At 42.9% G+C, this 69,260-nt stretch overlaps 12 protein-coding genes and 1 pseudogene across 13 annotated transcripts; 9 read left to right on the plus strand and 4 right to left on the minus strand.

Annotated features, from left to right (window-relative positions):
* The first annotated feature begins 1,345 nt into the window (after window positions 1-1,345).
* LOC141986207 (histone H1.10-like) lies at window positions 1,346-1,935 on the plus strand (annotated as a pseudogene).
* Window positions 1,936-2,783: 848 nt separating this feature from the next.
* On the minus strand, window positions 2,784-3,280 carry LOC141986215 (histone H2A.J). Its single transcript, XM_074950483.1, has one exon. The coding sequence runs from the start codon at window positions 3,211-3,213 to the stop codon at window positions 2,824-2,826; it is 390 nt and encodes a 129-aa protein (XP_074806584.1). The 5' UTR covers window positions 3,214-3,280; the 3' UTR covers window positions 2,784-2,823.
* A 6,931-nt stretch (window positions 3,281-10,211) lies between these two features.
* Window positions 10,212-10,592, plus strand: LOC141986221 (histone H2B 8). Its single transcript, XM_074950498.1, has one exon. It carries the CDS (start codon window positions 10,212-10,214, stop codon window positions 10,590-10,592), a length of 381 nt encoding a protein of 126 aa, XP_074806599.1.
* A 1,152-nt stretch (window positions 10,593-11,744) lies between these two features.
* LOC141980504 (histone H3) lies at window positions 11,745-13,914 on the plus strand. Its single transcript, XM_074941779.1, has 2 exons — window positions 11,745-11,788; window positions 12,794-13,914. The coding sequence occupies exon 2, from the start codon at window positions 12,811-12,813 to the stop codon at window positions 13,219-13,221; it is 411 nt and encodes a 136-aa protein (XP_074797880.1). The 5' UTR covers window positions 11,745-11,788; window positions 12,794-12,810; the 3' UTR covers window positions 13,222-13,914.
* Window positions 13,915-19,169: 5,255 nt separating this feature from the next.
* On the plus strand, window positions 19,170-39,414 carry LOC141980502 (histone H2A.J-like). 2 transcript variants are annotated; one of them, XM_074941778.1, is made up of 2 exons: window positions 19,170-19,551; window positions 39,329-39,414. In XM_074941778.1, exons 1-2 carry the CDS (start codon window positions 19,170-19,172, stop codon window positions 39,355-39,357), a joined length of 411 nt encoding a protein of 136 aa, XP_074797879.1. In that variant the 3' UTR covers window positions 39,358-39,414. The 2 variants fall into 2 exon arrangements, with proteins under 2 accessions (XP_074797879.1, XP_074797878.1); XM_074941777.1 differs by lacking the exon at window positions 39,329-39,414 and adding an exon at window positions 29,725-29,846.
* Window positions 33,166-33,716, minus strand: LOC141980509 (histone H2B 8). The gene has a single exon (XM_074941785.1). It carries the CDS (start codon window positions 33,544-33,546, stop codon window positions 33,166-33,168), a length of 381 nt encoding a protein of 126 aa, XP_074797886.1. The 5' UTR covers window positions 33,547-33,716.
* LOC141980507 (histone H2A type 2-C) lies at window positions 33,889-34,278 on the plus strand. Its single transcript, XM_074941783.1, has one exon. It carries the CDS (start codon window positions 33,889-33,891, stop codon window positions 34,276-34,278), a length of 390 nt encoding a protein of 129 aa, XP_074797884.1.
* Window positions 35,548-36,233, minus strand: LOC141986226 (histone H1-like). Its single transcript, XM_074950509.1, has one exon. The coding sequence runs from the start codon at window positions 36,193-36,195 to the stop codon at window positions 35,548-35,550; it is 648 nt and encodes a 215-aa protein (XP_074806610.1). The 5' UTR covers window positions 36,196-36,233.
* Window positions 39,414-40,766, plus strand: LOC141980505 (histone H3). The gene has a single exon (XM_074941780.1). The coding sequence runs from the start codon at window positions 39,414-39,416 to the stop codon at window positions 39,822-39,824; it is 411 nt and encodes a 136-aa protein (XP_074797881.1). The 3' UTR covers window positions 39,825-40,766.
* A 618-nt stretch (window positions 40,767-41,384) lies between these two features.
* LOC141986234 (histone H4) lies at window positions 41,385-42,765 on the plus strand. Its single transcript, XM_074950522.1, has one exon. It carries the CDS (start codon window positions 42,002-42,004, stop codon window positions 42,311-42,313), a length of 312 nt encoding a protein of 103 aa, XP_074806623.1. The 5' UTR covers window positions 41,385-42,001; the 3' UTR covers window positions 42,314-42,765.
* A 9,526-nt stretch (window positions 42,766-52,291) lies between these two features.
* Window positions 52,292-52,906, minus strand: LOC141986241 (histone H1.01-like). The gene has a single exon (XM_074950532.1). The coding sequence runs from the start codon at window positions 52,904-52,906 to the stop codon at window positions 52,292-52,294; it is 615 nt and encodes a 204-aa protein (XP_074806633.1).
* Window positions 52,907-63,569: 10,663 nt separating this feature from the next.
* Window positions 63,570-63,949, plus strand: LOC141986244 (histone H4). Its single transcript, XM_074950547.1, has one exon. The coding sequence runs from the start codon at window positions 63,629-63,631 to the stop codon at window positions 63,938-63,940; it is 312 nt and encodes a 103-aa protein (XP_074806648.1). The 5' UTR covers window positions 63,570-63,628; the 3' UTR covers window positions 63,941-63,949.
* Window positions 63,950-65,765: 1,816 nt separating this feature from the next.
* Window positions 65,766-67,188, plus strand: LOC141986250 (histone H2A.J). The gene has a single exon (XM_074950559.1). The coding sequence runs from the start codon at window positions 65,791-65,793 to the stop codon at window positions 66,178-66,180; it is 390 nt and encodes a 129-aa protein (XP_074806660.1). The 5' UTR covers window positions 65,766-65,790; the 3' UTR covers window positions 66,181-67,188.
* Window positions 67,189-69,260: the final 2,072 nt, after the last annotated feature.

Here is a 69,260-nt window from a genome sequence, read left to right on the forward strand (position 1 = left end):
TTATCATGGTTTATCATCTTCAATAGCAAATCAGATTCTTCCCTGTTGTTTAGGACCTGACTGTGGCCTAGTTTTTACCAGGTTACAACCAAGATCATCATCAGCAATCTCTAGCTACTGTTGTGGAATGGACAGAGTATACAGTTTACTCACTTTTATTGTTATGGATAATTCAGATGTATAATTCAGATCTTTTTGTGAACCTTTAATTGATTAGTTATAACTAGAGCTTATGAGTTCATTTTTGAACTGATGTAAGTCTCTCATTACCTTTTCAAAAAAACCCCAAAACACTGAATCATGTTCTATTAGTGGTAAAAAACAAATAAAAAACAAAAACAAAACAGTCCCTAGGTATAAAGTTTTCATGCAGTTCACAATGCAATACAAATATGAGTAATTCATAGAGCTAACATTAATTGTGTAGTTTACCAAAAGCACTTTTGCATTCTATTAAATGTAAGTGGGAAAAGAAATAATGGATTGAAAGCATTTTGATCTTTAATTAGTGTCCTCTATATAACGTCAGGTTTTTACAGCAACAATTTCTGACTAGCAAAATGTTGTCATAAATAATGGTGTAAAAAACCCTAATCTTTCTTGCTTTTGAGAATACATACAAAATATTACTCTAACAACTACTTTGCTTTTTTGCATTTAATAAACAAGGTATGCATTGGAATTTAATTAATTCAAATAACAATAAAATGTCTTTAAAACTTAAAAATAACTTTTTATGTTGTATTGGAATATCTATAAATGTACACTATGACAATTACATATATAGATTTACTGTGTTTAGGAGGTAAAATACTTGGTTAAGGGAACCAATTCTTCTCTCATATTCAAAATTCAGAGGAAGTCGGTCCCCTCTCTTCAAAATCAATTTGAACTGAAAAAAAATTGAAATCATTACCTTTCTACCCTGATTTGGAGGAAACCCTTTAAAGACGGATTCCCTTGTCGTTGTAATTTTATTTCCAAGGGTACAGTTTTAATTTATCGGTTCTTCTTTACCTCGTCATTAGTTTATCCAATGGGAAGCCCTACTGAATAAAAATACCCTGCTTCCCCTTCACCCAGTTGTAAAATCAAATGACTCGGTGGCAGTTATTGTGAAAAAGAAAACTTTTTTGTTTAACTCGGGGCGGGGGGGGGGGGGGGGAACACCACCAACAAAAAACCCACAAACCGAAACCCTGAGCGGGCAGAAAAGTCCTTCCCAGTCGGGCTCCTTAATGCACCAATCACAGAATACCTCTGGTGTATGACCAACAGGCGCCAGCTGTGCTCTCTCCCCGCCCCCCGCCTTAAATGAGTTACACAAAAATTCTGTTAGTACAGTATGTCGGAAACAGCGCTTCTTGCTGCTCCGGCTGTGTCTGATCTTTGAGCTGAAGCCTTCGCTGAAAAGCTGAAGAAGGCGGCAGGAGGCTTCAAAACCCGTAAGTCCTCGGGTCCCAGCTGATCACCAAGGCAGTGTCTGCTTCTAAGGAGCGCAAAGGGCTCTCTTTGGCTGCTCTTAGCTGGCGCGCCAGAGGGTACGATGTGGAGAAAAGCAACAGTGGCATCAAGTGTCTGGTGACCGGGGGCATCTTGGTTCAGACCAAAGCACCCGGGCCTCATTTCTTCAAAATCAGCAGGAAGTCGGGAGAGAACAAGGAAAGTATGCCGGTTAGGAGGAGTGGAGGGGACAAAAACAAACACACAACCAACCCCAAAACAAACAACGGCAGAGCCTACGAAACCAGCTGTGAAGCTGCCCAAGTCTGAGATCGCGAAAAGGAACCAGAAAAAATGCCAAGAAAGCAGCCAAGAGCCCGGAAAGGGTTAAAAACGACCCAGGCCAAGAAGTCAAAGCGTTGAAGCCCAAGGCTGCCAATCGGAAGCTAAGGAAAGATGAAGGCAAAGAAGGCGGCGCCCAGGAAAAAGTGAAATGAAAGAAGGTTCTTGTCATCAAAGAAACCAAACACCATCCATTCCTGCCCCAAAATTGCTGACGAGGTTCGTTTATTAATAACCTCACGGTACTTTTCATGGAAGGGAGAAATTCCCTTTTCGATCTTGCCCCTTAAAATCACAGGAAAGGGACCAATAAATCATACTTTGGTGGGCTCATTGGGAGTGAACGTGAAGCAGCACCCAGGAAAGGGGGTTTATTTGTGTCATTCGCGCCCTAGAGCGGACGCCCTTGCTAGAAAGCAAATAAATGGGAACACTTTTACAAATCGATTGTAAAACTTTCGTTTTCTTGTGGTTCGTTGTACTAAGAAAATTCAATACTAGGACTGGAGTCAAGCGTCCCCTCTATAAATTGTTAGGGGAGTGAGCGACTGTAACCACGCTTCTTGTGAGAGGGAAGAGAGAAGTTAGTGTGCGCCTGAGAGAATGTAGCTTCTGCCACCAGGTGGGGGTAAGGAGAAATTTGGCAATCACCTATAGACAAGAATCCCTTTTCTAGTCTACTGGTGAGAACAGGGTTAAGTTTGAAAAGCCTGCTCCGCTGTGCAAGGATTGGCTCGTAACAATCCGCACAGCTTGATCTTTTAAGGGGAAAAAGGCATTATATGAACGCTGCTTTACCACCCTGGTGAGGAAATAATGTAGAGAAGATTGTACCTAACACCAGATGGCAAACCGAAGTGCTGCTGGTTAATATTTCACAAGAACAGTAAAAGCATAGTTATTTTCTATTAACGTATTGTTTACTACTATAAGTGAGCGATAACAGTTCTTTTTTGATTTTTGTGGGTGGCTCTAAAAAGAGCCTTTGGATTGGTGTGTTTTTTGGAGTAAAGATTCCAGTTTCTTGTTCGTCGGGTTTCACTTGCTCTTAGCCTTGTGACTCTCGGTTTTTTTGGGCAGCAGCACGGCCTGGATATTGGGCAGGACACCCCCTTGAGCGATGGTAACTTTCCCCAGGAGCTTGTTAAGCTCCTCATCGTTTCGGATGGCGAGCTGCAGGTGACGGGGGATGATCCTGGTTTTCTTATTATCCCGCGCCGCGTTGCCAGCCAGCTCCAGAATCTCAGCGGTCAGATACTCCAACACCGCAGCCATATAGACTGGGGCGCCAGCGCCCACCCGCTCTGCGTAATTACCTTTGCGGAGCAGCCGGTGCACACGGCCCACCGGGAACTGTAGACCAGCCCGGGAGGAGCGAGATTTCGCCTTAGCCCGCACCTTACCTCCTTGCTTTCCTCGGCCTGACATGACTGGTGTTCACGTCCAACACCGCTCACGCTAACAAAAGTAAAATAGAGATAAGAATGATCTCACCACAGCCCACCCTACCCTTATATCCTTTCTATTTGAAGAGGTAAACGCTTTTTGATAGGCTGAAATGGCCTTAATATCTAAACAGCCAATGGTGACACGGATCTAACTCTGGCCAATAGTGGGATTCGACGTAGTGGTGCAGAAGTCTCTTGCGCGTCCACCCAATAGTAAATCATCAAGGAGAGTCGTTATTTGCATAAGGAATACTGCAGTAGCGGAGGCAGTTCTTGTGTATTCAGGCTGAATAGCAGTAGGTGTGTGAGTGAGGGAAGCACGCAGAATAGCAGTTGTTAAAAATGGCTGAACCAGCAAAATCTGCTCCCGCTTCTAAGAAAGGATCTAAGAAAGCTGTAACTAAGGTCCAAAAGAAAAAAAAAAGGGGGGGGGGATAAGAAACGTAGGAAGAGCAGGAAAGAAAATTATTCCATCTATGACAGGTTTCAGAGTAGCAGCCGCGTTAGTCTATATTCGCAAAAGAAAAAGCAGTACTTGTAGACCTTAGAGACTAAGAAATTTATTTGAGCATAAGCTTTCGTCAGCTGCAGCTCACTTGATGGGATGCATTCAGTGGAAAATACAGTGAGGAGATTTATATACAGAGAGAACATGAAACAATGGGTGTTATCATACACACTGTAAGGAGAGTGATCACTTAAGATAAGCTAATACCAGCAGGAGAGTGGGGGCAGGGGCGGGAAGAAAACCTTTTGTAGTGATAATCAAGGTGGACCGTTTCTAGCAGTTGACAAGGACGTCTGAGGAACCCGGGGGGGACAAACATGGGAAAATAGTTTTACTTTGTGTAGGTTTCAGAGTAACAGCCGTGTTAGTCTGTATTCGCAAAAAGAAAAGGAGTACTTGTGGCACCTTAGAGACTAACCAATTTATCTGAGCATAAGCTTTCGTGAGCTACAGCTCACTTCATCCCACTTCATCCGATGAAGTGAGCTGTAGCTCACGAAAGCTTATGCTCAAATAAATTGGTTAGTCTCTAAGGGCCACAAGTACTCCTTTTCTTTTTACTTTGTGTAATGACCCATCCACTCCCAGTCTCTATTCAAGCCTAAGTTAATTGTATCCAGTTTGCAAATTAATTCAAATTCAGCAGTCTCTCATTGGAGTCTGTTTTTGAAGTCTTTTTGTTGTAATATTGCGACCTTTAGGTCTGTAATCGAGTGACCAGAGAGATTGACGTTTTCTCCGACTGGTTTATGAATGTTATAATTCTTGACATCTGATTTGTGTCCATTTATTCTTTTATGTAGAGACTGTCCAGTTTGACCAATGTACATGGCAGAGGGGCATTGCTGGCACATGATGGCATATATCACATTGGTAGATGTGCAGGTGAACGAGCCTCTAATAGTGTGGCCGATGTGGTTAGGTCCTATGATGGTGTCCCCTGAATAGATATGTGGACATAGTTGGCAACGGGCTTTGTTGCAAGGATAGGTTCCTGGGTTAGTGGTTCTGTTGTGTGGTATGTGGTTGCTGGATTCTTACAACTACAATACCCACCTGCTGAAGTGAAGAAACAGACTGACAGAGCCAGAAGAGTACCCAGAAGTCACCTACTACAGGACAGGCCCAACAAAGAAAATAACAGAACGCCACTAGCCATCACCTTTAGCCCCCAACTAAAACCTCTCCAATGCATCATCAAGGATCTACAACCTGTCTTGCAAAATTTCCAGCCTGCAAGACGTCTGCTGCTGCCTCTGAGGGAACTAGCCAGACAGACTGTGATCAAGGACACCAATCTTTCTCCACCTGGAGGATTTTTTACTGCAGAAAGTGTTCCGAACTACCCACCTTGCAGTAAAAGAGCTATAATACTGGACTTTAAATCACTTATTTGCATATATTGTAAGTTATAAATCAAGTAACAAATGATTGGAACCAAATTAAGCTTTTGTGTGTTCTCCTGAGCCCTTACATCAGGGGTTGGCAAACTTTTTGGCCTGAGGGCCACATCGGGGTTCCGAAAGTGTATGGAGGGCCGGGTTGGGAAGGCTGTGCCTTCCCAAAAAGCCTGGCCCCTGCCCCCTATCTGCCCCCTCCCACTTCTTGCCCCCTGACTGCCCCCCTCAGAACTCCAGACCCATCCAACCCCCCATGCTCCTTGTCCCCTGAATGACCCCCTCTCGGGAGCCCCACCCCTAACCACCCCACGGGACCCCACCCCCATCCAACCCCTCTGTTCCCCTTCCCCTGACCGTCCCCCCAACCCCCCCCCCCCCCATCCAACTGCCCCCTGTCCCCTGACCGCCCCAGGAATCCCATGCCCCTTATCCAACCGCCCCACTCCCCGCCCCCTTACCATGCCTCTCAGAGTTGCAGGAGTGGCAGCCACGCTGCCTGGCTGGAGCCAGCCATGTCACTGCACTGCCCGGCAGGAGCTCGCAGCCCCGCCACCCAGGGTGCTGGCAGCAGGCAAGCTGAGGCTGCAGGGGAGGGGGGGGCAGCAGGGGAGGGGCTGGGAGCTCAAGGGCCCGGTAGGACCAAACGGGATGCAAACCAAAATATATCGGTCTCCCTTTCGCCCTCCTCCTTTCCCACAATAAATGTTTCAGGCCTTCTACAGACAACAGACTCCTCTACTGCACAAACTTGATTTATTCCATGAGCATAGACCATCCTGGGACTGAAAGAGGCAGTTTTTCTGTTTAAAAAATAGTATGTGGTTATAACATGAAAAACCACAGATTTTGTGGGTTCATACAATTGACTACCCTTAAGCCTGCTGTTGTATATTAGTTTTCTCTGCATTGTGTTAATATGGCTCTAATCTTGCTTTACAGGTGAAGGAATGTAAGAACTAGTTATAAATTCTGTGGAACAGGCAAAATTACTGATAATACTTTTTAATGATTTGCAAGTGTGATGCTCAACTTTAAGCAGAAAGTCCCTGAAATCCCACATTTGAAAAAGTTATCTGTGGACATTAAAGTCATGTTGTTCCCCATGCTGTTCCTACTCAAATAAAAATAATGTATATTAATGAATAGTTTAGGATGATCCACATATACTGAATTATAATATTAAAATACAAAGAAAATTGCTGAATGGTAAAAAAATAAGGGTTACATTTTGTTAGTTTAAGGCTGAGTAATGTTGATGTTATGCTAATGATTTATAATAATATAGAATGTGAAGTGAAAATCAAATGATAAAAATCGGGATAAATGTATAAATGGGTCTGAGTATTGTTACATAACATTAGTTGGAGGAAAGCTAATGAATATGTCATATGGAAAGATATAAAAAACTGAATGAACAAGTGCCCATATCAGAGAATACTCAATTAAATACCCATCATGAAAAGGAGAAGAGCTTCCTGGTATCCAGGAACTCAATAACTTTGGCCCATAATTGTTCCATATTATCTGTTTATTACTGTGACACCATATGGAATATGGGGGACACTTAAGGATATTATGAATATCAATATTGTAAAATTGTAATGAGTTAGCCAGATAGGCCATGTAAGGTATCTGCAAAAATGTTATAATTTGCCAGATATGATAATCTCATTTATGTGTTTTTATCACCTTTGTATAATGAGTGATAGATATGTATGTATGTGTCTATTTAAAACTTGTGGTATGCTTCTGGGTGACACCCCCAGTAAGTTTGGCATCAGCACTGCCTAGCCTGCTTGATGGCCAATTAAGGACCATCAGCTATACAACTGACCCACTGAGAAAAGGCAGATACACCTTATGACTCAGCAAGGCTTTCAAGCCATGTGCTGGGCAGCTTGTGCTTGAAACAAAGGAAGCACAGGCTTCATGGCAAAAGACTATAAAAGGCAGCTGCATGGTCTTCATTCCTGCTTCTTACCTCTGGAGTAACTTTTTTCTGCAAAGGAAGCGCTGAACAAAGGACTGAATGACCCTTTCAAGCTGTGCATGTATTCCAGAGGGACTTTCAAGCCAGCAAACTCACCAATACTGCTAAGAACCTGATATACGGACTTTGAATCTTTGTTTGTATGTGACTTCTTTACCATTTAACACCTTTCTTCATGTTCTTTCTTTTTTCTTTATAATAAACATTTAATTTTAGACACTAAAGGATTGGCTGGCAGCAAGGTATTTTGGGTAAGATGCAAACCTAGAGTGACCTGGTAATGTGGCTGACCCTTTAGGGTCAGAAGAACATTTTGTGTATGTGAGCAGAGTTATTTTAAAAAATTTCTCATGTGTATTGGACCTAGATGCTGATTGGGAGTCAGAGAACTGGAATACAATAAGAGGGCTGCGATTTCTTTTTTTGCTTCTTGATAACCAGTGTTGGGGATCAGAAGCACAGTTTGTGACTGGTTGGGGAGCTTAACTTCAGTGTTACTCCCAAGACTGGTGGGTATCTGCTCTCCCTTTTGCAGCCTGCCCTTACCTTGGCATTTCCAGTGTGGGTTGCCCCAGGCACTGCTGGGTCACAGTTACTAAGTGTCATAAATATATTATCAAAAATTATAAATAACAATGATTTTGTCTGCAAATTTATTAATAAAGGTGAAAATTAAGTAAGCCTAAATTAGGTGGAATTGTGCCTCAGTTTCCCACCTTTATACAGTGCTTTCATTTAGTTCCACCTTTACTTGTTCTAAATCCTCTCATTGGTAACCTCTTAAAACTGTCCAATATGGTTGAAAGGTGGCAGCATGTTATTTTGTAATAAAGTTGTTGAAAGAAAGAATTAAAGGAGTCTGAAAAACTGTATTTTCTAGGTGACTTGCAATATTCAATACCATCCTTCCTTCCTCCTCACACATCACCCCATCCCTTTAAGGAGCACACTTACAAATTTCCTAATCAAGTCCCCTGTCAGGAGAACTCATACCCCACTATCCAGACAATATTACCATCCTGTGCTTTCTGGGGTCTGAGTGATGACACAGCAGCTTGTATTACAGGAAGACTCATCTATCTTGTGAAAGTTGTTGTTTATCACCCCAGCTTAGCAAACCCTCACACCCAAATTTCATTTTTGCCAATGAAACCCAGGCCTTCTGTCACTAAAACAAACCCAATTCCCCAAAGGCAGATAAGTCTTTTGTTGAAATATTTCTGTCAGCAAAAAGTCAGTGTAGTTACTGCACTATCTATACCAGAAAAAACATTCCCCCAGCTACAGTCCCACTATGCCTCTGCCAGGACAGGGATTGCTCTCAGCACAATTATGAACTTCACTGACCAGGGGTCAGAGTGGTAATAGTTATGGAAGTAAACAATGCCCTGTCTCTAGTGCCAAGCATCACAAAACTCACATCCACTCTGATTTCAACAGTTTCCATCCCACCATCAACCTCAGCCTGGTCCAGTCCACACAAGAGATCCACTTCCTGGACACTATGGTGCTAATAAGCAATGGTCACATAAACACCACCCTATACCGGAAACCTACTGACCGCTATTCCTACCTACATGCCTCCAGCTTTCACCCAGACCACACCACACGATCCATCGTCTACAGCCAAGCTCTATGATACAACCGCATTTTCTCCAACCCCTCAGACAGAGACAAACACCTACAGGATCTCTATCAAACATTCTTACAACTACAATACCCACCTGCTGAAGTGAAGAAACAAATTGACAGAGCCAGAAGAGTGCCCAGAAATCACCTACTACAGGACAGACCCAACAAAGATAGTAACAGAACGCCACTAGCCATCACCTTCAGCCCCCAACTAAAACCTCTCCAACGCATCATCAAGGATCTACAACCTATCCTGAAGGACGACCCATCACTCTCACAAATCTTGGGAGACAGGCCAGTCCTTCCTTACAGACAGCCCCCCAACCTGAAGCAAATACTCACCAGCAACCACACACCACACAACAGATCCACTAACCCAGGAACCTATCCTTGCAACAAAGCCCGTTGCCAACTGTGTCCACATATCTATTCAGGGGACGCCATCATAGGACCTAACCACATCAGCCACACTATCAGAGGCTCGTTCACCTGCACATCTACCAATGTGATATATGCCATCATGTGTCAGCAATGCCCCTCTGCCATGTACATTGGTCAAACTGGACAGTCTCTACATAAAAGAATAAATGGACACAAATCAGATGTCAAGAATTATAACATTCATAAACCAGTCGGAGAACACTTCAATCTCTCTGGTCACTCGATTACTGACCTAAAGGTCGCAATATTACAACAAAAAGACTTCAAAAACAGACTCCAACGAGAGACTGCTGAATTGGAATTAATTTGCAAACTGGATACAACTAACTTAGGCTTGAATAGAGACTGGGCGTGGATGGATCATTACACAAAGTAAAACAATTTCCCCATGTTTATTCCCGCCCCACCAGTGTTCCTCAGAGGTTCCTGTTAACTGCTGGAAATGGTCCACCTTGATTATTACTACAAAAGGTTTTCTCCCCCGCCCCGCTCTCCTGCTGGTAATAGCTCATCTGAAGTGATCACTCTTCTTACAGTGTGTATGATAACACCCATTTTTTCATGTTCTGTGTGCATATAAATCTCCTCACTGTATTTTCCACTGAATGCATCCGATGAAGTGAGCTGTAGCTCATGAAAGCTTATGCTCAAATAAATTTTTTCGTTTCTAAGGTGCCATTAGTACTCCTTTTCTTTTTGCGAATACAGACTAACATGGCTGCTACTCTGAAACCTATAAATCTTTGGGGCCTTAAATGATTTTCAATAGGCTAAAAAGATATGATTGTCTGATCAGCCAATGGTAATGCAGATCTAACTCTGATCAATAGCGAGACAAGACGTGATGGAGTGACTTGTCAAGTCCAATAGGAAAAGAGGAAAGAGAAGTTCCTTATTTGCATGAGGTTATATAAATGAGGGGCAGCAGCGAATTTCACACATACTGCTTTTTGTAAGAACGTGTAAGGTAGAGCTTTAAGGAAGTTACTACATTTAATAGTCCGAAAATGCCTGAACCTGCAAAATCTGCTCCAGCTCCAAAGAAGGGGTCTAAGAAAGCCGTGACTAAGACTCAGAAGAAAGGAGACAAGAAACGTAGAAAGACAAGGAAGGAGAGTTATTCCATTTACGTATATAAAGTGTTGAAGCAAGTTCATCCAGATACTGGTATCTCTTCTAAGGCTATGGGTATCATGAACTCTTTTGTAAATGATATCTTTGAGCGTATCGCTGGGGAAGCGTCCCGCCTGGCACATTACAACAAGCGCTCGACTATAACTTCCCGGGAGATCCAGACCGCTGTGCGCTTGTTGCTGCCCGGCGAGCTGGCCAAACATGCTGTGTCTGAAGGAACCAAGGCTGTTACCAAATACACCAGCTCCAAGTAAACAGCTGGGTAACTAAATCTAGAACCCAAAGGCTCTTTTAAGAGCCAACCACCTTTTCATTCAAAGGGCATAGCATCACTGACAAGTATCATTGTGCTTTTCAAATTGCATCATGTCTAGTGAAGAGAAAATATCAGGCAGGCATTAAGTTTTACATAACTATTTCTAAGTAATTTATCAGCAAACTTTCTTCCCAAACCTTATGCAGAAAAGGAGCCTGGATTCTCTTTACTAACTATAGTAAACAAGCATTTGCATTTGCTACAGTCTAGGTGAAAGGATTCTTGTCTCTTCTGTAAAAGTGATTAAAGCCCCCCATTACTACAGTAGCATTATTATTCAAAGGTATTTAGACCACATCTTAGCAATACATTAGGTTCGTTATGTATAAAATTGATTTTTAATTTTCTGGGATCTCACTGGTTTTCAAACTAATCATTTTTGTCACTCTCCCCTAATCTCTCATTCCTCCCTTCCATCTCCCCATCCCTGAAAACTTTTTAGCCCTTGAATTAAACCAATTGTCAATTTCTTACATCAAGACATTAAAAACAAAGTTTTCCTTTTATTTTCAAGCTCTTTCCCCCTACTTAGCCGTAAACCCCTTAAACCTTCATTTGGCCAGTGTCTAGATTTATAGAATTACAGACAGGTTAGCTATTCTGAAGAAGTTTGTTGAAACCGAATTTTAAACAAAACACACATAGGAACAAGGATCAGATCTGATTACAGAGTCATAGCAACACAGTTATTATTCTATTACTTTATACTATAGAACTATATACTATAGGTAGTAATCCTCTAGGATTTCACTTGGATCCATTCTCACCTGTTTAGCTGGAGGGGTACAGAAAGTTTGGTTATGGTATATTATCTAAAATGGTCAGTTCCACTGCCTTTTTACTTTCATGGCTGAGAAGCTAGTAGACATTTTGTAGTCTTGAAAAAGCTACAGTACAAACTAAAGAGGAAAATGAAGTTTCAGTTAATTAGCAGGAGTTGGAGCTGGCCCTTTAAATACCCTGGATGAGCTTTAACCTCCAAACCCATAAAGAGTTGGGCTCGATATTTCAGGACATTAACCAAGCTCGTGGCTGTCAAAGTCTTTCTTTTCCTGGTCTAAGCGCAAATAACGCTATCGAGGATCATCCTCATAGATGAGACAAGAGATACATTTCACCCCGACAGCAAACGAGGTAATAGAAGGTCGGTAGTACCTAAATATTATCTCGAGGCATGTTTCTGTGATACTTAAGTCCACTTTTACTATGATAATTTTCTCCTTTACCATATTCAAACATTTTATTAGACATCTTCAGTAATAATAAAATGACTATGGACTGCTGGCTTGAATAGCGCGCCTACGATATATTCGAGCTGCTTGAAAACTGAGTTGAGATTTTTTGGGGGGAGAGGAACGGGTGAAAGTTTATTTAATGATACTCCTACTCCTTAAAGCCAGATATTGAACATACATAGCCTGTTTTTTTGGGGGCTGATTCTTTGGAGACAAGTTATTTCCTTATAAAACTAAATAATAACTTGATCTCAGTATGTAGATATTGCGCTTGGTTATTATAAAACTTCTCTTTTCACAATCACAACTGAGGTTATAAAGCAGGACATAAGCAGCATAAACATATCCTTTATGAGGTGCCGGTGGCCCTCTGTCTGAAAGGAAGAAAAATATAAGGCATTTATATCGCTTTAAAAGCAGCAAATTAAAACACAAAAAAGAACCAGAACAAAGAGATTTTTATGCGTTCGACGAATCACGTGATTTAAATGTTCTCCCCTGTCTCCGGGAGTGGTGCTGCTCGTGCTAAGTTTTCTTATTTTGAAGAAAGGAAGCGGCAATAAAGTTCAGAGATACAGATTCGATCACTTTGAAAATGATATAGTCAGATCCCCGAGCCACACACACAAAAAAACAAAAACCCCGGTGTGGCAGATGTGTGATAGCGAGCTAGGAAACTGGTCACTAGGTCAATGATCAGTTGAAAGTTAGTTTGAAAAGCAAGAAACAGAGGGGGAGTTCACTATGAACAAGGCGGTCTTTTCAAATTTTCATATTGTCCAATGACATTTGGCTTCTTCAAAACAGCCAATCAGAAAAGAGAATTTAGTTATAAATACCGCCCGAGACGTACAGCTCTTATTCATTTCAATCCATTCTTTCTGTCTCAACGTCTTTTTCACAGGGACTAGGTGCGTTAATATGGCCAGGACCAAGCAGACAGCTCGTAAATCTACTGGTGGCAAAGCCCCCCGTAAGCAGCTGGCCACTAAAGCTGCTCGGAAGAGCGCGCCTGCAACTGGGGGAGTGAAGAAACCCCATCGTTACCGACCCGGCACTGTTGCCCTGCGGGAGATCCGCCGCTACCAGAAATCTACCGAGCTGCTCATCCGCAAGCTGCCCTTCCAGCGCCTGGTGCGTGAAATCGCCCAGGACTTCAAGACCGACTTGCGCTTCCAGAGCTCGGCCGTTATGGCCTTGCAGGAGGCCAGCGAAGCCTACTTGGTGGGGCTCTTTGAAGATACTAACTTGTGTGCTATTCACGCCAAGAGAGTCACCATCATGCCCAAGGACATCCAGTTAGCCCGGCGTATCCGTGGTGAGAGGGCTTAAAGGCTGCCCATCATCTTCTAATAACGAAAACTATTCTAAACGACCCAAAGGCTCTTTTAAGAGCCACTACATTCACACTGAAAGGAGCTTTAACATGTTCATACGGTCCGTTTCTGCTCAGTACGGAACCTGTCTTAACGCTTTTTTCCAGTGAAAAGTGCGGACGATATATAAACACATTTTATTAAAAGCAGGAGGTAGTTTACTAATCCTCTAACGTTCATTCTCCAGCTATCTATCTTTTATGATTAATCTTAAATTTATAATTCATTACCATCAACACGCCTAAACACAAGTAATTTGCTATTTAAGCTAGCTATTTGTTTTGCTCATTTTAAAAGTTTCATAATTCCATTGCAAATTTAAATGTACAAGTCTGCAGATAAAACTAAAAGGTTACATCAGTGCCCCAAAGCAGTGCTATTATAAATTGAAGTTGATCGGCACTGCTTCGTGCTGTTAATTGCCCCCAATGAAAGAGCGTGTTTATTGTATTTTTATTTTTTAAGGAAGTAATGCATTACTGCAAATGGGCGTCGGGGCTTCTGTTTTGAATTACATTTGTGGAAGTTCAAAATGAAGTCAAGTTTGAAGCTTTATAAGAGAAATATTTCACAGCAAGTAAGTCCGCACCCTCCAAAAAGTCTTGTGTTCAAGCTATAAAAGCATAAAGCTCCTTTCAGTGTAACTGTAGTAGCTTTTGGAAGAGCCTTGGGGTCGTTTTAGTGTTTCTTTGTTTCTCAAATTGCCCAGAAGATGGTTGGACTTTTTTCAGCCCACTCAGCCCGGATACGCCGGTAAACGGAAGGAGGCAAATGTCATTGGGCAATTTGAAAAATTGAAAAGCCCGCTCTGTGCGTAGAGAAATACGCCCCATCCCTCCCTTGTTGATTCGTCAAAGTGAAGCTCATGGGCCTGGTACATAAACCCTGCGCTTCCCTGAGTGGCCCCTTTCGTAGTTTCCTTTGATTTTTTTTTTTTTTTAAAACAAACATTTTCACTCTACAGCATGCACTCTCCAGTATTTCTTTGTTTTTCTTCTGCTATACATATTGGTGGCCGGGAATTTAATTTTGACTTTCAGACTAACCAAATCTGTGATCATGAACATTATTCAGCTTCCTCTTCTTAGGTACAAACAATCATCATGAGCCCCAATGTCCGGCGAATAGGAGGGTAATAAACTGCAGGATTTGAATGCATAGAAGAATCCCTTCATTCTCATTTAATTTTGTGCTTTAATTTGCATATTTTAAGATAGTGATATCCTACAGTTCTTCCTCTCGGACTGGGTGGCAGCACACCTCCTGAAATATCTGTTTACTCTCTTCTGGCACTCCTTAAAACCTAAAATCTGACAGAGGGGAGGACTTCATAGTAATTAGTTGTGATTAGGGGAGAGGTAGCTCCCTTTGATGGACATCCAGCCAGCCAGTTAGCTGTAAAATCCCTCTTGGTAGCTGTTCTTTACTTGCTTATCACAAGTTGCAATATTTAATGACTAAAATAACAAAAAATAGGGATTTTATTTCCATTGTGAATTTCTCCTTTCTCAAAAGAACCACACTGTATTTAATATGTAGCTTTAAGGAGCTGGAGAATCATTAAATAAAGTCTCTTCTTCTACCCCCTCGCTTTCCCAGTATCCCATGTCAGTTTTCAATCAGAAGGATCAGTGTATAAAAGAGCCATTCAAGCCGGCAGTTAACATCCTTTTATTAATAAATGTTATTATTTATTATTGAAGACATCTTAGAAAATGTTTGGATGTGGTAAAGGAGGAAAGGTACTTAGTAAACATGACTCTCGACATCACAGAAAAAGGCTCCAAAAGATGATCCAGGAATCAGTAAACCAGCCACCCACTGCCTCATCTGATGAGCCATGAAATGTACAGCTTGTCTCCTCTATGAGGAGACCTGCTGAGTGTAGAAAATGTATCCAGAGAAGTAGCAGCTGTGTTAGTCTGTATTCGCAAAAAGGAGTACTTGTGGCACCTTAGAGACTAACAAATTTATTTGAGCATAAGCTTCACTGAATGCATCCGATGAAGTGAGCTATAGCTCACGAAAGCTTATGCTCAAATAAATTTGTTAGTCTCTAAGGTGCCACAAGTACTCCTTTTCTTTTTATCCAGAGAAGGTGATTCTCCCAAGCTAGTAAAAAGAAAGACCTTAACAGCTATGGATGTGGTTTATATCTTGAAAGGTCAGGGCTACACTCTTTACAGTTTCGGAGGTTAAAGTTCATTCAGGATTATCCATATCTATATATCTACAAATACAAAAGTTCTTTTAAGGGAGAACTCTGACTCCAGCCAATGAGTTGAAACTTCAGTGGACACATTCAGTTACGCTGTAGCTTTTATAACACTATAAAAGACTTATGAGCATCTCTTCTCAGCCACTAAAGTAAAAGGGTAAAAGAAATTGACCAACATAGATACTTAAAGGTAACAAAACTTCTCTGCACAATGGCAGATAAATAGGTTAGCATCCCGGAGATTTAGTAATTTAAAGGGTTTCATAATATAAACTAATAGAAAGAATAATTCTGTCAATGTGATTCCATAATCAGATCTAATCCTGGTTCCTGTGCATATTTTGTTTTAAATTCCACCTTACTGAAAGTTCCTAAGAACAGATACCCCCTCTCTAATTTCACAAACATGTTCACAAATTAAATACATTTATGGATAAGTTGAAAAAGCTGCTTTGAAAATGCAGAAGAAAATAGGGAAATTACTTGATGTAAGAAAGGAGTTGGTTTTATTCAGCGGCACTCTCTAAGGATTCTCTTCAGGGACAGAGGAAGGATGGGGAGAAACAAGAGATTTGGGTTATAGTTTCTAAGATTTTTAGGTAGTAAGCCCAGTGAGATTCCAGCAGTTTAAATTTGCTTTCTATAAGTGTGATTCTGATATGCTGAATGAATTTTAGATGAATACCAGTTTAATCATACCTTCAATTCAGCAGTTTGGGGGTATTAATCAGTTTATATGATAGATAAGAAACCTATATCTTCTAGAATACTATGACACTTCAAATGCTTATTTACTAGTAGCAAAGATAAATCAGCCTCACTCTCTCTCTAGGTATGGTGTGGGAATAGAGAAGTTTACAGACAGCTTGCTTGAGATTAGAGTTTTGTAAAGCTTCCTTGCTGTGTATTATTAATTATGATAATTATTTACTTTCAAGCCACTGGATGCAGTTTGAAAAACACAATCGATAGTAATAAGTGATGTTCTCCTCGTTGAATGAGAAGGTGGATGGCGGCTTGTCTACATTACCGGCCAGAGAAATGGGCAAAGATCGATCCAGCAGGAGTCAATTTATCATGCCTATACTGCTGTGTCTACACTAAACACGATAAATTGACCACCGATCACTCTCGTGTTGACTCTGGTACTCTACCTTAATGATAAGCACAAGGGGAATCGATGGGAGAGAGTCTTCCGTTGACACAACGCAGTGAAGACACGATGGTAAGTAGATCTAAGTACGTCAACTTCAGCTACGTTATTCACGTAGCTGAAGTTGCATAACTTAGATCAATCCTCCCCCCTCCCCCCCTGTAGTGTAGATCCTCCCCCCTTAAAAAGCCTTGGGGTTACAGATTCAGATAGCCTACTGAGAAACTATTTACTTAGAACTGGTGTACTTGATGACCACAGGTCAACACTACCAGGCTCAGTCGACCTAAGGTATGCAACTCCAGCTATGTGAATAACACAGCTGGAGTCAACATAGCTTAGGTCAACCTTTTGCGGTCTACACCCCGCTGGACCGACAGGAGAAACTCTCCTGTCAACGTACCTTACGCTTATGCTACGTAACTCCAGCTATGTGAATAACGTAGCTGGAGTTGACATACCTTAGGTCCAGTTACCGTTGGGTCTACACCACAGGGGGCGAGGGGGTGTCAATGGGAGAAACTCTCCCGTCGAATTACCTTACTCTTCTTGACAGGGGTAGAGTACAGGGGTCTACTGGAGAGCAATCTGCTGTTGATTCGGTGGTGTTCACTAGACTACCCTAAATCAACCCCTGGTGGCTGGATCTCCACACACTGATCTTCAGGTAAGTGGAGACAAGTATGCCCTCAGAAACAGCATGTTTGGCCAGCTCGCCTCACAGCAGGAGACTATTACAGCAGTCTGGATCTCCCTGGTAGCGATTACAGCTCTTGTTGTAATGCGCCAGACGAGACGCTTCTCCAGCAACACGCTCAAAGATGTCATTTACAAAAGGGTTCATTATACCCATAGCATTGGAGAAGATGCTTGTGTGTGGATGAACCTACTTGAGTACTTTATACACCTAAATAGAGTAACTTTATTTCCTCGTCTTTTTGCGCTTATTGCCCTTCTTCTAAGGGTATGTCTTCACTAATCCTCGGATAGGAAGGCAGCGATCGATCCAGCGGGGATCGATTTATCACCTCTCCTGGACTCCAGCACCTCCAGAGGTGCAAACAGTGGACAGGGGGAGCAGCAGCAGTCGACTCACCACGGTGACAACACCACAGTAAGTTGATCTAAGTAGGTTGACTTCAGCTACTTATTCACATAGCTGAAGTTGCATAACTTAGATCAATCGCCCCCCCCCCCCCCAGTGTAGACCAGGGCTTAGTTATAGGAGCAGGCCTACACTACAGGGTTAAGTGGACCTAAGTGAAATAACAAAGCTGGAGTTCACGTTTCTTAGATTGACTTATTATGGTGTCTACATCAGGTTGGGACGGCGGGAGAAACTCTCCTATAGATTTACCTTATGCTTCTCCTTCCAGTAGAGTATGTGACTGGATGGGAGAGCGATCTGCAGTCAATTTAGTGGGTCTGGTAAGCTTTCTTAGAACCTTTCTTAGGAGCAGGAGCAAATTTCAATGGCCCAGGCATGTTGATAGCACCTACTGGGCCGTCCCTAGCTATTTTGGTGCCCTGTGGGGGGCCCGGCCACTTCCTGCAGGAAGTGGAGCGACTCGGTCCCAGCCTGCTCGGCTCCCCTGGCTCCCAGCCACGCGGTCCGCGAGGGCGGTTCCCCCCTCCCCGCAAGCCTGGGAGCCAGGGGAGTGGAGCAGGCTGGGGCCGGGTCACTCCACTTCCCGCAGGAAGTGGCCAGCTTCCCTTCTGCGGAGGCCTGGGGCCGGCCAGCGCTCCCTCTCCCGCGGAGGCCTGGGGTGGGGTCCCACACAGGCCTAGGGCTAGCTGCCGCCCGTGGAGGCCTGGGGCCCGGGGCCCCAGGATGCTCCGCTCCCCTGGCTCCCAGACTTGAAAGCAGGGGGGAACCGCCCCTCAGCACTCGCCGGCTGCAAGCCAGGGGAGTGGAGCAGGCTGGGGCCGGGTCGCTCCACTTACCACGGGGTGAGTGCAGGGTCGGGCCTGGCCGCAATCTTCAGGGGAGTGGGGGCGGGGCCGGAGCAGAGCAGGGGCGGGGGCTTGGGGAAGACCCTGAGCAGGGGCTGGGGCAGTACGCAGCTGCGCACGGCACCAGGACATTTGGTGCCCTATGTAGCTGCGTGCTTTGCGTATGGGTAAGGAGGGACCTGAGCACCTAGTTTACTTTTACTTTTCAATGCCTTCTACCTTTTTTGTGTACGTTTCTGTCTCCAGTCAGCTCAACAACATGCGCACAAACTCTGGCGGGTGCCTGTTTATAGACATCTTGTGGAAATGACTATTCTCTTTCCTAATTTCTTATTGCATGTGAGACACATGATTCTTCATGAACGTCACATGGAACTTTATGATTGGTCAGAATTAGATTCGCGTTACTATTGGCTATTCAAACAATAGCTTCCTTTCGGCCTATCACAAAGCATTTAGCTCCACAAACAGAAAGGCTATAAGGGCGGGCTGGGAATTAAATGGCCTGATATATATATATATATTTTTTTTTTACTGGAGAAAGTATAGTACCGTAGTTGATTTCTAGAAAGTGCTGATCATGTCCGGTAGAGGAAAGCAGGGAGGTAAAGTGAGGGCTAAGGCGAAATCTCGCTCTTCGAGGGCTGGACTCCAGTTCCCCGTAGGACGTGTGCATCGCCTGCTTCGCAAAGGTAATTACGCAGAGCGGGTGGGGGCTGGCGCCCCGGTCTATATGGCTGCGGTGCTGGAGTATCTGACCGCTGAGATTCTCGAGTTGGCTGGCAACGCTGCTCGGGACAACAAGAAAACTAGGATCATCCCCCGTCACCTGCAGCTCGCCATCCGAAACGACGAGGAGCTCAACAAGCTGTTGGGGAAAGTCACGATCGCTCAAGGGGGTGTCCTGCCCAATATCCAGGCCGTGCTGCTGCCTAAGAAAACCGAGAGTCACAAGGCGAAGAGTAAGTAAAAACGACCAAGAAGAAACGGAAAACGTTACTCCAAAAACCATCGCAAAGGCTCTTTTCAGAGCCATTGACAAAATCAAAAAAGAGCTCTGTTATCTTTCGCTTTCTCTTAATTTAGGAAAGAACCGATTATCATAAAATAAGTTTATGTTCTTTTTTAAATAATTAATACTTGTAGCATTGGGCGAAGATTAGGATATTAACGGAGCTGTATTAAACTAATAACGAAAATGGTAAAGGAGTGTCTGTAATTTGTCTCTCGAAGGGAATTTACAGTGGTAGTTGTCACTAGCCAATCCTTTCACAACGCGGGTTTTTTCAAATTGAGAGCACAACGCCATACAGAGGCTATTGGACTCCAAGACTAGTCTGTTTTAGATTGCTTGGCAAGTTAAAAAGTTTTCATAATACAGATTTCTATCGTAGGTTGAACAATTAAGGTAAGAAAGGAACAAAACACTTTCTGGGAGCGTTTCACATTCATTCACAGTGGTACATGTCAATAAGTATTTTGTTCCTCCTTCCCCAGATTAAGTAAGGAAAAGGAAATGTTTGCCTTTTATGGAAAGCACCAGGATGATAGATTAACCTGGTGTTTCAGCTCCTTTTGGCAACGGTCGGATGGGTGGCTCTTAAAGACTATTTTATTTGAGTGGGAAGAGCCTTATCAGTAATTTCACTGCTTTGGTCCCGCCGCCTTAGCTTTCCTGCTTTAGGTTTCCTTGGCGTAGACTTGGCAGTCGGGCTCGTAGCTGCCTCGTTTAGCTTGGCGGCTTTTTGGAGGGGACTCCTGGCTGCTTTCTTAACAGCTGCAGCTTCTGTATTCTTGGCCCCCAAACTCACTTCCAGGGCTACAGTTTTTGGCAATTGGTTTCTAAGGCTTTGCCACTGGCTTTTTCTTCTGCGCCTTTTCTTTGGTTTCCTTCCTCGCCTTGTTAAGTTTAAAAGGGCCAGAGGCGCTAGAGCCTTTGATCTGGACCAAGATGCCCTGGGTCACCAGGCTCCTGAGTCTCAGCTTGATGCGGTTGTTGCTTTTCACCACATCGTACCCTCTAACTGCCTGAGCCTTTTGAAGGGGGTTCGCTGCCTCCTGTTGCTTTTTAGGGCAGTTTCCTACATACTAAGGTGGAGCGAGAAGAAGGGAGGGAAAGGACAGCTGGTGCCCGTTTGTTATACAGCTAGAGCTGCTCTGTGATTGGTTCGCTGCGAGCTAGAAAGGACTTTTCTCCTAGCTCAGTATCTTTTTTTGAGTTAAAAACTTGTACTTTTGTACAATATCTGCCACAGAATCATCTCATCATACAGTTGAGTGAAGGGGAAACAGGGTATTTTTATTCAGTGCAGCTTCCTGTTGGAGACACTTAAAGATGAACCAGAGACAGAAGAAACGTGTGTTTTTTTTCCATGGAAATGAAATCCGTAAGGTTAGAAATAAAATTTCAACTACAATGGAATCTTCTTTAAAGGGTTTTCTCCAAATCTGTGTAGCAAGACAGGGATTCAAATTAATCTGTACAGTGCAAATTGAGGTAGAAAAGAAACAACAACACAGGCCTGATTCCTCAGCTTTGAATATGGGTGAAGAATTAATAATAGAAAACTTCTGCTAGTATGTCGGAACTACTGCTGCTTCTGCTGTCTCTGCTCCTGGAGCAAAAGCCTCCCCTAAAAAGCTGAAGATGTAGAAGGCCCCAACCAGCATCAGATCCCCATTGTTCTAGATACTGTTCCAATATAGAATAGGAGATTATCTCTGCCCCAGAACCTACACTCTAAAAAGACAGGACTGAAAAATAGTTATCAACAAACAACAACAACTTTTTGGAGGATTAGGGCTGGAGCAATGATGAGAAATGCCTGTGCATTAAAGTATGGTTGCTCTGAGGCGCCCCATGATAATGCTGCTTAAGTACCCCTGTGAGCCAACGCATCGGGGTTGGGGAATCCCTTCAAGTATTGACTTCTTGGTGCAGAGACTGTTTCCCCATCTTTATCATAGAGAGATACTTCAATTTGGCCCCACTAGGTCACTCACCTTCAAGTTTTCCACTTCTCCCCCTACCACTTACACAAAGCAATCAACCTGCATGCACCCATCTCCACTACCCTCTTGTATTGGAGAAGGGAGGAAGGGTTTTCAATTAAACATAGTACTTTTTTTTTTTTAAATTAAATCACTTTCTTTTATGCATGTTTTGGGAGGGGTGGTCTAGTGGTGATGGTTGGGGGAAATATGCTTTTTAGCTTTTCAGATCCCTTTATTTCAAGATGCAAATCAGCAAAAAGACAAAAGAATAGCAGAATTTAAGAGAAAGCAGAATTTTAATCTTATGCTTGCAATTCAGGCCTGATCTACACTACAAATTTAGCTCATCACAAATCACCTTGAGTCAACCTATTTGTGCATGTGTCTACACTCAAATTTGTCTCTGGGCAACATAACACTCCACTATGGCAACACAGTAAACCACTTCCCCTAAGAGCCTGGAGCCTGGCTGACATATTGAAGTTGACCAATTCCCAAGTGTAGACATTGCATGACGTGTGTTGACCCTAACAATCCTCCAGCAGCTGTCTCACAATGCCCAGTTCCTTGAGATGGCTCTGGTCACTTTTTTTAACTGCCCAGGGGTCAGAAATGGGAGATCCCCACCCCCAACCACACAAACCCACCTGCCACGTATTTTTGAAATGCCTTTTCCTGATTGCACACCTTGACCACGACATCTAACAGCTCTCCCTTGTTGAGTGCAACTGCCCAACCAGCGATGCCTGCTCCACTTACTAGATGTGCTTCTGTCTGGTATAGACGGGAAGTATTTGATTTTCTAGGCCTGTGGGGAGAAGACGCTATGCAAGCACAGCTATGGGTCAGCCCTAGAATAATGGATATCTCTGAACATGAGGATACAGTCTAAAGGACATGACAAGGCTCAGCAGCAGTGCTGTATGAAAGCAAAGGAATTCTGCCATGTATACCACAAGGCCAGGGAGCGCAACAATCCATCTGGTGTTGAGCTGTTGTCCTGCTGCTTTTACAATGAGCTGTATGTCATACTTACTGTGAACAGCAAAGAAGAGGGGAGAGATGTGGCAGGGGGCTCCAGCCATGCCACAGCCCAGGACCTGTTTACAACTCTGCCGTAATCTACCCAGTCCCAACAGTCTAGCACAGATGTACCCGATGAAGGGGAAGAGACCTCAGGTTAGAGTGCCTATGCATTTTCCCTTACTATGCTTAATTTAAAAGATGGCACCCAGCTCAGCCCCAAGTTAATAAGACAAACGTATGAACTTTTCATTGTTTTGCTTGTATGAGAAGAGGTAGCAGGATAAGAAACAGAAGTAGAGTTGGCATCTGCTTTTCATTTCCCTTATTGAGTTAGGCAGGAGGTGGGTAGGCATGTGGCACGTTTTGTCTATGTACACAGGGATGTCTCTTTATCCATCTGAGAGATCTCAATTAAACTTTCATGGAGATGCTCTGCAATCCTTTCCTGAAGGTTTCTAGGGATGGCTGCCTTCTATTTCTTCCTCTGCAGTAGGACATTTCCCCATGCCACCTTGCAATGACTTTGGCTGGCACCACTGCAGTAAGCAGGCACAAGTAGCAGCTGCATTCTCTGTGGGTTTGCCTACACTTATAACACACTGCAGCAGCGCAGCTGCATTGGTGCAGTTGTGCCACTGTAACACTTCAGTCAAGAAGCTACTTATGCTGACAGGAGGGTCGACTTCCATTGGCATAGGTACTCCACCTCTCCAGAGGCAGTAGCTAGGTTGTTGGGCTACACCAGGGGTTAGGTCTGTTTAACTGCGTCACTCAGGGGTGTAAAAAGAAAAGGAGTACTTGTGGCACCTTAGAGACTAACCAATTTATTTGAGCATGAGCTTTCGTGAGCTACAGCTCACTTCATCGGATGCATACTGTGGAAACTGCAGAAGACATTATATACACAGAGACCATGAAACAATACCTCCTCCCACCCCACTCTCCTGCTGGTAATAGCTTATCTAAAGTGATCATCAAGTTGGGCCATTTCCAGCACAAATCCAGGTTTTCTCACCCTCCGCCCCCCCACAGACAAACTCACTCGCTTATTCAGGGGTGTGAATTTTGCCAGGGGTCTCCTCTCCTGTTTGCGCTTTGCCAAGATCTGACTGCTGTGACTGGCTAGCCTCATCCTTTGTAGAGAAGAGCTCCTAGCTGCATGCATCTCTGACCTCCGAGTCGTCCTCTGCCTCTGGGTTCCCCTCCCCCTCCACATCCTCGTCCAAGATTTCCTCCTTCTGGCTCGGTCCATTCTTGACTGGCACGCGAGCCACCGAAGTATCCACAGTGGCCTTCGCAGTGGAGGTGGGTCACCACCGAGTATCGCGTCCAGCTCTTTGTAGAACCAGCAGCTCATGGGCACAGCACTGGAGCGGCAGTTTGCCTCCCGCGCATTGTGGTAGGCGTTCCGCGGCTCCTTCACTTTGACCCTGCGCTGCAGTGTGTCCCAGTCATAGCCCCCTTCTGTCATTCATCGTGAAAACTGCCATAGGTATCATAATTCCTATGGCCGGAGCACAGCTGGTACTGGACAACCTCCTTTCCCCAAGTGCTGATGAGGTCCAGTACCTTGGCACTGCTCCAAGCGGGGGATCGCCTGGTGCATGGAGTGTTGTGCTGGGACCACTGCATGCATCACTGAGCAAACAAGAAGGGGACTTTCAAAATTCCCAAGGAATGTATGGGGTGGGGCTCACGGTGGGTCACCTGAGGGCAGGGCAGTAGAGTTCAAACCGATGACCAGAGAAGTGAGAACAGGCATTGTGGGACATCTCTCAGAGGCCAATCGCAGCGCTGTAATCAACCAGGGTGTCTACACTGGCACCACAGTGCTGTAGCCCCGGAACAGAAAGCTGTACGCCTCTCGTCGGGGTGTTTTTTTCACAGAGCTGCAACTGCGCAGTTTCTGCGAACTATGTGGCTTGGCAGTGTGTACATCTCGGAAGTTACAATGCGGAAAGCTGCTTTACTGTGCAGAAACTTGCCAGTGTAGATAAGGCCTGAATCTCTCCATGAGGATTTGTAGCAGTGTGGTAGCATATGTGACTACACTATAGGGTGGGATTACTGTAGGTGATGTTTTAAAGGGAATCCTTAGGACAAGGGTCAAGAGATGGTAACATCTTGCAGCTCTGGTTTGCACAGAGTAGGTGAAGTGGTTAAGAATAGGCTGTTTGTGGAGAGCTGGTGAGACAAAGGAACACAGTAAATTAAGTTATCACATGGTTCATTAATTTATCACCTCATTCTCCTGACCACATATTGTGGTTTATATAATAAAGAAAAAATTTCAGAATAAGTGGGGCTCCCTCAGTCTCTCCTGTGAAAGGTGTTCTACTGTGCAGAAATAATGAAAAAGTGATTAAGGTAGGGGACTAGACCCAGGGTTTCTACCTCTAAGGAGGGTGCTCTAACCACTGGACTACAGAGTCATGCTCTTGCTCTCCCTGGATCAATGATCATACACTGTGGAGAAATACTTAAATAGTCTCTGGGTAAACAAGACAGAGAGCAAAAGACTGAATGACTCTGTACTCCAGTGGTTAGAGCCCCCAGCTCTAATCTCTCTTTTGTTTATCCACAGGGGAGCAACTTCCATAGGAGAGATTGAAGGAGTTCCACATTAGTGTATCCTATAGCTAAGTGGTTAGTGAACCCTCTTGAGAGGTGGGAGACCCTTCTTCAAATCCTTTCTGACAGAAAGGGAGAGTTGAATCTAGGTCTCCCACATCCTGGGTGAGGGTGCTAACCACTGGGCTAAAATCTATAGCCTGGGCAGTGTCTGATCCTCTGGCCGTTTCACATGGAGCAAGGTTGGCGTCTAACTCTTGGCCTCAAGAAACACATTAGGTGCCTAAGCGATATGACTCCAAGCTGGTTCCCCTTTGTGGATCACTAGCAGAGCTAGGTACCTTCTTACAGCCTGGACTTAGATGCCTAACTTTAAGAGTTGGGAAGGGCTTAACTCCTCCATCTTGTTGGTATCTTAGGGGGTTTACCTCCAAGTGTGCTGGCTTTTATGCATTTCATTTTTAGGGGCCTCTGTCTCCCCATTCAGTTTATAGGGAACCTAGGAACCTAACTTGTCTTTCTGGATCATAGTGTCGTTCCTGTGATTGTCTAGGTGCCTAAAAGTCAGGTGATGTGACACTCAGCCTTGCAATAGCTAGATCCTTTTGTGGATCCTACCCCCTAGTACTCTCTATTCCCCACTTGGAACAGTCTTTAAGGAGGAAGGAAAGAATAAAGCCTCCTCTCTCCCTCTGGCTGAGTATCTGCCCCACAGCTCCTAGTAAGGTGAACAATTATTTCTCTTCTGTCATTCAGGGTATCAATATGTTAAAATCTATTGGGAGGATGAGCAGGAGTATTGTTATTCTGCAAGGTGTTAATAAGTGCCATTAATAGATGACAGCATCTACATGTGTCCCCTATTTCCCCTCTTTCAGTATTTCATTCCCTCCAAAGTTAATTGGATTCTGTCCACTGGTGACTTCAACATTCCTTGAAATTCTGGAATTAATTGGATATGATGACATTCTGAAGTTATCATGGGAAAGGTCCTATGATGGATGGGAAAAAAATATTAGTGAAAGGCAATTGAGCTGAATATAAGTCCTCACAAGCTTGGCCAAATACTATTTTGAATTTTAAATTCAATTATCCAGTCACAACACTGGGAATGGACTCTGCGTAATACTATTCATGCTAGTATAGTAACAGTATTATTATTATTCCACACTTTAAAAATCACACTGTTACTTTTTACAACACATTCTTATCTCTTCCTGGTGACATAAAAAGAAGTAAATAAAAAAGTCCTTGCAGGCAGAGCTAAATATGATCAGCTAGCACATGCCTCAATAAGGCCCAGCCAAAATAGCTGCCTGCATCTACAGAAACATATCATGAAGGGTTCATGTTTGGTTATTCTACCTGGAAACAGTCAGAGCACACTCTGGCTGTTTTGTAGAGGCAATGCACACATTGCTTCTATCCAAGGACAAGGACTAGATATGAACCGTGAAAAGTTGATTATGAGACGGTGACCGTGGGAAGCTTTCTTAGCCTGGGCTCAAGGCCTGAGAACCAGGCTTGTAGTAGATAAAAGTTGGTATTAATCAACGTCATGCATTCCTTTGCTGTATCCTTTTGCCGTAGCAGTATGTAATGCATAGGGAGGAGAAATATAATAAAAGGAGAAGGTTGAAAGCTGGGAGGGCAACAGCCCATTTCAGAGACCAGCCTGCTTGCTTGCTAAAAGCTGTGTTCTGTCTTGTCATTGAACCGCCACAATATCAAAATGGAAAAGTAGAGAAGCAGAGAAAAAACATGAACTTGAGGAAGATGCAAATGCTATCGAAGGAGGTGATCTTAAATTTGCAGTGGAAACTGGAGATGCGGTCAGAGATGCAGTTGATATTGGTAAAACGTGATAGGTCGAGCACACAAAACTGAATTTCAGGAGCTTGTAGGAGGAGGTTGAGAAGCTGAGGCTGCACCAATGGATGGATTATCCTGCTTTGATTGGTAATTAGTACTAGCACTGTGTCTGCTCTAGCTACAGACAGAAACGGCTATATTAATACACCAGGGGTATCTGATTGAACTTTGACAGTGTTTAACAGTCAGTTCCCATTTAGTGTGTTAATACAGAGGTAATATTTTAGATATGTTTACAGGTGTGCCTGTTACTTGAGATCCTCTTTGTCTGTACTCAATGGAGAAAGCTGAGTGTCTACTGGCAAATTCTACAACTTTCCCTGTGCTGGAAAAAATAATCTGCTCTTCAAGCTACAAGTAATCCTGAAGTGAAACTGACAGAAATGAACAATATTTATAATTATTTTATTAGTTATATTGTTTGTGTGTCAATAGTAGTAAATATTGAAATGTTATAGCATTTAAAAATTCTTCATCTTGAAAAACAATATCCATCAAAAGGCAGAAGAGGATAAGAAATGGGAAAGGGTGATGGATTTCTTCACAGTTTCTGAAAATCTCTTCTGATCAGTTTTACCCATGATTTCTAAAGATCTCAGACTTAAAGTAAAATTGCATTGTATTGATTTTGTGTGTGATGTGAGTGTATATAGCATCAATTTCTAGGTATTGTTCCCAATGTTTATATAAAAAATTCAGAAGTTCACCATTTCTCAACATAAAACAGTTATTTCTGGCTATAAATTAGAGGAATGAGTTCCTTATTTTGGAATAGGAAAGGAGTCTAGTTTTCTGAGTGATAATTTTTGCCCTTATTCAAATCAAAACTCACACTATTGCATGTACTGCAAAAGGAATATTACTTTATATCACCAAATGAATAAATGTAATACTTTAGTAAACAAATATAGACAAGCTAGGTAGCGACCAGCACTCTAAGATGACCCCAGTTCTATCTTTGAATTAAATAAATGTGTCTTTCATGTGCCCACTTTGGAAAATGACAGCAAAGTTAGGGACAAGGCAGGAAAAAGATGATAGATCAGGAAATCTGATTGGTTAGATTTTGCTGGATACTGCAAATCCTACAAAATCAGACAAACATTTTGAAACAAACAAACAAAAAGCCACAGATGGAAATCACTTTTATTGGAAGACCTTCCAGAAATGAAAATACCACAATGGAATATGGAAAACAAAATAAAATTCACTTTGAAAGGGGCTTTTATTTTCAGCAACTCTCAGAAGTGACTGGTATTGTCCAAAAATGTGGCATTTCATTGTCTTTATAGTTAAGCAGGACTTAATAACATGACTCAGCATACAAAAATGAGGAATTATTATAGAAATGATTTTTAAAAATCAAGTCTTGGGGACTCTTAATAGAGTGGATGGGAGAGTGGACAAAATGAGAAGATGCAATAACCCACTTCTTTCCCTCTAAATCGAGCATCAGCATCATACAGACAGCGGCAAGTAGTGGAGGCAAAGGGAGGATGAAAAAGACTAACTTTCCCTTTTCCAATCTTCATTCAGGCTATCTCCCAGGGACTACACACAGACTTCCTCCACTCACATTGTCATCTCTTTGTACACATTGTACTATGTAGCTACTAAGTAATCTGAAGATGTTTTCATGGCAAAGGTGGTAAGGGACTTGAGGAAGGTGGTGCTAAATGCCACTGGAACAGAAGGAGCTTTGCAATATTTTCTAGGATATTATGAAGCAGGCTATTCATTGCCTGGCATGCCCTGGGGGCATGAAGCATATTTCGGGACTGATCTATGAGGAGACTTTTGGGTACTGTAAGGAAGGGAAGGGGAACTACCTTACATAAGTTGGTAAGGGCCTAAGTATATTTAATGACTCATATATTGGCTAATATATAAGCAAATGCATATGTCATATAAATGTTGGCCTAATTTAGTTTGGTTAATAAGACCTTTGGATAAACCTTTTGGGAAGGAGCACAAACAAAACCTTCTTGACTTACTAAATATCCTGTTATTCAGTTTTTCAAATGTCCCTAACTTGGGTACAGGACAAAGAAGACACCTGCCAAACATGACCGGGGGGGAAAAAAAAAGGAAACTTAATGTGTTAAATGAGATTAATAGCTTTGTTATTGCTAGTCAGTAGATAAACATGATATATAATCTGTTGTGTACTGTGGAATTTTATAGATTATCATAAATATTATTATAATACAACAAATCAGGGGAGTGATAGATAAAAAGGTGTCATTTTGGATATATAAAGAGTGTGCTGAGACTTAAGTCTTTGCCTTTGTTTCTGTACAGCATTTTGTATGTGTGTAGATGTAGCGAATGCATTGGCTACTCACCCCCAATTGATCACTGGGGTGTGACATTCTGTACATCTGCTGAAATAAACCTGTTTGTTGGTTCTGAACTTGGAATTAGCTGTCGTCATCTGCTACAGCAAGTAGTGGCTGTCTGATTTGCTAGGTTCATAAGGTAACTTGTGGGCCTGGTTGTTGATCCTGAAACATCCTTACAGGTGCTAAAGGTTTTCTTGGAGAATGTGATGCGTTATGCTGTTACTTACACTGAACATGCCGAGTGGAAGATTGTGACTGCCATGGATGTAGTCTGCGCTCCGAGATGCTTTCTACTGAATCAGCAAATAAAGGTTGTTTTCTTTCCCCTAGGAATGACCCAAATTTTAACTCAAAAGGTCTTCCAAGAACCACCTATGCTTTCATGATAAGAACTTGTCGAGGACTCTAACCCCAGACGGCACGGTTCGTTGTCTAACCGGAGAGAGACAGGCAACACCAGCCAGGTCTGAACTCAAAGCTCTTTACTGAAGAGTGCACACAACAATAGAGAACAGTCCGTCTCCAAAGAGAACCAGCAGCCTCTAAGTAAAACTAATAGGTTTTTATAGACAGTTCCGTCGCGTAACAGATTTATTCATAAAGCAGCCCACCCCTCCCCTATGTTAGTTAAAATCCTCTTTCTCTATTATGCATGCACTTCTACCCCCTTATTGTAGATAACTTTTAGCAAATCATAATGCTTCACTAACTTTATCGGTATGGGTGTCAACCAGGAGACGAGGAGTTAAGAACAAACATAACACAAAAACAAGGAATGGAAAACAGCTCCTCCGTATCTCAACAAGACAGTTCCCAGAATATCTGGTACAAGAATGCAGGCCTCCCCTTTTTTCTTACTCCCTGCAACTTAAACAAGTATTCTTTTATTCTATTTATCTTCTTCAGGGGCTTTCCCAGCAACCTTTATTGGCCTGACTTTGGTTCGGTTGGCATAACTGCTTCATATTTAATTTTCTCACCTAAAAAACTGTTACAGGTTTTTATTCTACATGCTAAATTATAAATATGTATTGTCCTACCAAAGAAAACTGCACATACTACTTAATCATGTTATTTTAATAGGCAGTAAATTAATATGTTGACCGGTAAGAAACGTTGTATGAAAACAAAAAGAAAAGGAGTACTTGTGGCACCTTAGAGACTAACAAATTTATCTGATCATAAGCTTTCTTGAGCTACAGCTCACTTCATCTGATGCATTCAGGGTTTTTTTTTCCACTGAATGCATCCGATGAAGTGAGCTGTAGCTCACAAAAGCTTATGCTCAGATAAATTTGTTAGTCTCTAAGGTGTCACAAGTACTCCTTTTCTTTTTGCAAATACAGACTAACACGGCTGCTACTCTGAAACCTGTATGAAAACAGCTGTGTTTATGTTCTCTAGCTCCATGGCACATATTGGGGTGGGGATACTTGGAGAACAAGTCATTAATTATAAGAAGGCTCAGGAGAGCAAAAGCTTGATTACTGTTTAGTTATTGACTTTATTTCATTTGCTACATATTCAAGTAATATATTTAAAGAAAAGTATTAAAACCCTTTAACGAGGATTGGGGGGTTCTAAAGACTCTTCTTAAGACACCCGTTAATTGGAGGTGGCCTTTGGAGCAGTCTGTTTAGCCATTTCCTCCGGCAGCAGTCTCATAAGGGGCAGAATCTCCCGGGGAAGGAGAGCAGACCTCTTTCCAGTCTGTGCTAGAAAGCTTGCTTTTTTGGCTGTTCCTGGAACGCACATCAGCTCCGGTCTCCAAGGGGTGAAGACGAAGATAGCAAATGAGGGAACAGGGAAGGGAGCAACTGGGTGATTTAGTGACCAAAGTATCTTTTCTATTTGTCTATTGAGAACGAGATTTACCCATTGGTTAGTTTGAAAATCCCGCGCTGCTAAAGGATTGGTTAATAACCTTCCGCCTCATTTGCCCTGAAAATACTTAGAACTACATAGACTTCTACAGGTGGGGTTTTGAATGCTCATTGAGTATAAAAGTTCTTCTGCGGGGTTTTCTATTGAATTTTGAAACACCATTGTGTAACAAAGGGGTGGGGTAGTCAAAGCATTTTCTATGTTACTTTTAAACAGATTGATGACTTGGAAACCTTTATTCTCAACCTGGCTAAAAGTGACTGTAAACAAGCCGCCAATTTTTGAGGTGGGGTATGTGAATGATAAACAGGAGGCTTGAATAATTACTGAAGGGTTGTTGTGCCACCTTCTAAATAACCGCAAATTAAAACACAAAATACGAGGATCGAGAGACGTTTCATCCCATTCTGTGGGTTAACTATTATCCCCGCCCCTTAGCTCTGGGGATTGATGTCCGTGATGGGTGTTCAGCTGTAAGAGAGAGAGCAGGAATGACATTGTTTAATGAACTGGTCGTTTTGAAAGAAAAATAGCGAGACACGGAGCCTCTGATATAATAGAAGAAATAAATATGCACCGAGGAGGCAGAAAAGGGAAGGAGGTTTTGTAGACTGAGTGGCGGGGGCGGGGCCGGGGGCAGCAGACGAACGCGGCACTCGGGTGGTTCCAGGAGCCTGAATTTCAGGGAACCAGCCAGCTTGTGGCGACCGCTTTCGATCTGTGCTTCCAGAGCTCGGCCGTTATGGCCCGATAGGAGGAGAAGCCTACTTGATGGGGCTCTTTGAAGATACTAACTTTAACCTCAAAAAGAAAAGGAGGACTTGTGGCACCTTAGAGACAAACATTCATTTGAGCATAAGCTTTCGTGAGCTACAGCTCACTTCATCGGATGCATTATGCTCAAATAAATTTGTTAGTCTCTAAGATACCACAAGTCCTCCTTTTCTTTTTGCGGATACAGCAACACGGCTGCTACTCTGAAACCCAATTTTAACCTGTGTGCTGTTTACACCAAGAGAGTCACCATCCTGCTCACGGGCATCCAGTTACGCCAGCGTATCCGTGGTGAGAGGTTTACAGGCTACTCAGCTCAGCCATCTTCTGCAACTTCCAAACGACCCAAAGGCTCTTTTAAAAGCCACTACATTCACGCTGAAAGGAGCTGTAACACCCCCATAAATAAATATAAAAATTAACAAATGTTCAAAGTTATGTTATTCTATTAACACCCCCAAATAACAAGATTATTCAGATAAGGGGGGGGGGGTGGCAGGAGGGGAGAAGAGAAGAGAAAACATTTGAGTTTTAGCTACAGGAACTTAAAGAATGAGAGAAACAATGAGGCAACGAACTATCCTTCAGGCAGATAGGATTGATACATTTTCAATAAACAGATAAGGATGATATTAATGGAGCCAAAACTTTAGTCGAACTTCTAGGATTATTCTTCAGTTAAATAGAGAACTGAACAGTTTAATCTGATCAGATTTCAATTTTTATTTACCGGACAAACCGTTTAGCCATATTTTATATTTCTTGCGGAGGACAGGACGGGACACCTCACCGAAATATTGGCTGGGACGGGGTGAAGGACACTGATATTTTTCATTAAAATTTGAAACCCCAGTGTAGTTTAAATTGACTTAACGCCACATTTACTAGAGCGAAATCAGTCCCCCACGATATAGGGAGCATATGCAATGAAAAAATACTTTCACAAGTCGCCTGAGACTAAAGCACATTAATATTTTTTAAAAGAAGCTTTGTTGGAATTTAAAAAACACAAGCAACAGCAATTAGTGATATCAGAGCTCTTTGGATGAGAAAGTGGATGGCTCTTAAAAGAGCCTTTGGGTTAAAGGTGTAGGTGGTCTCACAACAAACCATTTACTTGGAGCTGGTGTACTTGGTGACGGCCTTGGTGCCCTCAGACACGGCGTGTTTGGCCAGCTCCCCCGGCAGAAGCAGGCGCACAGCAGTCTGGATCTCCCGAGAAGTGATGGTTGAACGCTTGTTGTAATGAGCGAGGCGAGACGCTTCCCCCGCAATGCGCTCGAAGATGTCATTTACAAAGGAGTTCATGATCCCCATCGCCTTAGAGGAAATACCGGTGTCCGGGTGAACTTGCTTCAACACTTTGTACACGTAGATGGAATAACTCTCCTTTCTAGTCTTTCTACGCTTCTTATCGCCCTTCTTCTGAGTCTTGGTCACAGCTTTTTTAGAGCCCTTCTTGGGAGCGGGAGCAGATTTTGCTGGCTCCGGCATTTTAGTTCTGTGTTCTCTCACACACTCTGTTTAAACCAAAAAAAATCTTCAATGGTGAAAGGTGACCGTAGCTTTATTTATAGAGAATGCAAGCACATTAAAGTCTCACTTTCCTGATATTTTATTGGTTCTGAGACAAACGCCGCGTTCCTAATGTCCCATTAACCTTCTCATTGGTCAGAGTTACATCTCCATCGCCATTGGATGTTCAGAAAATTTGTACCTTTCAGCCTATCACAATGATTGAAAACTCCAAGTAGAAAATATATAAGACAGCGCAAAACGCATTTTTTTCTGACTCTTGTTGACTAAAATATAGGAGTTTTTGGATCGTGATTTACAATGTCAGGCCGAGGAAAACAAGGAGGCAAAGCGAGGGCTAAGGCAAAGTCTCGCTCCTCGCGGGCTGGGCTGCAGTTCCCGGTTGGTCGAGTGCACCGCTTGCTCCGCAAAGGTAATTATGCTGAGCGGGTGGGGGCTGGAGCCCCGGTCTATATGGCTGCAGTGCTGGAGTATCTGACCGCTGAGATTCTCGAGTTAGCCGGCAACGCTGCTCGGGACAATAAGAAAACCAGAATCATTCCTCGCCATCTGCAGCTCGCCATCCGTAACGACGAGGAGCTCAACAAACTGCTTGGGAAAGTGACGATAGCTCAAGGGGGTGTCCTGCCCAACATCCAGGCCGTGCTACTGCCTAAGAAAACCGAGAGTCATAAGGCCAAGAGCAAGTGAAGCTGATCGGGAAGAAGCAAAAATTTGCAGTCCAAAACCAACCCAAAGGCTCTTTTCAGAGCCACCCACAAAATCAAAAAAGGGCTTGATTATCTGTAACAATCATACTTTCAAAACAATAATTATTTTCCTTCCTGTAAATAAATGATTGAATTGGAGTTACAGTAGCTGAAATATAGATTCTGCACGAGACTGTTTTCCTACAAACAAGTTACTGAATCTCTGCTCGTTTGAAATACGTGTTCGTCAGTTTTGTAGAACGTTTGTAGAAGACAAACCTCCCTGACAGTGAGTTCTCTGTTGAAAGCGGAATTAAATTGGCACTGTTTTCTTTTCATGTAATTGTTTGCCCAGTTTGATCAGTGCGAAAAGGCGGAAAGTAGAAATTTCTAATATGACGATAACATATTACTAGATGTCGTTTCCAGAGACAATGCAACAATTGCAATAAAATAAAATGGGAAATACGGTACCCTTTTTAGGTTATTTTTTCTCAGATCTCAGGGAAAAAAAGGTTTTCTAAATGGCCTGTGAATTTGACTTTGGCGGGAAGGCCGGGGAAGAAATTTGGACTAAAACCTTTATCAAGACTGTCCTCTTCAACTTTTAGAGCGTCTATGAAAGTAGATGGATTTCTTCTGAAGAGGAATAACGTTCCGGGTTGTCTGACCAATCTTTGCACAGGGCGGGCTTTTCAAATTTACCAACTGCTCCATTTCCTCCCACCAGCAAAACAGAAAAAGATTTTGTCTATCTACAATCAAAATTCCGTCCACACTGAATCCTCTAACTCGCCCCTGTGAACAAAGGTGGTTATGCGAGGACAGGGCACATATATTCTGACTCTTCCCTTTGACAATGTATGGTGATGCCTGATTCCTCCAACTGCTTGAAAGCTGCACCCTCTAGGCAGTTTTTTGAATATATCGCTCTGAAAAGAAAAGTAAAATAACCATAATGCGAAGGGAGGAAATTAAAGCCAAAAGAACTTTAATCCTTTTACTGGGGGTTCCGGAGAATGGGGCTACTACAGTATATTGCACATACATATTTTTGACTGGAGTCGCTTCTCTTTGACCCAGAGCACAGTTCATGTGTTAACATTATACAAACACACAATGAGGGGTAAAGGTAAGTGGTAAGGGAAGAAGGAATCTTCTGTCGTAGAAAGCAGCACGAGGTTACTGGTAAGTGAACCAGCTCTTTTTTGAAAGGGATGGGTGGCTCTTAAAAGAGCCGTTGGGTTTATCTAAAAAAAAGGGGGAGTCTTTACTTCTTCTTGGGCGCTGCCTTCTTAGCCTTTGCTACTTTAGGTTTGGTGGGCTTGGCCACCTTGGGTTTCACCGCTTTGGCCTTAACCGGGCTCTTATCTGCCTTCTTGGGCTTAGCTGCTTTAACTCTTTTCGGGCTCTTGGCTGTTTTTTTGGCCGCGGCAGCTGCTGGCTTCTTGACTTTTTTCGGGCTCTTTTTCACAGCCGCAGCCTTTTTGGGTTTCTTGAGGGCGCTGGCGGGTTTCCTGGCAGTTGGTTTCTTAGGCTTTGCCGCTGGCTTTTTCCTGAGTGGCTTTTCCTTGGTCTCACCCGGTTTCTTGCCGAGTTTAAAAGAGCCAGAGGCGCCCGTGCCTTTGGTCTGCACCAACGTACCTTTGCTTACCAGGCTCTTGAGTCCTACTTTGATGCGGCTGTTACTCTTCTCCACATCGTACCCCCCGGCGGCCAGAGCCTTCTTAAGAGCGGCCAAGGAGAGCCCTTTGCGCTCCTTGGAAGCGGACACCGCCTTGGTGATCAGCTCGGTCACGCTGGGACCCGAAGGCTTGCGGGCTTTAGATCCTCCTGCCGCCTTCTTCGGTTTTGTAGCTGAAGCTTTTGCCTCAGGAGCAGAGACAGCAGGAGCTGCAACAGGCGCCGTTTCGGACATAGTGACTATTATTTGTTATACACCACAAAACAAAACAAAAACACTTGGGTTGGACTAGTTCAGTTGCCTGGTATTTATATACAGGAGAAGCCCTGTGATTGGCGCGTTTAGGAACCCGCCCAGCAAGGCAGATCGGAGTCTTCTTCCCGCTCGATTTGTGTTTTTTCATAGTAACGAAAAAAGAGTGTATTTTTTTTCCCCCAATATCTGCCTCACAATAACCCAATTTCTTATCTGAGTGAAGAGGAAACAGGGTATTTTTATTCAGCAGAATTTCAAGTTGAATAAAGTTGGGAAAAACTAGTTTTTCCTTATGAAATACAAGGTAGTAGTTCATAAAACCACAGTTACAATTAAATCTTATTTTTAAGGTGTTTTTTATATAACAGGGTAGAAAGCCCTTGATTTGAATCAATTTCCTCTGTAAAATTATTTCAAAGTGAAGAAAGTAACACAAACTTATTTCAGGCTTTGAATATGGATTGAGATCTAGCTCCCTGAACTAAATCTTTCACTTCCATTAAATCTGTTTAAAATATTCCTAATTCCACAACACCAATAACTAATTAGAGGCTTATAGGGATATTTTTATGCACTGGAAATACTTATGGGAATAATTTGTAAGTTGCATCTTTCTAACTGTTCCGGTATAAAATAAATTATCATTCTTAGCTTGTCATTGGGAGCTGATTTACAAATGGACTTGGAGTGTGCTGAAAGTTTTCTCTGGGGTTATAGTCCACAATAGTATCATCTATGCTGAGCATGCTAAACAGAAGGATGGTTGTCATGTGGTCTATGCTGAGAAAGGCCAGGGCCACACTCTCTACAGAAATGGGGCTGTCCATCCCTCCACCTCATTAAAAACAAACCAGAGCTTCCACACTTTGATAATAAGAGCTGACATTTTAGTAGCTTCTTCTTTAACTCCCGGGGGGTAGGGGGGAATGTTAAACTACTAAATACATAACTTTCAGTAAAACTACATTTAATATTCCTTCCTGTATTTTAAGCAAGAAATTATCCTCCTTGGGCCTATTAGAAATAGGTTGTGTCAAAGCAGGGTTTTTGTTGTCTTTTTTTTTTCCAGCTCCATATCACATATGTGGGAAAAGGGTGGATCCTTGAAGAATTGAAACTCATATGGTACATTCATGTGGTGGATTTAAAATATTAAAGGTTTATTGAGAAGAAGATTGTTCTAAATACTTTCTGCAGTAAATGATCCTATGACTAGGGATGGCTGTAGGGCCTTGCAAAACATTGTTTGACAAGCTGAGTGGCATCACACTCATTAACTAGATTCCTGCTCCAACTAGAAAGCAGCATTATTGAAATATTAAAAAGATTTTTTTGGTTGTAATGTTTTAAGAAATAGATTTGAAAGATACAGCTTCCAAACAAGTGAAGAGTATGAATGTGGGAGCCAACCATTCTGTCTCTGTAAACCCTGCCCTATAGGAGAATAGCCACAACGTAATTGTATAATGGGATTGGATGTTTTTGGCCATTCTTTGCACATTGGCTTAGGTCTTCAAGGGTGAGAACTGAGTGAGGGAAAGAGGTCAGATTGTTTGTGATTTCTATCTGGCTACTGGGAATGGGATGAAACCCATGGGTGAATATGAAAATTCTTCTACAAAGATTAGCCAGTGAAAATCCTCTGTATTTCTGCTTAAAAGAGAATATTAGAATGATATAAACCAGGGGTTCTCAAACTGGGGGTTGGGACCCCTCAGGGGGGTTGCAAGATTATTACATGGGGGGTCGCGAGTTGCCAGCCTCCACCACAAACCCTGCTTTACCTCCAGCATTTATAATGGTGTTAAATATATAAAAAAGTGTTTTTAATTTATAAGGGGGGACATAAGGTCACTCAGAGGCTTGCTATGTGAAAGGTGTCACCAGTACAAAAGTTTGAGAACCACTGATATAAACAATCTATAGCAGTTGGAGGATGACTTAAGTAGGCATTCAGAATGTTCTCTGTGACTTTCCAAAACAAAACTTCCTCAGTCTTTTAAAGACCTCTATTCCCATAAACCTGAAGAAAAATAACATTTAAAAGAGAGCAATGATTGTGTGTAGTTTGGGATGAGGTATGTTAGAGATAGGCAGGTGGCTTGAACAGTTTTTATGCAATGATGTCTGATCTAATTGAAAAGTGAGCAAAGGTGTGATTTTGTGTTTGTTTTAAGAAGGAAGAAAGCCAAGAGAAGGAAAGAGATTTATGTCTACCAAGCTGTGTACTATTTTTTCTGCTCCTGAAGGCCATCTGCATGCAGATGAAAAGTTATCCTTTTACTACTTAAGTGTTGCAAGGGATTACTATTTAAGACTGCCCCCGGGTCTGTAATCTGTTTGAGATTTAAGGTAGTGTTGAAGGACAGCAAAGAAATTCTTTATAAAAAAGGGGGTGCCCTTCAATATAAGAGGGAAGAATTGTGGGGTAGCGCTTTCATCTTCTGAAAGTCTGCTAATTAGAACACAAACTAGAACAAACACAGAGAGATTCTCTACCCATTAAACATTTTGTGGTTTAACTCCCCTGTCTCCTGAGTTTGGTGCTCATGACGATTGTTCAATTTTAAGAGGAGGAAGCGGGAATGGTATACAGATTAACAAACTGTTCAATTTAAAAATAAATATATACATGAAAACAGATAAAGAAACCCGGGATGCAGGGAAGAGAAGAATTCTGTATGGCTATGAGGTTTCAGCAAGAAAGGAAACCGCAGGAAAATGGGACGCTGGTGTGTTCCAAGAATCGTAAATTTCAGGGAATGGGATAGTGGTGGCAAGACTGGATCTGGGAAACAGTAAGAGTATAGGTTTCAGAGTAGCAGCCGTGTTAGTCTGTATTCGCAAAAAGAAAAGGAGTACTTGTGGCACCTTAGAGACTAACCAATTTATTTGAGCATAAGCTTTCGTGAGCTACAGCTCACTTCATCGGATGCATTCAGTGAAGCTTATGCTCAAATAAATTGGTTAGTCTCTAAGGTGCCACAAGTACTCCTTTTCTGTTTTAGTAAGAGTATACTGGCGGTGAGGAAGGATCGCATTCTTTTCATAGCGAAGCGCGGGATTTACACATTTTCAAATTAGCCAATGGAGCTTTGCTTCTTCTCTTTAGCCAATCAGAGAGAAGATTTTTTTCTATAAATATCTCCGGAGTACAGCAATCTTTCATTTGAAGAGAAGAGCGTACGTTGTCTGAAATGGCCAGGACCAAGCAGACCGCCCGTAAATCCACCGGTGGCAAAGCTCCCCGTAAGCAGCTGGCCACTAAAGCTGCTCGGAAGAGCGCACCTGCAACTGGGGGAGTGAAGAAGCCTCATCGTTACCGACCCGGCACTGTTGCCCTGCGAGAGATCCGCCGCTACCAGAAATCTACCGAGCTGCTCATCCGCAAGCTGCCCTTCCAGCGCCTGGTGCGTGAAATCGCCCAGGACTTCAAAACTGATTTGCGGTTTCAGAGCTCGGCAGTTATGGCCCTGCAGGAGGCCAGCGAAGCCTACTTGGTGGGGCTTTTTGAGGACACCAACCTATGTGCTATTCACGCCAAGAGAGTCACCATTATGCCTAAGGACATCCAGTTAGCCCGGCGTATCCGCGGTGAGCGGGCTTAAAGGTTGCACCACTGCATTCTGACTACTTGAATACTCGCAACATTCCAAGGCTCTTTTAAGAGCCACTACGTGCGCATTGAAAAGAGCTGTAACGCGCTCATAACGTGTACTTTTTAATCACAAGACTTCACTGTGTGCGGCTTACCTAAATGAATAATTCTGACATTAAGAAACCATCTAGGATGGCTCTGATTATTTCAAAGTATATGCTTGTGGTAGCACACAACTTCCCATTAGCCGCCTTAATTAAATTATTAACTTTTTCTAGCCAAATTTATGGGTACTTTAGTGATGCTTTTGTCTTTTATCTCTGTGTTTATCAGTGTTCCCTTTGCAAGATGTAATACAAACTTCTGCAAATGCGAAATGTATTTCATTTAAAAAAGTATATTTTATATAACCAAATAAATATTTCCCTATTTAGCATTTAGCTTTAAAGATTGGTTTAATAAAGTAAAATCACTGGTATGTCTTTCAGATAATATTCATACATTGTAAATAAGCAAATTAAGGCTGGTATTCAGAGTTTGAATGTAAGTGTGTATTTCACTTAGTGGATTGTCTAGGGGTGTTCCTCTTGAAATCAGAATATTGTACAGGAAAGGGCATAGGGGCGGGGGGGAATGGTAAGGATGGCCTGGGAGGAGACTTATCTGGGGAGCTGAGGAACACACAAGTTAGACAGAGGCATTTGTTTAAAGACACTAGTAATACAACAGTGTCTTTGTATCCAATAAAATGTATGATGCAAATTACAAATGAACTGTGAAGAAGTCTAGGATAAAATCCAGAGGTAAAATCATCAGACTGTCTAATGAAGGGGTTAAAAACAGAATAAACATGGGGAAATAGTTTTACTTTGTGTAATGACACCTGATCACACTGGTTACAGTGTGTATGGTAACACCCATTGTTTCATGTTCTCTGTGTATATAAAATCTCCCCACCGTATTTTCCACTGTATGCATCCGATGAAGTGAGCTGTAGCTCAAATAAATTTGTTCGTCTCTAAGGTGCCACAAGTACTCCTTTTTTTGTGTCTCTAGTTGTATTATTATTATTAATTATTACTATTATGTTCTTGTATTATAGTTGTTTGACTATAATTAGTAAGCCCTGACCAATAACACATTTTTTAATATATTTTACAACTTGTGCAGATTGAAAAAGAATTTCCATCAGAGGGCAACAGAGGATACGACGGGGAAAAGGCGGCATATTTCTCAGTTTTTGTGAACCCCTTCTGATCATTTCCATCCATGCTTTCAATGTGTGTTGTCAAAAAATGTGCGTAGACAGTAGCAATTTCAAAGTATTTTCCTCAGTTTTTATGCAGAAACTCAAATCTTCCGAGCATAAAACAATTATTTATGACTATGAAGAAGAGGAATGAGTCCTGGAAAGGGGAAAGGAGTCTGGTTTTCTGAGTGATTATTTCTGCAGTCATTCAAATGACGTCATCCTTTTGAATGTAGTGTAAAAAGAACAGCAACAATAAAAATACCTTCAAATGGGGGAAGGGGGAGAAAAAAATACGGATGTAGCGTATGAGGGCATGACTCTACTTATCATATTCATCCAGTGTACTCTTTGGAAAATGGTCGCGAAGGATGGTTTGTCAAAAAATCTGATTGGTCAGATTTTGCCGCAGATTACAAATCACTGAAAACCAAAGGAGTATTTTCCAAAGAAAATAGCCACAAATAGGAAGCACTGTTATCTGAATACCCTCCAGATAGAAAAACTACAATAATAGAAAATACAAGAGAAAGTGCAGTTTGAAATAGACTCTTATGTCAAGCAATTCAGAGACCGACCGACATTGGCACAAATGTGGGATTCAGCAGAGGTAGGAATTAATAGAGGTAGAAATAGATGTGTCTCGGTATAAAATATAATTGAAATATAATTCGAAAATTTGTGGAGGATAAATGGAGCAGTATACAGACAATGGTGAGTGCAGGCGGAAAGGAAAAAGAAAGAAAAGGGGGGGGTCAATAAGCTGCCTCTAAATCGAACAGCATAAAGAGAGCGGCGAGCAGAAGAAGGAAGGAATGGACAATAAACTAGGCCTCGCCCCTTTTCAGTACCAGTTTTCAGTCAGGTCGGCCACCCAGCAATATAAAGAGAGGACAGGTTCCTAAGCGTGCAGAGCGTGTTTTGTTACTGGTAATAATATGTCTGGCCGGGGCAAAGGCGGTAAGGGGCTCGGAAAAGGAGGTGCTAAGCGCCATCGGAAGGTACTTCGTGATAACATCCAAGGTATTACCAAACCGGCTATTCGTCGTTTGGCTCGTCGTGGCGGTGTCAAGCGTATTTCTGGGTTGATCTATGAAGAGACTCGTGGCGTCCTCAAAGTTTTTCTCGAAAACGTGATCCGCGATGCTGTTACTTATACCGAGCATGCGAAGCGGAAGACTGTGACAGCTATGGACGTGGTTTATGCTTTAAAACGGCAGGGTCGCACTCTGTACGGATTCGGGGGCTAAGCCTCTCTTTTGACTTAAGTTTAAAACCAAATAGCAAGAAACACAAAGGCTCTTTTAAGAGCCACCCATATTTTCGCAATAAGAGTTGTATTGCTAAATAGTCTTCTGAAAGTATAATGTATTATATTTCTGTTAGACGGGTTTTGTATTGTCTTAGTGTTCTTGCTTGATAAAACATGCAGTGGAAATGAAATAGAAAATCATGGAAGTTCTTTTACTGTGGCGTTGGTGACTAAGCATTTGTATTAAGAGACCATTTAGCCAGACAATCTGTTCCTTTTAGCACAAGTCTGATAGCCAGCTTTCTCGCTAATAAGCAGAACACTGGTTTTCCCGGTAGAGGAAAACATAATGAAAAATGATGAAAAAGTGTAAAAAAAAAATCAGTCTATTGAAAACCTTTACTCTGTTTTCAGTTTAATTTAAAATCTTAGTTATGAAACTCTTTTAATATCTCCCCTTTCCCCCATCTGTATTACTTAGAGATTTCTGAATCTATGTTGGTGAGTTCAGTTGGATAAAAGTATTTCTTACCCAAAGTCATGTCACTGGCTCAAAGCCAGTCTCATTCATATCAAAATGCTCTATCCACTTAGCCTGAAACAATATATCATCTTCAGCTTGATATAAAATAGGTACCTGGCATGAGCAGAGGCAAGCTGTTACATTAAATCACCGGTCACTAGTCATTTCCATTTTCCTGTTTCTTTAGTGACTGAGAACCTAAGCTAGTATAATCTTTTATAGCTTTGAAAGTCACAATACAATATCTTGCATTACGTTTGGCCTCCAAAACTGTGAAGAGTGCAGGCCTGACGTTTCAGCTCACGACTACGTTCATGGTTGCCACCAACTTTCTTTTGGCATCCTCATGGTAGGAGACCGTATCCCCCAGCTAGGCTTTCAGTATAAACTGAGTTGCTGTAAAAGTTCCTTAAACAGAAGCAAAAACATTTTAATCCAGACCCTAAATTATTTTATATTCTCAGAAGAAAACTACATTTGTTTGCTGGTGCTGGAGTCTATATTTGAAACAAGCAAAAAAACCTATTATTCCGCCTACTATAAATTTTACATATAAAAGCAGCCGTGGTTGTGTTCACCAGCTCCTTTTACACACTTTGGAAAACCGGAAATGCTGAAACTTAAAATACACAAAAACCTACTTTGGCTAGTTTGTTATTGCATTATTTAATTCTTAATTTGAAACGTGTTCAGATGCGTTTTAATGGATTACATCTTTTTTATTGAGTTGGTGGCTCAAAATACTTTCTGGAGTAAGAAAGCATGTGGTTGGAGGCGGCCTCGGTAGCATCAGACACAGTCTCTTTAGCTAGTTTCCCCGGCCACAGCAGCAGCCTGGATCTCCCCGAAAAAGGTAATCGTAACTGAGGGCTTTGCTGCTCTAGCTACAAATTAGTATTGTCGAGATACCCTTAATACTCATACCAGTGGCTAATATTCTTTTGAGACTGAGAGTTACAGAAATCAATTTGGAAGTTGCATTTTCCTAATTAGGTAACTGGGATTAGTGCGGGAGACAAGCATTGTCTCTTTATACACTCCACGGTTAGGAGACTACGCGGGAAAAGGCACAACTTTGCAGCGTGAGGGATGGAAGATGTCTGTTGCCGTGGCACAGCGGCTTCAGTCTCCAAGTGACAAAAGCCAGGACAGTCAGAGAAGCAAAGCTGTTGGTGAGTTATAGGCAAAACCCCCTTTTGCATGGGGGAGGTGGCTAAACCCTTTCGTAAATTTGAAAAGCCCGCGCTGTGCAAGAATTGGTGGGTGATAAACCCTTTTGTACGTTTGAAAACGTCGCGCTGCGCAAGGAGTGCCCAATCCCAACCTGTCCTATTTTACCAGTTAACGGAGCTACCTAAACGCCCCTGCAGTCTGTCTCAGGGAGTGGTTTTGAATACGCATTCCTCCCCAAACTGTTCCCCAGGGTTTCCTGTTTGATTTACAGACAGATTGGCCATCCGTTTGGAGACCGTTATTCTCCTAGATCTGACCACAAATAACCTGCAAGAGACGTGTGTGGGACTTGAGAGGTGTAGAGATAAATACTGACTGTTCCTGGTAAAAATCATGCAGTGGAAAATGGATGACTATGAATTAAATCTAAACAAACACACAATTCAAAAGCTGAAAGCGATCTACACTGACCACAATTTAATTCAGTGTTCATGGGAGGGGAAAATGCCACTGCTTTTGTTTGAACATAGTTCCTGTTTGAAAAATAAGGGGAATATCCTGGTCCCACTGATGTGTATGAAAGCTTTGCCATTGATTTTTATAAGATAAGGATTTCATTGTTTTCTGTCACCCTGTTTCCTATTGGATCTTAAAACATAAATAAATCCTTACTTTGACCTTGCAGGTGGCTCTTAGAAGAGTTTTTGGATTGGTTTTGGACTGATTTTAGCTTGATATATCTTCTTGGTCGCAAGGGAGTGTCCTACCTACCTTCAGGCCATGCTTTTGCCCAATAAAACAGAGAGCCACAAGGCCAAGAACAAGTAAAATAACCAACGATCAAACTAAAATCAGGTTGGCTCAAAACAGTGGATTAAATTTGTGACAGTGTAGATTGCTTTTAGCTTTTAAATTGTGTGTGTGTGTGTGTGTGTGTTTAGATTTAATGCCTTACAGACCTCCTTGTCATTATGTATAAAGAGTTGTAGATAGCGGGGGATGATAATCCTATTTTCCACTGAATGCATCCGATGAGGTGAGCTGTAGCGCACGAAGGCTTATGCTCATATAAATTTGTTAGTCTCTAAGGTGCCACAAGTACTCCTTTTCTTCTTGCTGTCCCAAGCAGTACTGTCTACTAAGCAGCTCAAGAATTTCAGTGATCAGATATTCCAGAACCATGGCCATATGGACCAGAGCTCTAGTCCAGCCCCCATCTGCTCAGAATAATTGACCTTCCAGAGCAGACAGTGCACACACATGGGAGGACTCTTTAAAGACGGTAATCTCTGTGCTATTCACACCAAGAGGGTTACCGTTATGCCAAGGATGCTGAGGCTGGAGCATCTGGAGTGAGAAGGCTTAAAAGCTACACCACCAAATTTTCATACTTAATAACTACGCTGGAGGACAACACAAAAACTCTCCTAAGAGCCATTACATTCACACTGGATAAAGCTATAACACAGTGGTTCTCAAACTTTTGTGCTGGCGACCCCTTTCATATAGCAAGCCTCTGAGTGAGACCCCCCCCCCTTTATAAGTTAAAAACACCTTTTATATATATTTAACACCATTATAAATACTGGAGGCAAAGAGGGGTTTGGGGTGGAGGCAGACAGCTCGTGACCCCCATTCAATAACCTCACGACCCCTTGAGGGGTCCTGACCCCCAGTTTGAGAATCCTTACACTACATCTGCCCTTCTAATATCAAGAATACTGTGTACTTGATTTATATAAAATTGTCCTGGCAAAATATAAAACCAATAAAATGCTCTTAGTATCTTAAAATCACCTTTGGTGTGGGAGAACCTAGGCAGCCTTTTAGATGTCTTGATTTAATCACTAATACTACTTAGGGTATGTCTATACTACAAAATTAGGTCGAATTTATAGAAGTCGGTTTTTTAGAAATTGTTTTTATATATTCAAGTGTGTGTGTCCCCACAGAAAATGCTCTAAGTGCATTAAGTGCATTAACTCGGCGGAGTGCTTCCACAGTACTGAGGCAAGCATCGACTTCCGGAGTGTTGCACTGTGGGTAGCTATCCCACTGTTCCCGCAGTCTCCGCTGCCCATTGGAATTCTGGGTTGAAATCCCGATGCCTGATGGGGCTAAAACATTGTCGTGGGTGGTTCTGGGTACATATTGTCAGGCCCCCGTTCCCTCCCTCCCTCCATGAAAGCAGCAGTAGACAATCGTTTTGCTCCTTTTTTCCTGAGTTACCTGTGCAGACGCCATCCCACGGCAAGCATGGAGCCCACTCAGGTAACCGTCACCGTATGTCTCCTGGGTGCTGGCAGATGTGGTACTGCATTGCTACACAGCAGCAGCAACCCATTGCCTTGTGGCAGCAGACGGTACAGTAGGACTGGTAGCCGTCATCATCATGTCCGAGGTGCTCCTGGCCACGTCGGCCAGGAGCGCCTGGGCAGAAATGGGTGCAGGGACTACATTAGAAGTGACTTGACCAGGTCATTCTCTTTAGTCCTGCAGTCAGTCCTATTGAACCATCTTATGGTGAGCAGCAAGGCGATACGGATTGCTAGCAGTCCTATTGTACCATCTTCTGCCGAGCAGCCATGAGAGGTGGATGGCATGCAGTCCTTCTGCACTGTCTCCTGCCAGCCAAAGATGTAAAAGATAGATGGAGTGGATGAAAACAAGAAATAGACCAGATTTGTTTTGTACTCATTTGCTTTCCCTCCCCCACCCCGTCTAGGGGACTCATTCCTCTAGGTCACACTGCAGTCACTCACAGAGAAGGTGCAGGGAGGTAAATCTAGCCATGTATCAATCAGAGACCAGACCAACCTGCTTGTTCCAATAAGAACAATTACTTAGGTGCACCATTTCTTATTGGAACCCTCCATGAAGTCCTGCCTGAAATACTCCTTGATGTAAAGCCACCCCCTTTGTTGATTTTAATTCCCTGTAAGCCAACCCTGTAAGCCATGTTGTCAGTCGCCCTCCCTCCGCCAGAGCAATGGCAGACAATCGTTCCGCGCCTTTTTTCTGTGTGGACGCCATACCAAGGCAAGCATGGAGGCCGCTCAGCTCACTTTGGCAATTAGGAGCACATTAAACACCACACGCGTTATCCAGCAGTATATGCAGCACCAGAACCTGGAAGAGCGATACCGGGCGAGGAGGCGACGTCAGCGCGGTCACGTGAGTGATCAGGACATGGACACAGATTTCTCTCAAAGCATGGGCCCTGCCAATGCATGCATCATGGTGCTAATGGGTCAGGTTCATGCGGTGGAACACCGACTCTGGGCTCGGGAAACAAGCAGACTGGTGGGACCGCATAGTGTTGCAGGTCTGGGACGATTCCCAGTGGCTGCGAAACTTTCGAATGCGTAAGGGCACTTTCATGGAACTTTGTGACTTGCTTTCCCCTGCCCTGAAGTGCATGAATACCAAGATGAGAGCAGCCCTCACAGTTGAGAAGCGAGCGGCGATAGCCCTGTGGAAGCTTGCAACGCCAGACAGCTACTGGTCAGTTGGGAATCAATTTGGAGTGGGCAAATCTACTGTGGGGGCTGCTGTGATGCAAGTAGCCCACGCAATCAAAGATCTGCTGATATCAAGGGTAGTGACCCTGGGAAATGTGCAGGTCATATTGGATGGCTTTGCTGCAATGGGATTCCCTAACTGTGGTGGGGCCATAGACGGAACCCATATCCCTATCTTGGCACCGGAGCACCAAGCCGGCAAGTACATAAACCGCAAGGGGTACTTTTCAAGAGTGCTGCAAGTTCTGGTGGATCACAAGGGACGTTTCACCAACATCAACGTGGGATGGCCGGGAAAGGTACATGACACTCGCGTCTTCAGGAACTCTGGTCTGTTTCAAAAGCTGCAGGAAGGAACTTTATTCCCAGACCAGAAAATAACTGTTGGGGATGTTGAAATGCCTATAGTTATACTTGGGGACCCAGCCTACCCCTTAATGCCATGGCTCATGAAGCCTTACACAGGCAGCCTGAATAGTAGTCAGGAGCTGTTCAACTACAGGCTGAGCAAGTGCAGAATGGTGGTAGAATGTGCATTTGGACGTTTAAAGGCGCGCTGGCGCAGTTTACTGACTCGCTTAGACCTCAGCGAAACCAATATTCCCACTGTTATTACTGCTTGCTGTGCGCTCCACAATATCTGTGAGAGTAAGGGGGAGACGTTTATGGCAGGGTGGGAGGTTGAGGCAAATTGCCTGGCTGCTGGTTATGCGCAGCCAGACACCAGGGCGGTTAGAAGAGCACAGGAGGGCGCGGTGCCCATCAGAGAAGCTTTGAAAGCCAGTTTCATGACTGGCCAGGCTACGGTGTGAAAGTTCTGTTTGTTTCTCCATGATGAAACCCACCGCCCCTTGGTTCACTCTACTTTCCTGTAAGCTAACCACCCTCCTCTCCTCCCTTCGATCACCACTTGCAGAGGCAATAAAGTCATTGTTGCTTCACATTCATGCATTCTTTATTCATTCATCACACAAATAGGGGGATGACTACCAAGGTAGCCCAGGAGGGGTGGTGGAGGAGGGAAGGAAAATGCCACACAGCACTTTAAAAGTTTACAACTTTAAAATTTATTGAATGCCAGCCTTCTGTTTTTTGGGCAATCCTCTGTGGTGGAGTGGCTGGTTGGCTGGAGGCCCCCTCACCGCATTCTTGGGCATCTGGGTGAGGAGGCTATGGAACTTGGGGAGGAGGGTGGTTGGTTACACAGGGGCTGTAGTGGCAGTCTGTGCTCCAGCTGCCTTTGCTGCAGCTCAACCATACACTAGAGCATATTGGTTTGATCCTCCAGCAGACTCAGCATTGAATCCTGCCTCCTCTCATCACGCTGCCACCTCATTTGAGCTTCAGCCCTCTCTTCAGCCCGCCACTTACTCTCTTCAGCCCGCCACCTCTCCTCCCGGTCATTTTGTGCTTTTCTGCACTCTGACATTATTCGCCTCCACGCATTCGTCTAGTGCTCTGTCAGTGTGGGAGGACAGCATGAGCTCAGAGAACATTTCATCACGAGTGCGTTTTTTTTTTTTTTTTTTTTTTCTAATCTTCACTAGCCTCTGGGAAGGAGAAGATCCTGTGATCATTGAAACACATGCAGCTGGTGGAGGAAAAAAAAAAAGGGACAGCGGTATTTAAAAAGACACATTTTATAAAACAAAGGCTACATTCCTTCAGGGTAAACCTTGCTGTTAACATTACATACATAGCACATGTGCTTTCGTTACAAGGTCGCATTTTGCCTCCCCCCATCGCGTGGCTAGCCCCTCACCCCTCCCCGTGGCTAACAGCAGGGAACATTTCTGTTCAGCCAAACATTTCTGTTCAGGCAAACAGCCCAGCAGGAACGGGCACCTCCGAATGTCCCCTTAAGAAAAGCACCCTATTTCAACCAGGTGACCATGAAAGATATCACTCTCCTGAGTATAACACAGAGAGTTAAAGAACGGATGTTGTTTGAATGCCAACAAACACACACTGCAACACTTTGTTCTACAATGATTCCCGAGTATGTGCTACTGGCCTGGTGTGGTAAAGCGTCCTACCATGGACGCAATAAGGCTGCCCTTCCCAGAAACCTTTTGCAAAGGCTTTGGGAGTACATCCAGGAGAGCCGCGAATGCCAGGGCAAAGTAATCCTTTCACATGCTTGCTTTTAAACCATGTATAGTATTTTAAAAGCTGCACTCACCGGAGGTCCCTTCTCTACCTGCCAGGTCCAGGAGGCAGCCTTGGGTGGGTTCGGGGGGTACTGGCTCCAGGTCCAGGGTGAGAAACAGTTCCTGGCTGTCGGGAAAACTGGTTTCTCCGCTTGCTTGCTGTGAGCTATCTACAACCTTGTCATCATCATCATCATCTTCGTCCCCAAAACCTGCTTCCTTGTTGCCTCCATCTCCATTGAAGGAATCAAACAACCCGGCTGGGGTAGTGGTGGCTGAACCCCCTAAAATGGCATGCAGCTCATCATAGAAGGGGCATGTTTGGGGCTCTGACCCGGAGTGGCCATTCGCCTCTCTGGTTTTCTGGTAGGCTTGCCTCAGCTCCTTCAATTTCATGCGGCACTGCTTCGGGTCCCTGTTATGGCCTCTGTCCTTCATGCCCTGGGAGATTTTGACAAATGTTTTGGCATTTCGAAAACTGGAACGGAGTTCTGATAGCACGGATTCCTCTCCCCGTACACCGATCAGATCTCGTACCTCCCGTTTGGTCCATGCTGGAGCTCTTTTGCGATTCTGGGACTCCAACATGGTCACCTCTGCTGATGAGCTCTGCATGGTCACTTGCAACTTGCCACACTGGCCAAACAGGAAATGAGATTTAAAAGTTCGCAGTTCTTTTCCTGTGTACCTGGCCAGTGCAACTGAGTTGAGAGTGCTGTCCAGAGCGGTCACAATGGAGCACTCTGGGATAGCTCCCGGAGGCCAATACCATTGAATTGTGTCCACAGTACCCCAAATTCAATCCGGCAAGGCCGATTTAAGCGCTAATCCACTTGTCAGGGGTGGAGTAAGGAAATCGATTTTAAGAGCCCTTTAAATCAAAAAAAGGGCTTCATTGTGTGGACAGGTGCAGGTTTACATCGATTTAACACTGCTAAATTCAACCTAAAGTCCTAGTGTAGACCAGGGCTCAAAGTAGCAGCCAACACGGTGTGCACGCTTTTATTTATAAGCATAGGTCATAAACCAAATAAGGGGGAAGAACACCTTTAATCAATGTTTCCGTGAGAAGCTTGTTGCGGGAACGTTAAATACAGGTGGTCAAGCATGCAATCAACATAGTTTCGATATCTCATATAACGTAATTTATGCGTATCAAAATGTCTTTTAGGCAGGGTGCTTTGAAATTTGATGAGTGTCTTGCACTAAATGGAACGTTTAAAATGAGTTATGTTCCTGCGTTACAGACGGAGGGTCCTAAAAGTAACCCTCTCTTTTTAGTTGAGCCACAAAAACGAGAGAATAATAGTTCCCGCCCCACTATTAATGCAAATTAGCGGACTGCTTTTCTTGGTTAACTATTGGCTGTTAGACATACAAACTTTCACATCCGACCTCACCATTGGTTAAAGGTAGATCCTCATCCCCAAGGCACTTTGACAGATCTGTGAATATTTTAGCCTATCATAAGCCGTTTTATTGTAAAAAGAGAAGAGATATAAAAGCAATGTGTGAAAACGTTATTCTCCCCCCCCACACACACCCACACTTTTTTTTTTGAGTGAGGCGCATTTAATAGTTTTTGCGTCATAACGTCAGGCCGAGGCAAGCAGGGAGGTAAAGTACGGGCTCTTGGGCTGCAGTTTCCAGCGGGCCGTGTATACCGTCTGCTTCAGAAAGGTCGCTATGCGGAGCGGGTAGGTGCCAGAGTCCCGGTCTATGTGGCTGCAGTGCTGGAGTATCTCACCGCTGAGATTCTCCAGTTGGCTGGGAATGCTGCTCGGGACAAGAAAGCCAGACTCATTCCCCGCCATTGGCAGCTCGCCATCCGTAAAGACGAGGAGTTTAACAAGCAAGAGCTGAAATTATCTGACTTTCTGAGACAAGTGAAACAACTACAAAAGAAATTTTATTTATTCCCGGTTTATCTCTGGAAACAGTAATTCAGAAGTATCATAAGAGTGGGGAATGGATTAGAATCTATATGAAAAGTATATTATAGCAAAAGGGTAATGACAACGAGCAGCGTTCCCCTACCCACTGCTTGGATGCCGATTTAAAAGAATGTAGAGTTCAAAATACCCCACAAATCTGACTGGAAAACAAATAGATTTCCTGGGGGGAATAATTTTGTAGCCCTTAATCTTCTCAAGGAGGGGCAGTGTGAGTTCATATAGATTCTAATCCATCCCTCCCCCTCTTATGATACTGTTAAATTACTGTTAAAGAAAATAAAAGTGCGGGTTTTTCAAACTAACTACGGCTCTAATCCCTATTCCTGCTCCTTCCAGGTCAGAAAAGAGACTTTTGTCTATAGATCACTAAAAATTTAGCATTTCAGACTGTTTTTCTCCGAGAGCGCGGGACTAAAGCTGATATGGAGCAGGTAGGATAAGAAAGGTACTAAGAAATACGCTTTCCCAGAGCCGTGTATCTGTCCTCTTCTGTTGCCATCTGAGAAGGGAATTTCTGCCCTTCAAGAGAGACACGGTTAGGTTATTAAGTAAGTGATCCCGACATTTCAGCTTCTTTTGGGAAGGGATGGGTGGCTCTTAAAAGAGCCGTTGGGTTTGTTTGGCTGAGACGATTCCTTTCCTCTTTAATCAGTTTCACTTCTTGGGGGCCGCCTTCGCTACTTTAAGTTTACTCGGCTTGACAAACTTGGCCTTCACCGCTTTGGCTTTACTAGGGCTCTTAGGTACTTTCGTGGGCTTAGAGGCTGTAAGCTTTTTGGGGCTCTTGGCCGCTTTCTTGGCTGCGGCACCTGCTGGTTTCTTGGTTTTTTTCGGGCTCTTTTTCACGGCCGCAGCCTTTTTTGGTTTCTTGGAGGCGCTGGCGGGTTTCTTGGCAGTTGGTTTTTTCTTCGGCGTCTTTTCCTTGGTCACATCAGGCTTTTTGCTGAGTTTGAAGGAGCCGGATGCGCCGGTGCCTTTGGTCTGCACCAAGGTTCCCTTGCTCACCAGGCTCTTTAGTCCCAGCTTGATGCGGCTTTTGTTTTTCTCCACATCGTACCCTCCGGCGGCCAGAGCCTTCTTAAGAGCGGCCAAGGAGAGCCCTTTGCGCTCCTTGGAAGCGGACACCGCCTTGGTGATCAGCTCGGTCACGCTGGGACCCGAGGGTTTGTGAGCTTTGGTGCCTCCTTCTGCCTTCTTCGGTTTTTTGGCGAGGGATTTCTCCCCAGGAGCAGTGACATGGGGAGAGGCAATAGGTGCCGTTTCTAACATACTGGCAGAGTATCTGACAGTCTGGGACAGAAACAATCTGTAGCAGATCAGCTGCCTGGTATTTTTAGAGATGAACTGAGGTCTTATTGGTGAGTTAAAGAGCCCGCCCAATTTCATTGCAAAAGGCCTCGCAGTTCAATTTGTGTTTCTTTGTAATTAAAAAATTCATTTTTTACATAATATCTGCTACCAAATCGCTCAGTTTCTTAGCTGGGTAAAGAGGAAACAAGGTATTTTTAGTCTACAGAGTTTTCAGTTGTAGAATATAAAGATGAATTAAAGAAGAGCCCATAAACTCTGGAACCTGAAGCTAGAGAGACCTGGGGAGAGGGTAACTTGTTTATGCTTACAAATGAAAATTGTACAGTTGTCAATAGAATTACATTCACAATGAAATATTATTCTTTAGGGTGTTTTCTCCAAGTCAGAGTATAAAACTAAGTATATGAATGGATTTCCTCAGCGTAAATTAATTTTGAAGAGAAGGAAGTAACACAAACTTGTCCCTGAGTTTTGAAAACAGAATAAGAATTGGCTCCCTTAACAATGTCTTTTACCTCCTACAATCATTTAATTCCGCTGAAATAGTGCCACAAACAAAATCATGAGGGACTTTTTAAATACTTATAAAAGGATGTTTATGCTCTGAACATTTATGCAAATAATTGTTATATTTTGCCTTTCCAGATACTCCGACTGAAGATAAGCACACTAGCTTATTTTACAGTTTCAAAGTAATTTTAATGTTATTTGTATTTTCCCTTAAAAAGTAACTTTTTAAAATGTATCAAGCAAATAATTTGCTAAATAGCGTTCTGTATTTTAGTCTCTTTTTACAGCATTATTGATTAAAACAATAATTAAGGTACAATGTTGTAGTATAAACATAAACTATAGGGATACCATTATCTAGAGATGAAAATTCAGTTAATAAATTATTTTCTTCTATTTAATTTAATGTTATATAAAGGTGGCTTCTTTAAAGCGTATAATTAATGATAACACTTTATTTAGTTGTCTGAATTGCAGGAGACTGTTGTATATGTTCTGTAGCACTAATATAATATGACTCATTTTGATGCCTTTTTAACAGCTAAAGGGAACTTTAAATCTCTCTTTCTGTATATCTTCTCAGAGCCAATCACTTCAGAAAAGGACTGAATTATTTGTAACCTACTTTGCACTCACAACAAAGGAATGAAACTTTATGTTCTCTTTGCATTCCAGAATAACAGTTCTCACTTCTTGTGATGATCTTGGGTTTAAGCTGGTGACAACTAGCCCACAAATCATCTCCTAAAAAAGCAGAAAGAAGCTGATTCTGTGACAGAAGATAATATAATGTGAAAGATAAAATTAAGGCATCATATACTATTTGATTAGCCTGTAACAGCTAATAAGCAAGTGTCTACTTAAATATCCAGGGAAGATTCTGGTGGTAATGTCAGAGGGGTTTTTTGTCTCTTTGTGTTTTGTTTTCCACCCTACACACATTATGATGTGAGCAAGGCTCAAAAATATTTGTTAGAAATAATAATAGCTATATCCTAATGAATCCCCAAGTTTATTTTAGTATGTCCCTTAAAATGACTCTCTTTCTCAAATACTGTATATGATGCAGTATATGACACATACACCCAGGCACTGGGACAGGGGAAGAGATGAGAACATTCATGGTGATTAATTGAGAACTTCACACATCAGAGCTCTTGTTTCAGTTTTCATTCATTCTCATTAGGTGTTCTTTCACCTGTGACTGTTGTACAGGCTCCCACGTTCCCTATTGGAGTGCAGAGCCCCATCCCTATGCAGTAAACCCAGGGGCATGGAGTGGCCAGGAGGCGGCAAGACCGGGTAGCTGACTGATGAAGGGTTGTGCACAGGCATTCAACAGGATTTGGGTAGCCTATATAAAGCAAATTCAGATTCATTCAGCCAAGGGATTCCTGAGATATAACATATCCAAAATGAGTTGTTTGCACATTTCAAAATTCTATAAAATCCAAATGTATAGGTAAATTGCCTTAGAAATTGGCATGATGGAACAATGCCTCAGGTAAAAATTGTGTGGCAAAGTTGGGGTTATTTGATCAGTGGGTGATAATATACCCCCCAATGTTCAAAATCCACATGCATAGTAATATTATCTTGAATATAGGTGTATAGCAAAAGAGGAGCAGAGGTACACTCTGTTATACAAATGTTGAGGGTCATTGAGTCAAAAAGTTCCTCATATACAGCCCTTCCACTAAGAAGGTGATTTTAATATTCAAATTCCTCTAAAATCCAGAGACTTGAAAATAAGTGTGATGCATCGGGGTCCGTGGCAGGTTTGTTTCATAATTGTGGGATCATTTGTGTAAAGTGTTCTTTTATTCTACTCCTCCAATATGGACCTGATTTCAATATTCCTATTGTTCTAATATCCATGTACATAGGACATTTGTATTGAAAACTGGTATTCCACAAAAACTGTGGGGGGATAATTTTACTTTGAGGGGTGGATGAAAACAAGCTTGGAGATGAACCGAGCAGTTCACCCTTCTCGGAGGTGTTGTATCAGAATGCATTTATCTCCATGGATTGTTCACAGTTCTTTTCCCCTTCCCAGCCTCCAAAAAGGAATAAAGAATCTGGGGTTTACCTTGTCTTCAGCTGCTTGATCTGTTCCTCATAACCCTTCAGTTACCAGATTCCCTTTTCACTTTGGCCTCTGCACTTTTACAGGGGGCAGAGGGCAAGATGCAGGAGAAGCCCAGAGCTGGTGCAGGGGGAGGCTAAAGTATACCCAACAAAGATCCTTCATGCCCTCCCATAGTTGTCTCTATCATCATTTCCCCCTCTCTGCCACCACTTCCTCAAAAATCAAGGAAAACTCACTACCCAAAATCTTGGTTAATACAGAGTTTATGTTGACTGGCAGTGCCTCTTATCTCTAAATGTCAAATGCACCTAAACTTGAACATCTGCATGTTGGATTGAGATTCACTTACTCAGCAGATGGGTCTAACAAATCTTTTATTTAGGCAAAACACTCAAAAAGTGGTGATCAGTTACTTAGAAGTGGGAAGTTCATCAGGATGATCTAATCACAGTCACCTCCAGCACAGGCCAATACAGCTTTAACCTCCCTTTGTTAAACAAACTTACTTATAACTTACTTATTTACAGATTTTTGTTACCCTTTCTTACACATATTTTCATGTTAACTCTCCTCTGTCAGTACAGGTTTAGTGTTCAAGCTGGTCTTCTGCATCTTTTTAGTTACTTTGTCATTTCTTTTTCTCACAAACATGATTACTCTGCAATTTCTTACACATGCACAGTTCTATTTATGCTTACGCTGTTAAATGTTATCAGAACAGACTCTTAAAATTCACTGCAGGATTCTGTCAAGCCTAAATATATCATCAGCCTCAACACTTCCCATCATGAAGCCATAGAATCCTTTCTAAAGCTTCATCAAAGCCTGTATTTCATAAACATTTATTCTCTTTCTCCACTACCTAACCATGTTCCTAACCTTCCAAATCAATGCAATTAACACCACTACTAGGATGGCTTGCACAGTTACAAAGCCTGTTGATATCATGCGTATCCATGGATGTTCCCCAATATAGTACACTAACTTCCACCATGAGGCATTCCACAGTGTATCTATGTTGCTTTGAATATTTTGACTCTCCTGTCTTCAGGTCAACAAATGTTTTGGACATCTACTCAGAAGACTGGAAAAGGGCAAATATAGTGCCCATCTATAAAAAGGGAAATAAGGACAACCCAGGGAATTACAGACCAGTCAGCTTAACTTCTGTACCTGGAAGGATAACGGAACAAATAATAAAGCAATCAATTTGCAAACACCTAAAAGATAATAAGGTGATAAATAACAGTCAGCATGGATTTGTCAAGAACAAATTGTGTCAAACCAACCTGATAGCTTTCTTTGACAGGGTAGCAAGCCTTGTGGATAGAGGGGAAGCAGTAGATCTTGACTTTAGTAAGGCTTTTGATGCCGTCTCTCATGACCTTCTCATAAACAAACTAGGGAAATACAAGCTAGATGTAGCTACTATAAGGTGGGTGCATAACTGGTTGAAAAATTGTTCCCAGAGAGTAGTTATCAGTGATCCACAGTCATGCTGGAAAGGCATAATGAGTGGGGTCCCGCAGAGATCGATTCTGGGTCCAGTTCTGTTCAATATCTTCATCAATGATTTAGATAATGGCACACAGAGTACACTTAATAAAGTTTGAGGACGATACCAAGCTGGGAGGGGTTGCAAGTGCTTTGGAAGATAGGATTAAAATTCAAAATGATCTGGACAAACCGAAGAAATGGTCTGAAGTAAATAGGATGAAATTCAATAAGGACAAATGCAAATTACTCCACTTAGGAAGGAACAATCAGCTGCACACGTACAAATTGGGAAATGACTGTCTAGGAAGGAGTACTGGGGAAAGGGATCTGGGGGTCATAGTGGATCACAAGCTAAATATGAGTCAACAGTGTAACATTGTTGCAAAAAAAAGCAAACATCATTCTGCGATGTATTAGCAGGAGTATTGTAAGCAAGACACGAGAAGTAATTCTTCCACTCTACTCAGCTCTGATTAGGCCTCAACTGGAGTATTGTGTCCAGTTCTGGGTGCGACATTTCAGGAAAGATGTGGACAAATTGGAAATGTCCAACTCAAGAGATTGCACAATATTTGTCTTCTCCAGCCTTCACAATCTTGACTTGACCTTGTCCCCATTGCCTCAGCTGTACTGTGTGATTTTTTTCTTCATCGAAGGAGAACCCACAAACTGGCAATGCAGTTCAACACAATGACATATTAGGTACCTTGGCTCTTTGAACAACATGAGGTATTTGGGGATTTCCAGACTCCCCCACCTGTCCTTACTAGTATCGAAGGAGGAGTGACATATACCTTAAAGATGTAACCTGCCATGGTAGGTTCCAACTTATCTATAGGCTGGACACTATACACTCTTTATGCATCACTTAGACCTGTGGCCACTGGTATTGCTAGTACCCAAGGAATTATCCATGTTTCATCAAACGTGCACCTTTTCTCAGCATAATGGATTCCTGAGTAGCATCTCTGCTCCAATCTACTCTTTTTATTTTTGTCTATTGTTCTAGCAGCTTATTTCTTATGAACCTACGTATTTCCCCATGCTCAATTTCCTTTACTCCAACTTGAAGCGCCTGTGTTAAGAAACACAGACAGGTACTTTGCCTTTGACACATTATGATGGTTCATGATTTTTCCTACTTTATTGAGTGCTGCTTTCACTTCTCTAAACACCTGTCCTGTTATCCTAGCATCCTGAACACCCTTTAAATTCTCCCCTATATCCTCATTCCATTGTTTATTTAATTTTAACAGGTTTTACAATTGAACTCTCATGCTCTAATTTTCCTCCCACAATATTGTGATTCCATGCTGATGTTCCCAATGCCCCGACCCTTAGTACAGTTTCCATATCTTTTTTTAATTTCTCTTCCCCTGACTCTTTCCCTTCTCAGGCCACCAAATTTCCTTGAATTGAATCCCATCCATTGTCTGTCTGAATTGTTGCCCGACTTCTTACATCATTTGCATTTAGATGTGCAAATTTTTCGCATGACAGAGCTGCTTTGGTAATGTAAAATTGGATACATTCAATAGTATAGTATACACTTGTTACTGTACGTTATTACTCATAATCTGATGTTCACAATTTATCACTAGTCCATTATCAGGTCATGCTTCCATTTCTGGACATGGTTCATTATCTTCCTTCAATTCTAGAGTAGTAGACATTGTTACTCCAGTATGTTCAGGAGTGGGAGTGGTACTCGTACTCTGCAAGTCCTTAATCACATTCAGAAAAAAAGGTCAAAGTCTCAGTCACTTTCCTGGCATGGTAGTGGATTCATGGGCGGTAGTTCAATGATTTACTAATATAATTGTAATATTTCCCAACAGTGTTAACTGTGTGGTTAGGTTAGCCATTATCATCCCATTTAAACACACCATCCCCACTAGGTCCCGCATTCCAAGTCCCTGCTCCTGAGAGCTGTTAGGATCTTCCACCTTGGCTGCAGTCCAGTCTGTACCAGAACATTGTAGGCTTTCTTGCATGACTACCTGGGAACCGAAAGGCTAGGGTGGTATTCTCCCCCTGATGCACTGTCACCTCATTGTTTCCATGGATCCCAACATAGTTCATATTATGCCTCCCATGTTAATCAACATCTGAAAAAGAAAACAATTATTCTTGCTTCCCTTTTTTTACATCAGTAGATTCCTTTCTGTCCCTCCCTCTGTATAGGTTCAGCTGCATTGCATGCAACCACCGATTCACCACCCATTTTTCATCCTTTACCTGAACCAGGTATACTGATGGACTAGCCTTATCCATTACATAGCAGGGACCCTTCAAAATGGATTTGGGAAAGGGCTTTTTCTCTGAGACATACTGTACAAGCACCTGATCTCCTACTTCATGCTCCATGCCAGAGACTTGGCCATTAAAATATCTTTTCAGTTTTCATTGGGCCTTCCCTAAATTAAGAAGTTCACATTTCTAAACTGCAATTTTAATTTTATATATTGACTTTGAATACATTTTTCACAGGTGAGATAACTTTGGGGGTGGTGGCTCTGTTAACTGCTGTATGTTAGAAATATTCTGTATTGATACCGCTTTGATTTCCTTATTCTTTTCTAAGTTTCATCCAGCTTCAATATAGGTACCGCTGCTGCTACACTTAAACTGTTCTTTTTCTGACAGCAATATTAGTGGCTACATTACTTTATTTTTCTATTGATCTTAGTAGATATTCCTTCTCTCAACATGCCTTTTTTGTAAAAAAAAAGTCATCAACATTCCCTTTAATACTTACATTTTTTAACAATTTAATACTTGCACTGGTCCTGTCTGTCTAACTTTTTCTCTCTGTAGTGTTCTTAATCTGTACAAAACTCCTTTTAACGTCACATCCTTAAATCACTCAGCTTCCATTTTTCATTGTGGAATAGGACATTTCCTAAGGCTTCACTAGCTTCTAAATTCTGGGATTGTGAACTTTTCACCTTTTTCTCCAGTGTGGCACAATTCTTTAGCCAATGTATTTGGAAGCTTTAAGCTTATCTCTGTCTTTTATATTCATTTTTCAGCTTTACACATTTTGAAGCTGTGTCTGCAAAGCTGTACTCCAGATACAGCCTTTTATGGACAGCTGTGTTTTGTTGTCCAAGATTGTCAATAACCACACAGATCAAGTCCACTGCCTCTTTACAGTAAAGATATGGTTACAGGGGAGGGGGTTCTTGTTCCTTAACCTAGATACACACATCCATACTCTCCTCCCCCGCCCTCAAAATTTCAAACATAAAGTAAAAAACCTCAGGAACTAGTACGCACAGTTCCAGAACGTCAGTGTGTGTCACATGCTCCCTGCAATTTAAAGAATGACTCCCTTAACTGTATACACAGTGTGTGAACTACTGTTATCAACATGTTCTCATTGACGTGTGAGAAAAGGTTAGCCAAATCCACCATTTTAGGCCTTAGCTAAAATCCAATATGCTCCCAAACACTAAAATCAGGAAATACAATTAAGGCAATATCTAAGACCGCACCTTAACACCTCTCCTCATCCCCCAATCTTAATTCTGTCTTTTCTGAGCAATGGGCTGAGTCCCAAAGAAAATCCTATCTTTGGTTAGTTTTAACTAAGCCTTGTAGTACACTATGTCATGTGCCACCAGACTGCTGGAATGACCCAGAGCAATAGAATCATAGAAAAGTAGGGCTGAGAGGTCATCAAGTTGAGCTAGCTCTGCACTGTGGCAGAACCAAGTAAACCTAGACCATCCTTGACAGCTGTTTGTCTATCCAGTTCTTAAAATCCTCCAATGTTGGGGATTCCGCAATCTCCCTTGGAAGCCTATTCTGAATCTTAACTACCCTTATAGTTAAAAAGTTTTTCCTAATTTCTAATCTAAATCGCCTTGGCTTCAGATTAAGCCCATTACTTCTTGTCCTACCTTTAGTGGACATGGAGAACAATTGATCTTAATTCCTACTTTTTTTCAACCTTTCTTCATAGGTCAGTGTAGCGGGGTGAGCACCCACTCCAGCCCTGAAAGGGTTGGAAAAGCCCTGCAGAGGGCTGGGGCTGGGGAAGGGAGCAAAACCCCGGCGGATTGGGGGAAGTGGAGGCAGCTGCGTGCCACGCCCCAATCAGGGCCCAGCTGGTTTTATAAAGGCTGTGAGCCATAAGCCCAAAAAGACTTTCTTTCTTTCTTTCTTTCGAGGGAGAAGGGTCTGGCTGCAAGGTGCCGAGCAGGACACCTAGTTTGGCGCAGGGCTGGGGAAAGGCCAAGGGAGCCTGGGCACTCTGGCCTAGGAAAGCCCCAGGCTGAGGGCCTGGTAAATCCTATTACGTATGAGGGTTGCAGGGGGCAGCCATGGGTAGGCAGAGGCAGCAGGTCCAAACCCAACCTTGCTGGTGATGAGTGGCTCATACTGCAGTCTGCCCCAGGGTATGGGGGCTAGCTGGTGACTGGCAGGAGCCTATGACTGAGGCAAGGTAGGGATAGTGGGTGGGGGGTTCCCCTGGAAGGGGGAGACCCAGAACTGTGGGGTAGCACCAGGGGCAGCACCCAAGACAGGGGCACCAGGGTCCTGGGAGGGACATGGGAGCCAGCAGCAAGGCGAGACACCGGCCTGAAGAGGGCACTCTGGAGGCTGGAACACCAATTCCCAAGGACAACCAGCAGGAGGCACTGCCGGTGAGTCTGCGCCCCGTTAGTCAGGTTTCTAAACCTTTTATTATTTTTGTTACTCTCCTCTGGTCTCTCCAGTTTGTCCACATCTTTCATAAAGTGTGTTGCCTAAAACTGAATGTAGTATTCCAGCTGAGGCCTCACCTGTGCTCAGTAAAGTGGGACAATTGTCTTGCATGCAACACACCTGTTAACACATCCCAGAATATTGCCTTTTTCATAACTGCATCACATTGTTGACTCTCATTCAATTTGTATTCCACTCTAACTCCCAGATCATTTCTAGCAGTACTACCACCTAGACCAGAGATGGGCAAACTACACCCCGTGGACCACATCTGGCCCGTGGGACCATCCTGCCTGGCCCTTGAGCTCCTGGCCAGGGAGGCTAGCCCACGGCCCCTCCCTCACTGTCCCTCTTCCCCTGCAGCCAAGCCGCAGCGCGGACCTTGCTCTGGGCGGAGGAGCTGTGCGCTTCTGCCGAGCAGAGTGGCAGCGTGTCTAGCTCTGGCTGGGTGGTGTGGCTGCCAGACATGCTGCTCTGAGCGGCATGGTAAGGGGGCTGGTGCTGGGCGGTTGGATAAGGGGCGGGGAGTCCCGGGGGGCGGTCAGGGGACAGGAAGCGGTTGGATGGGGCGGACGTTTTGCAGGGGGCATGACTGTCAGGGGATGGGGAACAAGGGTTGGATAGGCGTGGGGTCCTGGGGGGCCTGTCAGGGGTGTGGATAGGGGTTGGGGGACTGGGAGCAGGGGGGTTGGATAGGGACTGAGGTCCCGGGAGGGTAGTTAGGGGACAAGGAGAAGGGGGGTTGGATAGGAAGTGGGAGGGGGCAGATAATGGTCAGGGGCCAGGCTGTTTGGGGAGGCATAGCCTTCCCTATCCAGCCCTCCATACAGTTTTGCAACCCCACTGTGGCCCTTGGGCCAAAAAGTTTGCCCAGCCCGACCTAGACAGTTAATCCCCATTTTGTAGTTGTACACTTTATTTTTCCTTCCTAAGGGTAGTACTTTGCACATATCGATATTGCATTTAATCTTGTTGATTTCAGACCAATTGTCCAATAGTGCTTCAGAAAGGAGAGAGAGAGAGGGTACCTGGGCCTGTGTGAATTTCAGTGCAGATGGCAGGTGCTAGAGGTCACTGAGAATATAGAAAAGGGTTAGAAACAGGTAACGCTCACATATTCCCCAACTTTCTATACATAACTAATGGAATGTCAGATTCTGGAAGTGGTAATAAATGCCATTTTAGCACATCCTTTGGGTGAAATTAAGGCATACTTATCACATTAACCCTCTTTATGCATGCTTTGGAAAATCACAGTGAATGTGGGGTAGAAGAAAGGCGAAAGATGTGTCAGGAAATCTGATTGGCCACATTTTGCTGCACACTGCAACTTTTTAAAAATCTAAGGAGCATTTTCAAAAGAAATAGGCCATGGTGTGAAACACTTTTTCTGGAAGATCCTCCAGAAGTGAAAATACACCAGTGACAAAAAGTACATTTTAAATGTGGCTCTTATTTTAAGGAGTTTAAAGGGACCAGTATTGCTGGAAAATCTGGGATTCCAATAATTAGGTAGGATTTAGTAATGTATAGAAGTACAAAATTTCAGGAAATACTACAGAACTAAATGTATATATCTGTAATCAAAAGATTTCTGAATTTTAAAAGGAGCAGTCTGCTGCCAAGGATGAGCGGGAGGAGGGTGGGGAAGGGGAATGCTCTCCCGCTCTTTTCTTCTAAGTGAGCATTGTACAGAGGTCAGTGGGGGAAGGAAAGGGAAGACCACTAGAATAGAACCGCCTCTTTGCAGTTTTCAATTAGGTCGGTTTCAATTGTATATAAGGAGACGAGCCTACATACGGTAATATAGATCACAGATACAGCAGTTTATATTTTTTTTTGTCGTGGGGAGTAGTACTGAGGTAGTTATGTCTGGACGTGGTAAAGGTGGTAAGGGACTTGGGAAGGGGGGCGCTAAACGCCATCGGAAGGTTCTTCGTGATAATATCCAGGGTATTACAAAGCCGGCTATTCGTCGGTTGGCGCGCCGTGGGGGTGTAAAACGTATTTCGGGACTGATTTATGAAGAGACGCGTGGTGTGTTGAAGGTGTTTTTAGAGAACGTGATCCGCGATGCTGTTACTTACACTGAACATGCCAAGCGTAAGACGGTCACAGCCATGGATGTGGTTTATGCTCTGAAACGCCAGGGCCGCACTCTGTACGGATTTGGTGGTTGAGTCTTTTCCCCAGGTCAAATTAACAACGGCTCTTTTCAGAGCCACCCATCCTTTCACAGTAAGAGCTGGATCAGTCTAATCAGCAAGGGAAGGAAGATGAGCGAGGAAAAAATACTTTGTACTGAAATTTTTGATTTAAGCAACATGTTTGTCATTCTATTAGACAAATTGTATAGATACGCCTCTGTTTCCCTGCTAACTCGGGTAGAGGTGCGGAGTTGAATCATGAAGGTCTGAAAACCACAATTTAAACAGTGCCTCAGGGAACACACAGCAAACCTTAACTAGACTCCTACCTTTGTGTTAATTCATATTTGTTTTAGAATATAGAAGTAATAGTTTTAAAGTATTGAAGGTATTTGGTTAGCAGCATTTAGCTGTAGATGGTGTCCTCAGGCGCAGTCTCTAGCCAGTTCTTCCAGCAGTCGCAGAGGTACAGGAAGGTGGATTTACAAGGAAGAGTCGAGTTCATTTTCTAGAAAGCAGCATTATGGGGGCATTAAAAAAATCACCTCAAACAATTGGTAATATTATTTTGAGATACTATATTAAATCGATTAGGAAGATGCATTTTGTAAAACAGTTAAAGGGGATTAGTGCGGGAGCCAATTATTCCCTCCGTATAAATGCTGCCGTTAGTGGACTGATCTACAATAGCCATAAGATTACCGTGTAAACGCATATCGGCCTACGTCTCCGAGAAGAGGGAGGGAGGGAAGCGGGAGGAAATGTTGGCGATTTTAGAAGCAAAAATCCGTTCTCTATCTGGTTTCTGGGCGCGGTTTAAAAACAAGTTCCTGCGTTTGAAAAGCCCGCTCTGTGCAAGGATTAGTCAATTACAAACCTTGTGGGAGTTGAAAAGCCCGCGCTGGTGCAAGGATTGCCCAGTGACAAACCGTCCTTTTAACCCCTTCAAGGAGAGAGACCTAATCCCTTTGCTCGGTCGGAGGAGTAGGGGGAGATTTTGAATACTAGTTCGGTACAAAACTACGTCTCGGGGATTTTCTATTTGACTTTCCAACAGATGCACCAGTCATTTGAAGACCTTTATTCTCGTAAATCTGACAACAATCTGTAAAAGAAAGTTGTGTGGGGGACGTGAGATGCATATACAAATACTGACTGTTCCTGTTAAAAGTCCCGCTGTGGGAGAATGATCAATTATGCATTACATCTCAATTCCCCCATTCATCTACAGACTTATTTCTCACCCACTGGATATTTACAGATATGCTTTTGTGTGTCTTTCTGTAAACTGAGCGCACTGCTGTTATGGAATACTCACTTTAGCCAGTCTTTCTGACTACATCTATCCTTACTGTTAAATCAATGGTTGGTCCATTTATCAGTGTCGAGATTTAATTATCTACGCAAGATAGTCTCGAAGGTAGAGGGCTAGGGTTTTGTTTAAATTAATTTAATTGATAAATTCACCTCAAAGAAACTAAATTAGAAGTAAAAGCACCTTCAATGAGTGGTCCACGTCACTGAGCACCAATCTACAAGACCCGTTGCAGACATTTCTAATCTGTAAATACACAAAACTCTCTTGGTATTCAGTCAGCAATAACAGCGTGGAAAAATGAGGCCGAGCCCCCCCCCCCTTTTTTTTTTTAAATTCGATGAGATGAAAAAGCCACCCCATTCCCGACAGGCATATTCTGCTTCACCAATGGTCACAGTTAGATACGCTTCCCCATTGGCTGTTCAGACAAGGCAAGTCTCCAGCCTATCACAAATCGTTTGACTCTGAAAACGGAAGAAATATAAGGGCGGCTGCTGGCTGTCCCTTGGTTTACTTTGCATTTCTTTTCCTGAGCAAAGGGTGTTGGGCAGAACGTGAATCGCAAATGTCGGGGCGAGGAAAGCAGGGAGGTAAGGTGCGGGCTAAGGCAAAGTCTCGCTCCTCGCGGGCTGGGCTGCAGTTCCCGGTGGGTCGAGTGCACCGCTTACTGCGCAAAGGTAATTACGCAGAGCGGGTGGGGGCTGGCGCCCCAGTCTATATGGCCGCGGTGCTGGAGTATCTGACAGCTGAAATTTTGGAGCTGGCTGGCAACGCTGCTCGGGACAACAAGAAAACCAGGATCATCCCCCGTCACCTGCAGCTCGCCATCCGAAACGACGAGGAGCTCAACAAGCTGTTGGGGAAAGTCACGATCGCTCAAGGGGGTGTCCTGCCCAATATCCAGGCTGTGCTGCTGCCCAAGAAAACCGAGAGCCACAAGGCAAAGAGCAAGTAAAGCTGACTGAGAAATAAACACTTCGACTTTAAAACTAACCTAAAGGCTCTTTTCAGAGCCACCCACAAAGTCAGAAAAGGGTTTGATTATCTCCAAAAGGTGAAATCCTCCTCTTACGCTGATTTTTGTAACAAAAATCAAACAAACAAAACAATTAACTGACATCAGCGGGGACAGGATTTTGCCCTCATTTTTTCTAAGAGGACCTAGCGGTGGGTTAAATTGGGATGTGTAAATTTACGTCCCGTTCACACACGCACTTAAACGTACCGGAGGGGAAGAGAATAACTTTGGCTGAAGATGATGTGGGAAATTTGAGATTTAATGCATAACGATCATTTTTCCACGGCACAACTTACCACAGGAAGTCAGTATTTACAGCTCTCAAGCTCCCATCCAACCTTCTCCTTTACAGGTTATTGTCAGATGTACGAGAAGAGAGGTCTCATGCATCTAGGTAACTCATTGAAGTAAAAAAGGAGGGTTGGTACTGGGCAATCCTTGCGCAGGCTTTTCAAACTCGGGAAAGAATTTCATTACTACTATGCCTTTTGCAGTACATACAGGAAGTAGTGTGACTTGGCTTGAAAGTCTGCAGACAAATCGCTAGTCGCTCAGAAAACCAGACCCCTTTGCCATTTCAAGGAAAGAGACTCATTCATCTAAACAGGCAGATTTTATTTACTTAATGTTGAGAAGGGGCTTCTGAATTGCTTATATGAAAACAGTGCAGTATTTAGAAGACAGTGCTGTACGTGCAGGTGTCAACTGAAATGCTACACTGTACAAATTATTTAAGAATTTGCAGATCTTTGAAAACTATAGATCAAAATAATCAGAAGGGGTTCTGCTAAGCTGTGGCATGTATTTCACTTTCTCATTTCTTATCCTTTACTGCCATCTGCTGGACATTCTTTTTTAAGTTGCTGAACTTGAAAATGATATAAAAACCTGTTTTACTGTTCAATATTTACTAATAACAGCCAAGAAATAAAGACCACCATACAACAAAACAGCAGGAATATTAAATATATATTTAATCATAAATACTTAAATGCCCTATTGTTCACCTCTGTCAGTTTCACAATAGGCTTATTTTAATTTCTATTGGAATACTACTTGATTTTCCCCATGGAGAAAGGACTGGAACTTTTCAGTAGAAACTCAGTTATACAAAGTACATTTGCTATATCTGCGGTCTAATTATTGGGAAACTTTTTAATAAATATTTTCCAGTATTAGTTATTCATATAATCCCCACCCCCCCTTTACCTTGAGGTGACCGTTGGGATCTTAATCAGGTGCAGGCCCTATAATGCTAGGTTCTGAACAAACAGATAGCAAGTGGCAGACCAGATTTTAAACATGTTTAAAATATAGTCTGACACAATTTGGAGCCTGACAAGTGGGGGAGAGGGGAGGAGTAAATAAAAACAATTTTGCTTTATTTTTAATAAATGTGCAACCTTTTGGTGTGTGTTAACCTTCACTTTACCCAATAAATTTCAAATGTGAAACATAAGATAAATGTTTATACCATTATGATTTCTGGATCTAACATGTTCATTCTTGTGGACTTCCTCACTTACCTCTTTTCTCATATGCTAATTTCCTACACACTGCCACATTCACTGATACACAGAGAAAAGGAGGAGGGGGTGGGGAACTGAGACAACTATAAATAACCTTTATGAAAAGTTACAAACTTTCAGCACAAGTGCTACTTTCTAGTTATGCACCCTCCTGTCATAAATATAAAGGGAAGTCCCTCCTGGCCAGGGGAAAGCTCCTCTCACCTGTAAAGGGTTAAGAAGCTAAAGGTAACCTCGCTGGCACCTGACCAAAATGACCAATGAGGAGACAAGATACTTTCAAAAGCTGGGAGGAGGGAGAGAAACAAAGGGTCTGTGTGTCTGTCTACATTCTGTCTTTGCTGGGGATAGACCAGGAATGGAGTCTTAGAACTTTTAGTAAGTAATCTAGCTAGGTACGTGTTAGATTATGATTTCTTTAAATGGCTGAGAAAAGAACTGTGCTGAATAGAATAACTATTTCTGTCTGTGTATCTTTTTTGTAACTTAAGGTTTTGCCTAGAGGGGTTCTCTGTTTTTTTTAATCTAATTACCCTGTAAGGTATCTACCATCCTGATTTTACAGGGGGGATTTCTTTATTTCTATTTACTTCTATTTTTATTAAAAGTCTCTTTGTAAGAAAACTGAATGCTTTTTCATTGTTCTCAGATCCAAGGGTTTGGGTCTGTGGTCACCTATGCAAATTGGTGAGGCATTTTATCCAACATTTCCCAGGAAAGGGGGGGTGTAAGTGTTGAGAGGATTGTTCATTGTTCTTAAGATCCAAGGGTCTGGGTCTGTAGTCACCTAGGCAAATTGGTGAGGCTTTTTACCAAACCTTGTCCAGGAAGTGGGGTGCAAGGTTTTGGGAAGTATTTTGGGGGGAAAGACATGTCCAAACAGCTCTTCCCCAGTAACCAGTATTAGTTTGGTGGTGGTAGCGGCCAATCCAAGGACAAAGGGTGGAATATTTTGTACCTTGGGGAAGTTTTGACCTAAGCTGGTAAAGATAAGCTTAGGAGGTTTTTCATGCAGGTCCCCACATCTGTACTCTAGAGTTCAGAGTGGGGGAGGAACCTTGACATGTGCTGAAAGTTTGTAACTTTTCATAAGTGCTACTTTCTAGTTATGCACCCTCCTGTCCTAGATCACTGCAGAGTCTCAAGACATCAGTTTGAATTTTCAAGGCCATCTTCTCCATGACTCTCAATCTTCAAACCAATCAAAATGTGACTAATGAGCAAAGTGAGGATGACCTGTGGTGTGTCTATAGGGGACTGGTCCTCATATAGGAGGACAACCTGCTACTGCTACTATTTGTTACTCAACTCAATTGTTGTGAGACACTTACACACAAATAGACCTTCACACAAACTGGACAACCAATTCCTCCTCTCCTTTTGGACATGTCAGCAGATGAACGCTGTCGCCTTCAAACTTCAACTCTCCAAGCCCCTCAAAATATAGTCAGTGTTCCACGTATCATTTTGAAGCCTTATATATAGGAC

This window comes from Natator depressus, chromosome 1, assembly GCF_965152275.1.
Source record: "Natator depressus isolate rNatDep1 chromosome 1, rNatDep2.hap1, whole genome shotgun sequence".
In the NCBI taxonomy this organism is placed as follows: Eukaryota; Metazoa; Chordata; order Testudines; family Cheloniidae; genus Natator; species Natator depressus.

Excerpts from the sequence above, each read along its gene's own strand:
- LOC141986244 (XM_074950547.1), top strand. The coding sequence starts at position 63,629 with ATGTCTGGACGTGGTAAAGGTGGTAAGGGACTTGGGAAGGGGGGCGCT.
- LOC141980507 (XM_074941783.1), top strand. The coding sequence starts at position 33,889 with ATGTCAGGCCGAGGAAAACAAGGAGGCAAAGCGAGGGCTAAGGCAAAG.
- LOC141986241 (XM_074950532.1), bottom strand. The coding sequence starts at position 52,906 with ATGTTAGAAACGGCACCTATTGCCTCTCCCCATGTCACTGCTCCTGGG.
- LOC141980509 (XM_074941785.1), bottom strand. The coding sequence starts at position 33,546 with ATGCCGGAGCCAGCAAAATCTGCTCCCGCTCCCAAGAAGGGCTCTAAA.
- LOC141986221 (XM_074950498.1), top strand. The coding sequence starts at position 10,212 with ATGCCTGAACCTGCAAAATCTGCTCCAGCTCCAAAGAAGGGGTCTAAG.
- LOC141980502 (XM_074941777.1), top strand. The coding sequence starts at position 19,170 with ATGTCCGGTAGAGGAAAGCAGGGAGGTAAAGTGAGGGCTAAGGCGAAA. Across the intron at positions 19,552-29,724 it reads CGAGAGTCACAAGGCGAAGA|GAATGACCCAAATTTTAACT; the intron begins GTAAGTAAAAAC and ends TCTTTCCCCTAG.
- LOC141986234 (XM_074950522.1), top strand. The coding sequence starts at position 42,002 with ATGTCTGGCCGGGGCAAAGGCGGTAAGGGGCTCGGAAAAGGAGGTGCT.
- LOC141986215 (XM_074950483.1), bottom strand. The coding sequence starts at position 3,213 with ATGTCAGGCCGAGGAAAGCAAGGAGGTAAGGTGCGGGCTAAGGCGAAA.
- LOC141980505 (XM_074941780.1), top strand. The coding sequence starts at position 39,414 with ATGGCCAGGACCAAGCAGACCGCCCGTAAATCCACCGGTGGCAAAGCT.
- LOC141980504 (XM_074941779.1), top strand. The coding sequence starts at position 12,811 with ATGGCCAGGACCAAGCAGACAGCTCGTAAATCTACTGGTGGCAAAGCC.
- LOC141986226 (XM_074950509.1), bottom strand. The coding sequence starts at position 36,195 with ATGTCCGAAACGGCGCCTGTTGCAGCTCCTGCTGTCTCTGCTCCTGAG.
- LOC141986250 (XM_074950559.1), top strand. The coding sequence starts at position 65,791 with ATGTCGGGGCGAGGAAAGCAGGGAGGTAAGGTGCGGGCTAAGGCAAAG.